The sequence below is a fragment of the Molothrus aeneus genome, chromosome 11 (genome assembly GCF_037042795.1).
Source record: "Molothrus aeneus isolate 106 chromosome 11, BPBGC_Maene_1.0, whole genome shotgun sequence".
NCBI lineage: Eukaryota > Metazoa > Chordata > Aves > Passeriformes > Icteridae > Molothrus > Molothrus aeneus.
Window position 1 is genome coordinate 14380203 of NC_089656.1, and position 65752 is coordinate 14445954.

General features: G+C 55.2%; 7 protein-coding genes and 2 non-coding genes across 15 annotated transcripts; 6 read left to right on the forward strand and 3 right to left on the reverse strand.

The window, feature by feature from the left end:
* The first annotated feature begins 751 nt into the window (after nucleotides 1-751).
* On the forward strand, nucleotides 752-2970 carry LOC136561293 (C-signal-like). The gene is made up of 6 exons (XM_066557540.1): nucleotides 752-898; nucleotides 1255-1306; nucleotides 1511-1698; nucleotides 2000-2158; nucleotides 2517-2639; nucleotides 2857-2970. Exons 1-6 carry the CDS (start codon nucleotides 752-754, stop codon nucleotides 2968-2970), a joined length of 783 nt encoding a protein of 260 aa, XP_066413637.1.
* Nucleotides 2971-4572: 1602 nt separating this feature from the next.
* Nucleotides 4573-4644, forward strand: TRNAH-GUG (transfer RNA histidin (anticodon GUG)). The gene has a single exon. It is a non-coding gene; the product is annotated as a tRNA-His (tRNA).
* A 1903-nt stretch (nucleotides 4645-6547) lies between these two features.
* Nucleotides 6548-6620, reverse strand: TRNAK-UUU (transfer RNA lysine (anticodon UUU)). Its single transcript has one exon. It is a non-coding gene; the product is annotated as a tRNA-Lys (tRNA).
* A 1311-nt stretch (nucleotides 6621-7931) lies between these two features.
* Nucleotides 7932-13930, forward strand: LCAT (lecithin-cholesterol acyltransferase). Its single transcript, XM_066557368.1, has 6 exons — nucleotides 7932-8153; nucleotides 10550-10706; nucleotides 11176-11291; nucleotides 11626-11721; nucleotides 11809-12033; nucleotides 12789-13930. Exons 1-6 carry the CDS (start codon nucleotides 8003-8005, stop codon nucleotides 13409-13411), a joined length of 1368 nt encoding a protein of 455 aa, XP_066413465.1. The 5' UTR covers nucleotides 7932-8002; the 3' UTR covers nucleotides 13412-13930.
* An 809-nt stretch (nucleotides 13931-14739) lies between these two features.
* On the forward strand, nucleotides 14740-25759 carry MATCAP1 (microtubule associated tyrosine carboxypeptidase 1). Its single transcript, XM_066557781.1, has 6 exons — nucleotides 14740-15132; nucleotides 19046-19189; nucleotides 23089-23221; nucleotides 23296-23601; nucleotides 24354-24451; nucleotides 24953-25759. Exons 1-6 carry the CDS (start codon nucleotides 14740-14742, stop codon nucleotides 25115-25117), a joined length of 1239 nt encoding a protein of 412 aa, XP_066413878.1. The 3' UTR covers nucleotides 25118-25759.
* A 5067-nt stretch (nucleotides 25760-30826) lies between these two features.
* ELMO3 (engulfment and cell motility 3) lies at nucleotides 30827-39024 on the reverse strand. Its single transcript, XM_066557780.1, has 19 exons — nucleotides 38952-39024; nucleotides 38047-38146; nucleotides 37791-37942; nucleotides 37631-37709; nucleotides 37200-37250; nucleotides 36718-36840; nucleotides 36432-36563; nucleotides 36057-36161; nucleotides 35444-35552; nucleotides 35095-35231; nucleotides 34839-35002; nucleotides 34602-34714; nucleotides 34245-34349; nucleotides 33820-33902; nucleotides 33546-33626; nucleotides 33161-33369; nucleotides 31201-31296; nucleotides 31055-31114; nucleotides 30827-30942 (listed from the first exon to the last, which is right to left on the reverse strand). The coding sequence occupies exons 2-18, from the start codon at nucleotides 38134-38136 to the stop codon at nucleotides 31099-31101; spliced, it is 1845 nt and encodes a 614-aa protein (XP_066413877.1). The 5' UTR covers nucleotides 38137-38146; nucleotides 38952-39024; the 3' UTR covers nucleotides 30827-30942; nucleotides 31055-31098.
* A 1321-nt stretch (nucleotides 39025-40345) lies between these two features.
* On the reverse strand, nucleotides 40346-52611 carry E2F4 (E2F transcription factor 4). 6 transcript variants are annotated; one of them, XR_010784322.1, is made up of 11 exons: nucleotides 52435-52611; nucleotides 50512-50621; nucleotides 49871-50034; nucleotides 49337-49378; nucleotides 46657-46718; nucleotides 46232-46517; nucleotides 45661-45825; nucleotides 44510-44557; nucleotides 42931-42975; nucleotides 42089-42618; nucleotides 40346-40992 (listed from the first exon to the last, which is right to left on the reverse strand). XR_010784322.1 is itself a non-coding variant. In XM_066557656.1 (10 exons), the coding sequence occupies exons 1-10, from the start codon at nucleotides 52609-52611 to the stop codon at nucleotides 42503-42505; spliced, it is 1215 nt and encodes a 404-aa protein (XP_066413753.1). In that variant the 3' UTR covers nucleotides 40346-42502. The 6 variants fall into 6 exon arrangements, 5 of the variants coding, with proteins under 5 accessions (XP_066413753.1, XP_066413754.1, XP_066413756.1 ...); XM_066557656.1 differs by having other exon boundaries at nucleotides 40346-42618; XM_066557657.1 differs by lacking the exon at nucleotides 44510-44557 and having other exon boundaries at nucleotides 40346-42618.
* A 901-nt stretch (nucleotides 52612-53512) lies between these two features.
* EXOC3L1 (exocyst complex component 3 like 1) lies at nucleotides 53513-62234 on the forward strand. Of its 2 annotated transcripts, XM_066557339.1 has the most exons (13): nucleotides 53513-53718; nucleotides 54638-54798; nucleotides 55767-55986; nucleotides 56278-56938; nucleotides 57111-57228; nucleotides 57363-57488; nucleotides 57606-57706; nucleotides 58132-58242; nucleotides 58358-58487; nucleotides 59451-59573; nucleotides 59879-60034; nucleotides 60368-60492; nucleotides 60922-62234. In XM_066557339.1, the coding sequence occupies exons 1-13, from the start codon at nucleotides 53676-53678 to the stop codon at nucleotides 61106-61108; spliced, it is 2262 nt and encodes a 753-aa protein (XP_066413436.1). In that variant the 5' UTR covers nucleotides 53513-53675; the 3' UTR covers nucleotides 61109-62234. The 2 variants fall into 2 exon arrangements, with proteins under 2 accessions (XP_066413436.1, XP_066413437.1); XM_066557340.1 differs by lacking the exon at nucleotides 55767-55986 and having other exon boundaries at nucleotides 53514-53718.
* Nucleotides 62235-63125: 891 nt separating this feature from the next.
* Nucleotides 63126-65157, forward strand: CTRL (chymotrypsin like). The gene is made up of 7 exons (XM_066557587.1): nucleotides 63126-63177; nucleotides 63326-63429; nucleotides 63569-63648; nucleotides 63865-63946; nucleotides 64043-64223; nucleotides 64621-64754; nucleotides 64996-65157. Exons 1-7 carry the CDS (start codon nucleotides 63126-63128, stop codon nucleotides 65155-65157), a joined length of 795 nt encoding a protein of 264 aa, XP_066413684.1.
* The last annotated feature ends 595 nt before the right edge of the window (nucleotides 65158-65752 follow it).

Sequence of the window (65752 nt, forward strand, 5' to 3'; positions counted from 1 at the left end):
TTCCTAGGCAGAAAATGCCTGTGAAGATGAGAAATGGGACTCAGTCCTGGGACAAAGCATCTGAACGACCCTCCTGGAAGGTTCAGTCCTTACTGCTGCTGTCCCAGTCTCTGCTTCCACCTGGGAGAACCAGGCAGGGGGTGGGTGGCTGGGCCAGCAGCTGGTGATGTGCTGGCCATGCAGGTACCCATCCTTCTGCCAGGAGACTGGATCCTCTGGGTGTGCTTCCCTGCATGGGAGCCTTGTTTCACTTGACAATCAGGGAATGGGCATTGGCTTGGAGGAGGCCAGCTCAAGGCAGAGAGCGTCTGCTCGTGGCCATGTGAGGAATGTCCTGGCCCAGGGGATCAGGGCAGGGGGATGAGATCAGCCTGTTCCCAGTGCTGTGTGGGTCTGATGCAGAAAGCCCTTCTTCTGAAGGTGTCAAGCCCATGTGAGCCCTGGAGCTTTCCACATCCCTTCCACATGCTGCTCCTTCCCTCCTCAACCACAACATCCTCTCCTGGCACTAGATTTCCCGAGAACAGCAGAATTTTGCCTGAAACCGCCAAGGGTTTTTGCCCTTTAGAAACAAGGACTGGCTCCCAGCCGGGATCAATGGCCTGGAGTTTGAAGGGCAGGTGAGGTTGCTTCTCCTGGATCCAAGGGTTGGTGTAAATCCTGAGTGGGTGGAGTATCTGTAGAAAATGTTAAAGGAACTATTAGAGAGTAGAGCAAACAGTGAGAGCTGGAGCAGAGGAGGACAAGCAGCATGGCAGGGCTCCACGTCCGCTCCGTTCTGGTGACAGGGGCCAACCGAGGCATTGGCCTGGGGTTTGTCCAGCATTTCCTGAGGATGCCAAACCCACCTCAGTGGATCTTTGCAACCTGTCGGGATCCCAAGGGACAGAGAGCACAGGTGAGGCTGGGCGGGAGGCAGGGGCTGTGCTGGGGGATGGGAGCACTCGGTGCCAGGGGGAGATTGGAACAGGGCTGGTGCTTGCAAGGGGCTGGAGCTTCAGCTGGGCACCTGTGGCACAGGGCAGCTGGGCTGAGACAACATGGGAGCAGCTGTGCATGGGATGCATGGAAGGAACAGTGCTGCTTGGTCATGGAATCCTCCCCATCCATTGGGTTCAGGGCAGCTGGAGCATAGTGTGGGTCCACGGTAGTGCAGGGATGGAGCCAGAGCAATGTGGGCTTTAGCTGGGAAAGGCTGAGCCTCTGCACAGCCCCTCCAGCCTCTCCATGCCTACACAGTGCCCTCTCTTTCAGGAGTTACAGAATTTGGCCTCCAAGCACCCCAACATCATCATCATCCCACTCGGTAGGTGCCCCGAGGTGCGGATCCTTTGCCCCAGTTCCTCTGGCGAGTGCCCAGGCTGGGCACGCCCTGGGAGCCCCGTGCTGGGAGGGAGCTGTGCCATGGGCGGGTGCCTGCAGGGCCATCGGGCACTGCCACCTCTGGGGGAACAGAGGGGACTCCAGCATGGGGACACAGGCTCTGACCTCCCCTGTGTTGGCTCTGCAGAAGTCTCTGACCCTCCCAGCATCAAGGCAGCTGCAGCCAAGGTTGGGGAGCACCTGGGGGGCTCTGGGCTGAACCTCCTCATCAACAATGCTGGAATTGCAAAGCCATGCTCCCTTGATAATGAGACACCGGAGGATATGATACAGGTTTACACCACTAACACGGTTGGACCCCTGCTGATGGGCCAGGTGAGAGTCCCCAGCACTACAGCACAGCTCCAGAAGGATGCCTTCCCATGTGCTGAAACTGAACATGACAGAGGGAGTGAAGGGCCAGTGGGAGGGGCTCCTGTCAGTGCTCTGGTGCCCTGATGGGCTCTCAGTTAATGAGAAGCTTGTGGAGCCATGGGCCTGGAGCTCAGGAGCTGGAGCCCGGCAGGGAAGAGGAGGGAGGATGCTCCCCCAGTGCTGGTGTCAATGTTGCCCACTGTGGAAGGAGCTTCTCCCCTGCCTGTCCATGTGTGCTCCTGTCCCCTCTGTCTCCTCACAGGCGTTTCTGCCCTTGCTGAAGAAGGCTGCCCAGGGGAGCCCAGGCTCAGGGCTGAGCTGCAGCAAGGCTGCCATCGTCAACATATCCAGCATTGCCGGCTCCATTGAGGAGATGTTTGTGTGGGAGTTTGGACAAGTTGTCTCGTACCGCTGCAGCAAGGTACTGCCAGATTTTGCTGGGGGTGGGCTCAGACATTTTCCCCTCTGAATTATCACACTGCCTTGCAACCTCTCCCTCAGTCTGTGCCCCTCTCTATGCTATGACTGAGGTGCTGCCAGTCCCTGGGTGCCCATCACAGCTCAGTTATGTGCCTGGCCCTAGGTCCTACCTCTGAGAGACATGATGCAGTGGGACTTCATCTGGGCTGGGCATCCACACAGGGATAGTGAGGGAGCATCTTGTATCCCAGGAAGTGGCCCCCTCTGCCCAATCCCTGCCCCAGCTGTGGGGTCTGCACATGTCCCCTTTGCAGCCCCCCTTCCCCTCCCAGCACCGTCCCTGCATTGTCTCCCCTCAGGCTGCTCTGAACATGCTGAGCAAGTGCCAGTCCCTGGCATACAAGGAGCACGGCATCCTCTGCATCACTTTCCACCCTGGCTGGGTGCAGACCGACATGGGGGGTGGAGGAGGATCATACAAGGTAAGAGATCTCCTGTCCATGGTCTGGGAGAGCCTCATCATTTAGGAATGCAGAATTTGCTGGGGTCTCATGCTGGGCTGTGTGAGAGCTCCTGGGCAGGTACCCTGGAGCCACAGGAGGGAGGGAGGTGAGGACTGGGAATGCTTCTTGCCCAGAGCAATGATGTGTGTCAGGGCAGACCCCTGAACACAGAGCTGTTTCTCTCTCTGCCCCACAGCCTCCCCTGACAGTGGATGACAGCGTGCAAGGGATGCTGAAGGTGCTGTCCTCCATCTCTGAGAAGGAGACTGGGGCCTTCCTGGACTGGGAAGGGAAGGTCGTGCCCTGGTGAGATGCTGATTCAGGGTTCCAACTGTGAGGACATTTGCTGCCTGCACCATGTTGTACCTGTCCCTTAGTAAATGAGTTTCCACAAACAATTAGCACTGTGTGTGAGCCTCCTTTCCTTGATCTTCTATTAACCATCACTGAGAATCCTCACTGGTGCTTTGAAAGCTCCTCTCAGTTATTTCCGTGTATCACTGAGTTGGGTTGGTCTGAGCATTTGTTCTTGTCTAACTGGGGGCCTGGACACCATCCTGATAGGAATTTGTCCCTGGGCTCGTCCCAGAGGTCTCCCTCAGAGTGGCAGCACCACCTTACAATGACTCAGGCACTCCTCCCAGTGATTCATTTCTCATTTTCCTGTTCAAAGTCCAAGAAGAGCACTGCTCATTATCAGCTCCTTTACCACATAGGTCAGGAAGACAAAACCTGATGTGATCTTCCTTGCCTTGCTTATGCCCTGCTGTGTTCCTCCAGCAGGGATCAAGGTACTTAAAAACACTCATGAAGACCAGGGCCTCAAATGGGAAATCTCAAGTGCAGTCTTGAGCCCTCTCAGGGATGGAAACCTATTCTGTGTTCCTGTTAAATCCTGCCTGTACCTCTCTTCTTGGCAGTTCTGCTCCCTGCTGCGAGCTGGTGTGTGGAGGCAGGATAGGCTCCTGGTGTTGTGTACATTTCCATGGGGCACACGTGGCACTGGAGGCTCCAGTGATGAGCAGAGGTGCCCACAGGTTCTCTGGGGCTCACCACGGGGCTGATAGAGTGGGGTAGGGGAACAGATGGGCACGTGGGGCCTTGGGGTCCATGGGGACTCCGGGGATCCCCCACTGTGTGTCCTGTGGTGCATGGAGGGGTGGGGAGGAGCAGGGGCATGGTTCCCACAGGCTGTGGGCTGCCTTGGGTGTGGAGCAGGGAGCTCTCACCCCCACAGAATCCTTTCTTCACCACCAGCACTGAGCCCAAGCTGAACCAGGGCCAGGAACAGGAAATGCAGCTCTGGAGTGACCAAAGTGCAATTCTGTAGGCATGAAACTGGGGAGCAAACGTGGAGAAGGATCATGATCAGGCAGGAGGTGGCAGTGGGACCCTGGGGATGATGGATGATGGGGATCAGGGACACTCTGGGTTACCCAGACCTCCCTGACTGTATCCTTCCCACAGCACCACTCAGCTCCCCATGGAGATCATTGCGCCATTTGTTGTATTTTTAACTGAGTTCCCTCAAATTTGTCGTATCGCACAGGATGCTAAAATTAATTCATTAATTCCTCACCTCTTGTACCACTTACATTTAGCTAAAATTATTATAACCCTGAATTTGGCTGTATTATAGGATGATGACCCCACTGCCTGAGGTCCCTTGCAGCAGTCTCATGTCCTGGGTGCCACCCCAGCACTGCTCGTGTTCTGCACAACTCAGGGCCCCGTTCCACACTGCCAAGGCTCTGAGCAGCAGCATCCAAATCCACCCGCACCCTCCTCAATCAAACAGGATTTGCTGGCCAGGCGGTGCTGGGTGTCGGTGCCAGGGGAGGGGACAGTGCGGGGACAGTTCTCACCATGCTGCCAGGATGTGACAGACCCGGCAGGTGGCAGGGTCCCCTGTGCTGTGATCGTATAGTGGTCAGTACTCTGCGTTGTGGCCGCAGCAACCTCGGTTCGAATCCGAGTCACAGCAGCTTTTGTCCCCAGCCGGGAGGGAGGGAGCTCTGAGGGGTTTGAAAAGATGTCAAGCCCTGGGAGGGGACCACAAGTTTGGGTGGTCCGAGAGTGACCAGATTGACACCGACAATGATTTCCCCACCTCCAGTCGCTGTGCAGGGTCTCTCCAGCGAGGCTGCAGTGGCACTTCTGGGAAAGCACTCCAGCTTCTTCGTTTTCCAGGCAAACTTGAGAATTTAGGGGAATTTGCCCAACGTTCCACTTCCTCAGAGTTTTGCAGAAAGAGGACCAGAAGATGCTGTGGGGGCCCTGCAGAGTGAGGAGGTGGGAGGCAGCAGCTTGCTCAGCTCCTGGCCCCCTGGGCATGAAGGACCTGCCACGGCAGAAGGCAGATAACCAGATTCAAGTCCTGCTGCTGGCACTCCCCGCTCCAGGGGAGCAGGATTTTGGTTGAAGGATCTCCAGGGATGCTTTCACAGCAGAGGCAAAACCCACCCAGAGCTGAGGGGTGACCGTGACAAACCCTGTGAGGGTTTGGGAACTCGAGGTCTCACGGGCACCAAGAAGCAGATGGAGATCTCTGGGCGCACCAGGAGATGCCTCAGCCTGGGGAAGCCTCTCCAACTGTTGCCTTTACCCCTTGGAGCCTTGATGGAGTCACACCGTTTGCTTGGACTTGGTGCCCTCTCCTGACAGCCGCGCAGAACTCGCTCTGGTCGGCAGCTTTCAGAGGAGTGACACGAGGTGTGGCCCAGGCTGGTGGCGGGGAAGGCACCACCCCAGCAGTGGGGCTCAGCTCACTCTGGGGGCACCTGAGAGCAGCGGGAGGCTGCAGCACTCAGGCAGAGGGGCTCAGGAGTCTGCAGGGCTGGTGCTTGGGAAAAAGGGAGGGTGGATTTTTTTTCTAGCACAAAATAGATTTATTTTCTTTTGTATCTTATCCAGAGCAAGAAATTGAAAAAAAATCATTGCACATTTCCTTTTAGGATTTACAGTTTATAGGGCACTTACTTGCACAGCTTCATACTCCTCCAACATTCATTTACTGAAAACACATATCTCTTTACTTAGGGAAAGCTCAAAAAGCATTTTTTCTGTTCTAAAGATAAAACAGGAGGAAGAGAAGGCAAACATCTGGAGAAGCTGCCCATTAGCAGCAGCAGTGCCTGCCCCACTTTTACCCAGCTGAGCAGCAGAAACACAAGGAAATACGTAACTTCTCATTCCTCTTTATTTTAAACTTACCTGAAAAAATAATTTACTGTGCTTGAACAACTGATGTATGTTCAGGCTGAAAAACATAAAAAAAATTTTACATAGGACAGGGGATATTTTTCATCCAAAACTGTTTGATATTCTGTTAAAAGAATTTCTATTTTGCAAAAATATCCTGAAGTGTCCCCACACCTATAGGGCAGTTCAGGTCCTGGCTGAGGCAGTGTGGTGGCCCCACAGGTCACTGCAGCCTCTGCTCTCACATGAGCTGCATTCCCTTAAAGTGATGCAGGGCTCTGCTAGAAACCTCCACTTATCACCCTCCAGTGAAAAGGTTCTCCTGACCCTTTCAGGGTTCAGCTGGAGCCTCCTGTATTCCAGTGTGTGCCCATGGCCTCTGGCACTGAGCACCACTGAACAGAGCCTGGCTGCCCTCCCAGGAGAGATGCTCCAGTCCCTTCAGTATCTTCACGGAGGTTGTCACGCAGAAAAAAACAGTTGCCAGCAGGAACCCAGACTTTTAGAGCTCTGCCTCAAGTCACTTGGGGCAGCCGAGCACCCTTCACTAAAGGACGGGAGATGCGGAAACAACAATCCCCAACTTCACCACCCCTGCCTCAGTTGCCCCGGGCGGGACGGGACCGTCCGGTCCTGGCAGAAGGAGGCGCCGCTCCTGCCCCAGGGCTCCTAAAGGATAAAACCACCGCCTGAACAGGGGCTTGAACCCTGGACCCTCAGATTAAAAGTCTGATGCTCTCCCAACTGAGCTATCCAGGCTCACACTTGGCGTCCCGGGTGGTCTGTGGCAGCTGTGGCAAGACCCCACTTTCCTCAGTATTGCAGGGACAATGTGGGCACCCACTCTGGTATTCCCCACTCCCACGCCGCCCCAACGAGGCTGCCAGCGCAGGCCCGATGAACGCCCGGCTTCTGGCAATCTCCCTGGGCGCTCAGCAGGCACAGGACGCGCTCTGCGAAGGCGCCGCTGCCGCAGGGATGCGCAGCACGACACGAGCGGATGCTGCGGCAGCGGCTCTGCAGCCTCCGCCGCTCCCGGAGGGAGCCAGGAGGGCCCCGCCGCGGCCACGAGCACCAGCGCTGGCCGGGGCCGAGCAGGGCTCCGGCCTCTGCTCTGCTCTGGCTGCAGCAGCCTCGGCTCCAACCCCAGTCCTGGCTGCGCTTCCGCAGGAGCCGCCTTCAGTCACAAGGGAGGGGAGGCTGCGCCCTTGGGTCACCGAGACACAGAGCCCGTGCGGGCACCTACAGCTGCCACCCCACATATTCTACTGCCCTTCCTCCCCATCCTTCAGGAGGGGACCCTCTGCCCCACGGGGACCCCACCCTGTCTGCCGTCCCACCCACCAGTGCCCATCAGCGCCCCTGTCCCACCTCACACTTCCCGGGAGGAAGAAGACATCTTCCCCTCAGCAGGAGAATATGATCTTGCCCCATTCCTTGAGGTGTTCAAGGCCACGTTGGATGGGACTTGGAGCATCCTGGTCTAGTGCAAGGTGTCCCTGCCCATGGCAGGGGTTTGAAATGAGATGAACTTTAAGGTACCCAGTGCAGGCTGAAGCTGCAGGGGCTTCCCCCAGCTGGGACTGTCACAGAGGGAGCCTTCCAGTGGATACAGGGCAGGGGCAGTGCCCAGGATGGCCCTGGGGAACGTGGCACTGCCATGTGGCACAAGGAGCTGCCCAGATTTGTCTTTTCCCATCCCAACCCCTCCATCTTCTCCCAGATACCTGGGGCCGCCACGCTGGCAGCACCAGCATCCCCTGCCAGGGCAGGAGGAGTGCAGAGGGACAGGGAGTGAGCAGCCCTAGGCAGCCCTGGGGCATTACACAGGGGCAAGAACGTGGCAGCCACGTCCCCAGAACATGGCAAAGGGACCCCGAGGCATCGGGAAGCTGCTGAACCTGCAGCACTACTGAGCAGGGCTCTCAGAGCCCTAGGAACCCCCTGGCGCTGCTGGGCTGGTTTTGACAGTCCGTGGCTCGTCCAGAAGGCCAGTCCTTCGTCCCTCCCCGTCCCTCCTCCTCCTCATGGCCAGCCCCTCGCAGCTCTCCCCTCCCCTGCAGCCCGGGTGCCTCTTGGCTGGACCCGCGTTACGATCATAGACGGCTCTTTGGCCCGGAGCCGTGCGGAGGATCCCGGCCATGGGGAGCGGCGGCGCCGGGGCTGAGCTGCTGCTGCTGCTCTCGCTGCTCCTGCAGCCCACGGCGCAGTTCTGGCTCTTCAATGTCCTCTTCCCACCCACCACCACCCCAGAAGCTCCCCCGACCAACAGCACACCGCCCGTGGTACTCGGTAAGGCGGCGCCGGCGCGGGCACCTGCGGGCTCTGGGCTGCCTCGGGCTACCCTGCGGCCCCGCAAGCGGACAGTGAGGCTGGGGTCCTGTGCCACTGCTGGCTCAGTGGGGTTGGGCTGTGATGGGTCTTGCCTGTCTGGATTGGAGCCACCAAGCCAGGGTGTCACACAGCTCCTCTGTCCCCTCCCATTCACCGAGCTGGCCATGCCCAGGTGGAGCCTTTTGGAGCTGAGGGGATAGACCGGGCACCCCAGAAAGCAAATGGGTCTCTGATATCTCACACCTGGCCCACAGAGTGTTTTAGGGCTTGTTTGTGTCTGGGGAACTCTGCTGGCAGAGGGACAGGGGCCGCAGCACAGCCTCTGGTGCCACTTCCCAAACAGGCTGCCACTGGTGCCCGGGGTGGATCCACCACCTCTCCCTTTCCTGAAGCCCACCCCATCCTGTGTCTGCTCCCACTCCCTGGAGATGGCAAAGTCATCCTCTGCTGCTGCAAAGAGGATCCATCTCACATCCCACCCAATGCCAACTCTGACTGGGGGCAAGCCAGCAGGAACAGGGGCACAGGGAGATTAAAGGAGACGTGGGGGCATCATCTCAGGGAGGTGGAAGCAGCCACCACCAGCTGGTGCCTCTGTGCTGCATGGTTCTGCCTTCCTCTGCCACCACCAGGGACTTGAGCTCAGGTTTTGCCATGAAAACTGCTGAGCAGAGTTGGGGCTTTCCTCCTTTTTCTTGAATCATGATGAGTTTCCCTTGAAAAAAGAGAAGAGAAAAAGCAGAAGATCCCTCCCCGCTGCCATGCCAAGGGCTGACCCTGTGAATTCCCTTCCCAGGGGCATCAGGGGGCGCAGGCCTCCATGTGCTGGGGTGGTCAGAAGACCCAGCTCACTGTCACTAGGTGCCTCTTTTCAGGATTACCTGTGACAGTCAGAGCATCTCCTTTTGTCCCCAGTGCCAGCCCCAGGCCGTGTCCCATGCCCAGATGCCCCTTGTGCCACCTGGCTGCCCCTCGTTCCACTCGGCATCCACAGCCAACCCATCCCCCTGGGCCGGGTGTCCCAGAAACCCCCAGTGCCCTTGGGACCACTGATAACCCCTCTGCCCTCACAGAACTCCCTTAATAATTACCTAATGTCCTCTGGGAGGGGAGGCAGAGCTCAGAGCTGTGTGCCAGGGGCAGGGGGGTCCTGGCTGTGCACCTTCAGGAGCTGTCAGAGCAGCTCATGGTCCTGCTCCTCTTGCTGACCATCCCTTCTGCCCACTCCCTACCAGGGCTCCCCTACGCCTGTCTGATCCCCACCCAGGTGCTTTGAAGACAGGATTAGACCCTCTCTGCACCCCTGGGGATGTGCCCCAGGCATGGAGGAGCTGTGAGGCAGGTTGAGGAAGGAAACTGCTACATCTCCTTCCCCTCTTGCATGGCACGAGGCACTGAAGGTCCACACCAGCCCCAGCCGTGTATTGCAGGCAAGTCCTTGGACCTGCTGGGGCCTTGGGATTTGTCACCTGGTGCTCCCATTCCACCAGGTTCACTGTCCCCTGCAGTCATTCACCTCTTGTCCTCACCCTCACAGTCAGTGCTGGCACCAGGAGCTGGCTCTTGGCTCCTGCACACAGCAGGGAAAGCTCTCCATGGTGTCTGGTCCCAGCACAGGCACAGCTCTCAGGACAGCAGCAGGACGGGTGTCCCACCCCTGCTGGGAGCCACACTGACACTCCCACAGGCAGATAAACACCCTGGTGACTGTCACCTTCCACTGAGGGTGGCCAGGGCACAAAAATGAACTTGCTTAAAGCTGTGCTGTGTTTCCTGCACACCATTCCCACTGAATTTCCACAGAGTTCAGTTACACTCAGCACTGAACCCCTTCAGAGCTGCCTTGTTCAGCCTGTATGGAGAGTTTAAAGTTCAGGAAACTCTCCCTGGGAGCTCTGCACCCCTGAACTGACCACTTCCCCCAGACAAGGTGTCAGGACTGCATTAGGAATGGGCAGCATGAATTTCTTCCCCCAGGCTGCAGCAAGGAGAGGAAGGTGGGAGCCCATCCAGGGAGGAGGGGGAGCAATCCAGGATGCTTTGTGCTGCTGGGGACTCTGAGCCAAGGGTGACAGCTCTGGGGGTCACCCCATGGAAACACAGCTCTAGGGGCTCCCAAGGATGCACTTTAGCACTGTTTTCATGCTCACTCAGCATCCCAGCTCCAAGCACCCTCTCTCCTGTGCAGAGCAGGTTGTTCTCCAGGGATGCTGCTCCAGCAGGTGCCCAGCCATCCCCAGGCAACCCCAGGGGAGCACTGCCCAGGGGTGGGGTAAGCACCAGGTAGGGCAGCCCCCAGGGTCAGTGGGATGGGGTTTGTAACTGGCTCTGCTCTCTCTCTGTGGTGCCTCCAGTGCCTGGGTGTCTTGGGAACCAGCTGGAAGCAAAGCTGGACAAGCCAGATGTGGTGAACTGGATGTGCTACCGTAAAACAGAGGATTATTTCACCATCTGGCTCAACCTCAACACCTTCCTGCCAGTGGGAGTTGACTGCTGGATCGATAACACCAGGTACCATCCAGCTCTAGCATGGGAGCTCCCTGGGGAAATGACCTACCAAGGATCTCCCTCCCCTCTCCTCCCCCTGGCCATGATTGGGCACACACGGAAAAATGGGAGGACTGTGGGATAGTTTGGGAACACAAGTGACTGGCTCCTGCTCTGAGTGTCTGTCCCTTTCCCAAGTCCCTGCCATGTGCTCAAGCCCAGCCAGACCACCCTGAGCACCCACTGGAGATGCTGCCAGCCTGCCTGGGGCTGCAGGGTCAGGGGGCTGTGGCAGCTGGTTCCATCAGAGCCTCCTGTCCCAGGATGCCAGGAGAGCAGAAGGGACTCTGGCTGGGCTCCAGTGCACCTCACAACCACACAAGGCTTGGAAACAGCCAGGTCCAAGCCCTACCCAGTGATCTCCACCCCAGCCCTGTGTTCTCCATGGGGACATGGCTCTTCTGCTACCTCCTGTCCTGTCCTGTCCCCACAGGGTGGTGTACAACCGAACCTCTCGGAAAATGTCCAATGCCCCAGGGGTGCACATCCGTGTTCCTGGCTTTGGCAAGACCTATTCTGTGGAATACCTGGATCAGAGCAAGCTGGCAGGTGAGAGGAGGAGAGACCAGGGGGTCTGGGGATCCCACCTGCTCCCTGCAAATGGGGAGGTGTCCCTGTATCTCCAGCAGGGACTGGTTCTGCAGAGAGCCCAGGGCACTGGCACTGAGGGACATTAGTCTGGGGGACACACTCCAGCTGGGTGCTGGCAGGGAGCACCCCATCCTTGACCCCAGGACTCAGTGGGATGCACGGAGTCACTACATCTGGCTGGAACCACTGGGCTACAGGGCTTACCAGGGAACATTTTGACCATGACCAGGACCAGAATGGAAAAAGCTTGACAAGAGAAGACCTAATTCCCACTTGTTCCCTCTGCCCACAGGCTACCTGCACACCATGGTGCAGAACCTGGTCAACAACGGCTACGTGAGGGACAAGACAGTTCGGGCAGCCCCCTACGACTGGAGGGTTGGACCCCGTAAGTCTGGGGGTTGTGGCCAGGCCCCCCATGCTCAGAGGGAAGCAGGATGACCCTCATGCCATCATGCTCCCCTCTTGTCCACAGAGGAGCAGCCCGAGTACTTCCAGAACCTGAAGGCGCTGATCGAGGACATGCACGACGAGTACCAGCGACCTGTGTTCCTCATCGCACACAGCATGGGCAACCTGCATGTCCTCTACTTCCTGCTGCAGCAGACACAAGCCTGGAAGGATCAGTACATTGGGGGCTTCATTTCCCTGGGTGCCCCCTGGGGAGGCTCTGTCAAGCCCCTGCGTATCCTGGCATCTGGTGGGTGACTCCTTGTGTGCAGCCACCTCTTTGTTTTCTTTCCCTCCTGCAGAAATGGAAGGGTGGTGGTGGGCAGGGAAGGAGCAGAGTGGTGAAGGAGGTGGGGAACCCAGTTCCTGTTTAGCCTCTTTGCAGCCCAGAAAGCCACAATCACTTGCCTAATGCTGACAGCCCAGGATATCTCCAAGTCACAAGTCCAAAACTGCATGAGATTAAAAATCATGTGCTTGAAGGTTTTAACATCTGGCCCCTTGCATCACCCTTAAGTCACCTGCTAATATTTTTCTCTGTTGCCACAACAGCCAGAGATATTTTTAAGGTCGTCTGCAGTCATTCCATGGTCTTAGGACTCCAGACACACCAAAAAATACCAAGGTTTGAAGGAAACATGCAAATTGGCCTCTTACTACTGCTTGCTCCTGTCCCTGCAGGTGTGGTGGTGCCAGGGTTGCAGGGAATGTTCAGGGCTGGGTTGGTCTGTGCCATCACACATCCAGGTTTGTCTCCACTCAGGCCCTCTGAGCAGCTAGAGATGTGGAGAGAAGAGTTTGGAAGGCTGTTCGTGATATCTGCAGGCAGGGGGGTAAGGAGAGGATGTAAGGTTATGGGCAGGGGAAGAGCTGAGCTGCAGAAGGCCAGGGGACAGTGGTGAGTCACTGTGGGGAGCGCTGATCCCAGCCCAGCTCCCAAAGGCTCCAAAGTCTGTGTGGGGACATTGTGGTGCCATTTGTGATGAGCCCTTGCGTGTCCCGCAGGTGACGAGCAGGGCATCCCGCTCATGTCCAACATCAAGCTCCGTGAGGAGCAGCGCATGACCACCACCAGCCCCTGGATGTTCCCCACCACCCTGGCCTGGCCCGAGAGCCACGTCTTCATCTCCACTCCCTCCTACAACTACACCTACCGCGACTACCGGCGCTTCTTCACCGACGTCAACCTGGAGGATGGCTGGTACATGTGGGAGGACATGAAGGACTTGTTGAAGGATTTGCCCCCTCCTGGGGTGGACACGTACTGCCTCTATGGCACAGGCTACCCCACGGCAGAGACTTACGTTTATGATGAGCGTTTCCCCTATGAGGACCCCGTGGATATAATTTATGGTGACGGGGATGACAGTGTCAGCACACGCAGCTTGGAGCTGTGCAAGCGGTGGCGGGACCAGCAGAAGCAGAAGGTGTTCGTCCAGGAGCTGCGAGGTGCCCACCACTTCAACATGATCTTCAGCAACCTGACCCTCAGTTACATCAACGAAATCCTGCTGGGGAGCAAAGAGGAGCAGGGGGAGCCAGGGCAGGCGAGGTCCAGCCCAGAGGCTGGGAAGTTGGGGAAGACCCTCCGTGAACACAAGGCGCGTAAGGAGCCTAAAAAGAACTGAAAGGAGGGAGGGCCAGCTTCCCTCCATGATGGTCGGCACCACAAACTGCCGTGCAGGGGAGCAAAGGACTTGGAGCTGAGTTTGGAAGGAAAGTGAGCAAGACCAACAGCTCAGGTGGATGGGCTGGCACCCAATTCCACACTGATTGGTTCTTCTTTCAGGAATGGTGATTAATTTTACTTCAGAGGCTTGTCACTTCCCACCAGCGGGTGGATAATTAACCATGCTGCCAGCTCATTAACATCACACTTGTGAATTCCAGTGTACACACAAGCCCTTGTTGCTAGCAAGCCATTTTTAGGCACTTTAGAGGCTGTGGACCTGTGGTGCTGTAGCTTCTGCTCACTTGGGACAGAGCAACTCACTTAAGAAGAGCAGGCTCTGACTTACCAGGTGGTCACAGAGGTAGCATGGGGGTAGCACAGTAGGTGTGGCTTACAGAGCAGCGAGCTAGGCTCCTTGGGCAAGACCAACTCGAAATCAGCAGATTTACAAAATAATAAACACACTTTGCTTCTATATGCTGAGCCTGCCTTGTCCTTCAGAGCCGGACAGTGAAGCCACCCATAACCACAAAGTGGGGTGCTTGCTGCTTGCAGGCACTCCGGGAGACAGGGCTTTGGGAATAACTGCAAGGCCAATGATGCAGCTGGGGTTGGTGATATGACCAGGGCTGGCAATATCATGTGGGTGACAATGTGGTTGGGGTTGGTGACATAAACAGGGTTGGTGGTGCTACTGGAGCATGATGCAACTGGTGCTGGCAGAGCAACTGGGATGGAAATGTAACTGGCCTTGGAAATGCAACTGGGACCGGCGATGCAGCTGGGGTTGGTGACACAACTTGGGGTGGCAATGCAGCCAAGGCTGGAGATGCAAACAGGGTGGGGATGCAGCTGGAGACTGGGGATGCAGCCGGGGTGGCAATACAAATGTGGTGACACAGCTGGGGTTGACCACGCAACCGAGGCAGCAATGCAGCCGGGACAAGCAGCAATGCAACCGGGACGGGCTGTGCCTCCGGGCCTGGTGATACCGCCGGGGCCGGGCTGGGGCTGGGGCTGGGGCTGGGGCCGCTCCCGGGGCTGGCGGTGTCGCCGCGCCCGCCCCGATCCCGCGGCGCGGAGCGCAGCGCTCGGGGCGGGGCTCTCCCTCTGCGCTGCTCTCCCATTGGCTGCGGCGCGGCGGGCGCGGCGCCGATTGGCGGGCGGCGGCGCGTGCTGGGGGCGGAGCCGGTGCAGCCCCGGTGCCGGCCCGGTGCCGCCGCGCTGGAGGCCGCGGGCTCGGCGCCGATGGGCTCGGGGGCCGCCATGGGCTCGGGGGCCGCCATGGGCTCGGGGGCGGCCGGCGGGCCGGGCCATGGCGCGCCGCTCTGCCCCTGCCCGTCCCTGCCGCCGCCCCCCGCGCCGCGCTGCCCGCGGGGAAGCCGCCGGCTCTCGGAAACCGGGGCCGGGGCGCGGCGGAGCGAGGGCGCGGCGGGGCGCGGGGGGCTGCGGGCCGCCGCCTCGCTGCCGCACATCGCGCGGGGCCGCGGCGAGGAGGGCGGCGGGCGGCGCAGCCCCTGCCTGCTCGTGGCGCTGCGGCCGCGGAACGTGGAGGCGGAGCGGGAGCGCTTCTTCCGCGCCAGCTTCGCCTACGACCCGCAGTTCGAGTACGCGGAGCCGGTGCCCGCCGCCGTCCTGGACAAGTACGGGGCCGCCTCCGACCGCTTCGTGGCTCAGGTGAGGCGGGGCCGGGGAAGGATGCTCGGCCTGGGAAGAGAAGGAGAATGGAGGGACCGGTGTGGGATGGAGCCTGGTGGGGCTGGCCAGGAGATGGTCCATGGTCATGGAATTCTGGAATGGTTTGGGTTGGAAGGGGTTTTAAAGACCGTCTAATTATCCCACACACCCTGCTGCCATGGACAGTGACATCTTCCACCAGATCGGTTGCTGCAAGTCCCATCCAACATGGCCTTGAACATTTCCAGGGATGGGGCAGCCACAGCTTCTCCCTGGGCAACCGGTGCCAGGGCCTCAGCACCTTCACAGGGAAGAATTTATTACTAATGTCCAGCCTAAAACCACCCTCAGTCAACTTAACACCATTCCCCCGGTCCATGTGAAACCTGGCCTTCTTTCCCTCCCAGCTGGTGCCCAATCCCTCTCCCCTTAGCACCTTTGATATCCTGCCTTCATTACACTCACCCTGTGATTTCTTAAACCTCAGGTTTTAGTGGCCTCACCTACCTGCAGGAATGGTACCTGCTCCATGGTGACAGGGGTCATGCTGCTGCTGGGTGATGCCAGGTTGGATGGGGCTTTGAGCAACCTGGTCTAGTGGAAGGTGCCCCTGCCCATGGAGGAGGATTGGAACTAAATGATCCCAAATGTCCCTTTCCACCCAAACCAGTCTGTGTTTCTATGCTCAAACTGGCTCCTGCTTATGCTGGGAGCTGTGCTCCATCAGGGACACCTTGCTGGCATGCTTCTGCACTTGTTGCTGTAGAACTAACAGCAGAGGAGCTGGAGCACATGGGTGATAGCAAGGGAAGTGCTCCTTAGCCTGAATTACCTGGTGGTTAAGTCTGGCTTGTTTTCTGGAAGACCTAAAGGTTGTCCAGTGCAGCAGCATCCTTAAGGCATCAGCAAACATGGTCAGTAATGACATTAATTGGTGAAGACTCCACTTAAGGAGTCTGTATTATTTTGTTTAACTGTTTCCATGGCTTATACACTACTGAAACATTTCTGAGTTGCTCTCTGCCATGGGGATGGCAGTGAGAAAACAGCTCCTGGTCATTCATCAGGAGAGAAGAGGTAGGAGTGTGCTTCCAGGGTGCTGTGCCCTCAAACAAGCCTTTTGTGGCTGCAGGAGTAGAGCTGCTCTGTTCCTTCAGCCTGTGCCTGGAGCTGGGAGCTGGCTGTGTCCCAAAACCAGTTTGCACCTGGGAGTGAGCATCCTGCCTCTAGGAAGAGCATCCTTTCTGCCACATGAACCAGTGAGCAGATAAAAACCCCCTCTTATCCCAAATTCAGGCTGGCACACTGGAGGTATTTCTTTGCACCTCTCAGTCAGGAGTTACTTATTCAAATAACAACTTCCTCACTGATTTATTTATTGTTTTTTGAATGTTTCCTTTTCCTGCATCACTGCCCATGCCTCTACCTGGATTATTATCCAGATGATTCAGGCCCTTTCTGCACACAGCTTTCTGAGCAGTTTGTCATTCCCAGTGTGTGCCATACCTCTGCCCCACATGAACTGGTGCCAGTGAGGCTCTTGCAGGGGAGACACTCTGACGCCTGCAAAGACCTCTCAGCTTTTGGCATTTCCCTCCTGTATTTTATTCTCTGAGACTTGCACTAAAATGAGTTGCTCAGAGCTCTTTCTCCCTGTGCTTTTTCCTTTGGTGCAGTTGGCTTGCTGCAGAGTAAAAGATGAATAATTGAGATTATTTTTCTCTGGGCGGTGCTTTGAATGAATGGAATGAAGGTTTGTAACCACTGTGGATTCTGGAAGCTTTTGCAGGAGATACTAAGTGTTGAGTGTTTCTGCCAATGTTTCTCCAGGTTTTCTGGTGAGGCTGGGATGGGACAGCATTCATGGCACTGTTCCTCTGCTCTTGCCCTGCAGTAACCTCCTTCCAGTCTCTTTTATTTTGGGAAGCATTTTTCATTGGCAGCTAACTCTTAGCTATAAACTGCTTTTATTTTCAAAGACCTTCATTAATCATGGAGATTAAATAAATAAGACATTTTGCTAAGTCAGCATCCTTGGACATGAGCAGAGAAACCAACACCAGCTCCCTGCTTCCAGCTGCTCTGCATGTGCTTGGGGGGTTATTTTATTTTCTTAATAGAAAACTTAAATAAGCCAGGAGGATTCTTCCAGCCCTGTGGAGGCTCATCTCCCTGGAGATCACATCCCTGGTTTGCCATGTGAATTTGAGTGGCACCAGCACAGAGCTGGAGGATTTGTTGTCCCACTGCATATGTTGGGTGCATGATCTGGGGATGCTCAGGACATTGGAATCTCAGGAATTTTGCTCACCAGGATGTGCTCTGAAGGTCAGGAAGGAGCTCTCTGGTTGTCTTATTCCTGGGCACCAGCTGTTGCTGGGTTTCTCTTGGCTCAGTGATTTGGGTCCCCTGGGAGGAGAGAGAGCAAGTGGCTGACAGGGGTGGGAGGATGAAAGGTTGTTTTTCTCCAGTGGTCAGCTAAAGGTACCTTGCAGTGCTGTAAAAATGAGTCTGATTGTTCAGCAAACAAAGCAAAAAAACCCAAAATCCCCCACCCCAGCACCCCAGAAAACAAAACTGACAGCAGAAAAACTGTGCACAGCTTCTCCTGGAAAGACTCAGTAAATGACTTGAGAATAAAAACCAGCTGTGAAAACTGCTCACGGAAGGAAAATCAGGACCTTCTGCAGGGGTAGAGGAGGTTGCTCACCAGATGCAGACCTAAAGCCCCTCTGAGGATCATAGAATTGTTTAGATGGGATAAGACCCTTAAGATCAAGTCCAGCTGTTACTTAAGCACTGCCAATCCCACCACTAAACCTCATCCCCAGGTGCCACATCTACATCTTTTGAATGCCTCCAGGAATGGTGACTCCACCTCTGCCCTGGGCAGCCTGTTTCAATGCTTGGCAACCCTTTCCATGAAGAAATTTTTCTAATATCCAACCTAAACCTCCCCTGGCAGAACTGGAGCAATTTCCTCTTTTCTTATGGGGTGTTGGATGATTTGAGCACCAGTACTGGTGGTGAGCACACATCTTCTGATCCTGGGTAACCTTAGGGACTAGGGAGGGACAACAAGTGGTCCAGGGCTGGGAAGCTTGGCAGCAGCCCAGCCAAGTTTGCAGAGGCAATAAAACTGCTGGAAAAACTCCAGAACTGGTTGAAAGTCATCTGCTTTGGAATATGTACTAATATAATATGAATATAATATCTAATATTAATATATTAATATATATTCCAATGGCTGGAGAAAGTAATTGCTTGAAAATGTCTGCAATGGAAGCACACTTTTTTGGGGAGGAAATGGGCTAATAAATGTTCATATTTTATAGAAGCTCCATCAATGTTAATGTCAATAATGGAGCACGTGATGCTTTTATTAGAAGGCTGCTGGGTGTACAGCAGGCTGGTGTGCTGAGATGCTGTTTGAAGCAGCATCACTGCAGAGGGTGATGCACAGCCTCACTGCTGCGTTGGAATTCAGCCCTGGAGTAAGAAACTCTGGGAGTAAAAAGCAAGCTCAGAAGCTGGAGATCTTTGTGCAAGCACTGGAGTTTGCAAGGAGAACTAAAAGCAGAAAAGATTGAAAATAATCATGGATTTAACCACGCTGTGACGATGCAGTTTCTCTTCTGCTTGCCCCATTTCTGCAAGAGATGCCTGCAAGGGTGACAGAAAGCAGAAGGAATATGCTGTGGGTGATGCTGATTGTGTGAAGTGTCTGTCTGTCCTGGTAGCCACCTCCAGCCAGCTCAGTCTTCTTGTTTTTTTAGGTCGTGCAAAACCACGTGGTATTTTAGAGGGGTTAATCGGGGTTGCCTTCACTGGGTTTGTTGCATGTGGGATTTTAGGCTGTATTTGTAAGCAGGGAGGTGTTTGTGCTTATGTTTGTACTTTCTGTGTGCCACAGGCCATCAGGATCATCCGTGCTGTGCTGGAGAAGTACGGGACCTACGAGAGCTTCGAGGTGGCCACGGGCGGGCGGCTGCTGAGCAAGTGCCAGATCTGGTCTGTGATCCGAAAGTACATGCAGAAGGAGGGCTGTGTGGGAGAGGTAATCCACATCCCTGCTTTATCACTTGTAAAACACAGCAAAATATTTATTTTCTGATAAAAAGGACTCTGATTAAGAAATGTTTTGGTTACAAAGAGGAAGCTTTTCTGCTCCGAGCAGTGGTGTCCTTTTACCTCCAGCTTCACCATACTCCAGGTTTAGGACTTGGGTGCTGGTTCCCCCAAACTTCCTGTGATGTTTTCCATGTGTATCTCCCTTCTGTGCTTGAGAGAGAGGGAGCAGCTGCTGCTTGTCTGCATGGCCATGCCAGGAGCCTTTTGCTGCGTGCATGAGGCATCAATTACTGTTGGGAAGTCATTTCTTGCTGTTGGCAGTGGGAGGACAGACTTCTCTGATAGCTGCCTTAACCCACATGTCTAAAAGCAAAGCCAGGGGAGGAGATTTCCTGGTGTCCTGCAGGACATGCAGGTTATGGTGCTTTGAAACCCCAGGCTTGGGTTTTGAGGCTGGGAAATGCGTGGTTAAGATACAACAGTAGCCACGTGGGATGGAGCCAGGGGAGAAGTTCAACATCTCCTAACCTGGTTTCTCTGCACTCCCTGCAGCATCCAGCATGGAGCATGCCACAGCTGCCATTAAGGAGCTTTTTTTATCCCTTCTGCCAGCAAGGTGTGGGCAAAACACTTTCACCATCCTGGGTTCCAAGTCTGAGAAGGATTTCTGGACCTGGCTTTGTGTGGGTTGGCTTGCAGGGCTCCCTGGGGTTTTTGGCTGCAGGCCACGGACTGTGCAGTGCTGGCTGGTGTGGGGGCTTCCTCACCACTGCTTCTTGGCCAGACTCTATTTCCTATCTCTGATTTTTCACCTCTGTCTCCAAAGAGGGTTATTGGTGAGCATTTCTCCAAAGTATCACCTCACCCAGTGGTACCCAGTGCATTCCATGCAGGGAAAGCAGGAATGAGTACTCCCCTGAGGTCCTTCCTGCCCAAGGATATTTCATTTCCTTCTCAAACACCCTTGGTTTGCCCTGATGCCTCCTGAGGATGTTCCTGGGATGTGGATTTGGCACCTTGGTCCTCCTAAGCCTTTGCTTGGGACAGAACAGATTTCTGCAGATGTTTTCCTATAATTCATCTGCCTTTGAGTGCCCAGAGCCAGTCCCAATACCCAGCCAAGCAGCTGCCAGTCTTACAGACCTGCACTTACACCTTGCTAGTTGAGCTCTATCTCTTGGGTTTATTAATTGATCAAATACAGCTACTCTGTTCTCCATTAATTGAGCCCTAGCTGGGCAAAAAGCCATTGATTCTCTTACGTATTGGTGTACAACTGGCTTCCTTCCAGCCCTGTGTAGTTGTCCCTGGGCTCAGAGGTGCTGGACTCAATGAATCCTGTGGGTCCCTTCCAGCTCAGGACATTCTGTGATTCAAGGCAACGCAGAGTTCAGTCACTGTTTGCACGTCGGTGGGGCTGTTTTATCTGGGGCCTTTGATAAGTGCTTTGGAAACAATGAAAGCATTGGTTTGTTCCTCTCTATCCAATGGAAATTTTGCTGGATGTGTCTGGGGTAGAAGAGACAAGGGTTTCACCTGCTCTCGATACAGCCACGTTGGCAGAACTTGCTCCCTGTACAACACCAAAACTTGTTGAGACTTCTGCATCACTGATAATCTCACACCCTGTCAGGGAGCTGGGTGGTTTCAGGTTGTGTCTCCCTCCCTGCACCTGTATCTCTGATTCCTGACTTTCACCATCTGTGTCTGTTCTGCCGTGCCCTTTGCTTCCCTGATCCGTACTAATCGTGGTGGCTTGCTCAAAAGAGAAGAACCTCCTGTGGGATAGTGTTAGCCCAGAGCACAGCAGCTGGTGTGTCCCTGCCCAGGGGCAGCCCTGGCAGGCAGCGTGGCCAGGCTGGTGCAGCCCCTGCAGCTGCCCTTTGTCCCCAGCACCGATCAGCAAAGGCAGGATCCCGCTCCCAGCACCGCTCCTGGGTAAGTGCTCGTGCTGGAATTAAATTTGTGCCCTCAAAAGCTGCTTTGTTGGAGTCCAAGCTGCAGATCCTGAAGCTCTTCTGCTTTTCTTCTGACTTAGGACAGACATGATGCTGCCAGAGGTTTCCATGTGGATTTCAGTGGGCTCACAGCTTGCAGCAGAGAAACACCTGGCCCCACTGGTAAGTGCTGCATGGCAATCCCTGGGGTTGTGGAGTGTTGTCAGCCTAAACAGTGCTAGCTGCTGTCTCTTGGGATCCCATCAAAGGCCTCCCTCTACCTCTGAGCTGCTTGCTCAGTGTCAGAGGTCCTGAGCAATGCCAGGAGAGACAGGAACCCATACCCCAGTGCCATGGGGACCACCAGAAGCCTTCCCTTGGTTCCTTGGGATGAGCTCTTTCTCCATCAGTGCACCACAAAAGCTGAGCAAAACCATGGACCACAAGGATGCACTGGGGATGCTGCTCAGAATGAGAGAGGTCACAGACCTGGAGAGCTGGTCCTGCTGCTCTTTGGCTGGAGTTGCAGCCCTGGTTGTACCTGCCAAGCTGGAGGATCCCAAAATAAGGCAAGTGGTGCTGCTCAGCAGGATGAGGTTTTGTAGCAGGAGAAGGGCTGCCAGTGGGCAGCATAAGAAGCTGTGGTTTCTGGCACTGTCCAGAGTCCCTTTCCATTGCTCCTGGATGGCTGGTTCTGCATGAGGAGTCAGAGGTGAACTGACAAGGCTCAGCACTGGAGGGATTCCTTTTCACACTGATATATTTTAACCCAGGTAAGCAGTTGCACTGTAAGTATTTGATGCTGTTTGTTTGCCCAGTGGTGGACTCTGTTAGGCTGCACTTTTGGCTTTCATAATAATAATAATAAATCTGACTTCAAGCTAACCAATTCAGTCTCCTCTCTTTTTTTTTAATAAGAGAAGAATTGTCATGTTGTAACACAGGCACATGCTTTCATCCTGAAAAGTATCAGTTGTGAAATAACAGGTGGTTTATAGAGTTAATAGGTATGTAGGGGATTTTGATTGCTATCCTGAGGTTTGCCACTGCCAAACCTCAGATACAAGAGCTCCAAGCAACCATCCTCTGGTGGTGCTGCAGCTTTGAGTTGCTGCAGATCTGAAGTCGAGTGCTCAGAAAGTGCTGCAGGCTGGCAAGTTAACTTCTGGTGAGCAGCTCTCTTCACTCCAGCACCTGTGATAGCAAAGTTTCTCAAAATACCATTTTCTCTGTATAAAAATACTGAATAGCCCTACACATGCAATGCCCATCCCTGCTGTGAATTGTGGCCAGCACATATGGTTCCTCCTGTGAGGGTGGACTGGCATGGAGCCATCCTCACTGCTCATGTCTTGAAGCCTCAAATGAGAGAATCTGTGGAGAAGTCCTTAAAAATGGAGCCAAAACCTTGGATCCCTCAGGAGATGTTTCGTGGGGAGTGCAGAGCCATTATAAAGCTGTTGGATGTTCAGAGTGGGGTTGTTTCGATGGCCAAAGTTGCTGCCCCATCCCGTTGCCAGTGGGGATGCAGAAGGGGGACCAGGCAGCTCTCCAGAGGATGTCCATCCTGTGTGGCCACAAAGGGCTGGGGAGCCCATGGGAACAAGCTGGGGAGGTGATGCTGGAGCCAGAGGGGCACTGCAGGAGGCTGCCCAGGAGCTGCCTGCTCCCCCCACAGTGTCTGCTCAGCTTTGTTGGCTGTAAAGATATTAAAGGAGCTACTTCATCCCTGCATGAGATCATCTCTCTCCTCTCATCCCCCCACCCCCAGTGGCTCTTGCTGTCTGTCATTCCTTTGGGGAGCTGCAGCACAGCCCAGTGATGGTGCAGCAGTGCCAAACAGCACCATCCATGCTGTCAATGGATATTTCTGACCATCTGCCACCATCTCAGCCTGTGCTGAGAGCCAAGCCCCGCTCATGGCCGTGTCCTCCTCCTCCTCCTGCAGGTGGTGGTGCAGCTGACCGATGACCTCCTGTCGCAGGCAGTGATGATGGTGGAGGACAGCCGGCCCACGCTGGCCATCAACCTGGCCGGAGCCCGGCAGCACTGGCTGGAGGGGATGCTGCGCCACGAGATCGGTCAGCTGGGCTGCTGTGGGCGGGGGCAGAGCTGGGGGACGCTCTGGGCATTCACTCCTGTCCCCTCTCCCCAGGCACCCACTACATCCGGGGGGTCAACAACACGCGGCAGCCGTGGCACAGCTCCGAGGGCCGCAAGCAGTACAGCCTGAAGCCCGCCAACCCCACGGAGGAGGGCCTGGCCAGCCTGCACAGCGTCCTGTTCCGCAAGCAGCCCTTCCTGTGGCGGGCTGCCCTGCTCTACTACACCATCGAGAGGGCCAGCCACCTCTCCTTCTCTGCCCTCTTCCAGGACCTGGAGCAGTACGTGCAGGATGCTGGGGTCCGGTGGGAGTACTGTGTGCGGGCAAAGCGGGGCCAGACGGACACCTCACAGCCAGGTACCACTGGGGGGGTCAACTGAGCTTTGGGAAGAATTCTATTGACTTATCATATATATTTCTTTTTTGTTGTTTTAAGAAAAAACAGAGTGTGGTATGTTCTGCTGCTGTGTAGGTTAAGCATCACCAGTCCTGTAGAGTGTGAGTTGGCACAGGCAGCCAGAACAGGCACAAACTCATGGCTAGAACACAAAAAGTAAATTTATTTGCATTACCTCGCTGACTGGGGGATCCCCAGAGCAACACCCAACACCTGGGCAGAGGAACACAAGATCAAAGGGTCACCAGCCTGCTGTTCACAAGCTTATCAAGAGTTACACCCAGGTGCAAGGTCACTTCAGCAATTTACAATCCTCCAGATTAGAGTTTTGCTTTTAACCCTTTCCTCCCAACACAGCCATAGCCCCCAGTGCCTGTATCCCTCTCCATGGGAGTGGCACAAACTCTTGGAGAAGCAGCAGGCGAAGGAGAAGAAACATTTGGTTACATTTGGTTACATTTGGATGCTTGCAGTGGTTTATCCTTTGAAAAAATTACTTGGTGATTACTTGGGAAGTATCCCAGTGGGGTCTGTGGCTCTGGCTGCACCCGGCTGCCTCCCCAGTGCTCACCCCTTGGGACTTGGCAGTCCTGAGCCCTGGCACACTCGTGGGCAGTGCCCACATTCTGGTTATTGTGGTCAGCAAACGTTCAGGCAAGGGGAGGGTGGTAGAAGCCAGGAGCCCTCTCCCAGACCTTTTCTGCTGCTCCAGGCTGTTTCAGTAAGGACCAGGTGTACCTGGACGGCATTCTCCGCATCCTGCGCCATCGGCAGACCATCGACTTCCCACTGCTGGCTGCCCTTGGAAAGGTAAGAGCCAGGGTGAGGGTGGGCAGGGGGTGGCTGATCCCACAATCCCATCCCACCCCAAAGTTCACACAGGCTCCCTGAATCTCGTGGCTTCCCAAAAACCAGCCCTTGCTTGGCAGCCCTTCAGCTCTTTGTCTTTCCCTGAGCTCATGGATCTCTGTGTACCAGGGAAAGGCTGTGCTGGGTAGGATGCAAGGAAGGACAGGACAATCCATAATCCTCTGTGGGAGACTTTCGGGAAGAGGCTTAACCCAGCAGGTTAAGCCTTTCTGGCCCTTGGCCACAGCAGTCCTGCTGTCACCTGTCCTTGCAGTGACCGAAAATTACCAAACCTGCAAATCCTTGCAAATCCCACACCCCCAGCAGCTCTCCTACTGCCTCCCCACGAGCAGCAGGGATGTTCTGACTGACCCAGGGTGGCTGCAAGGGCACCAGATGCCCCCCATGGCACCTGCCAGGGTTTGGGGTGGAGGGGACTGACCCCCATCTCCTTCCTTCCAGGTGTCCTATGAAGATGTGAATCGGCTGAAGGAGTTTGGGGTCCTGGAGAAGGCTCGCATCCCCCACTTCATGCAGGACCTGGAGCGGTACATGAAGCAGCTGGATCACATTGTCACCACCAATGGCCTGAACGAGGAAGAGCTGGAGCAGCTGCTGCCTGACTGAGGGGCACCCCCTGAAGCAGCACCCCAGGGGTGTAACTGGTGCTGTTTACTGGGTTTTACTGGGGCTGGAGCGGAGGGCAGAGCCCGAGGCGGGCGCTGTGCATGTAGCGCTGTGTAGGGTAGCGCGGCCAAGGGCCCGTGTGGTTGTGTTGATGTGTCCCCTGCATCCTCCCTGTGTATTTTGGGGATGCCTGTGCTGCTCCACCTGGCTTTGGGGAGCCAGACAAGAGGGTTCAGGGAGAGTGAGGGCAGAGTTGGGGTGATGTGCTGGTCCCTCGAGTGCAGAAGGCTGTGCTGGGGGAGTTGCAATGGGGGGATTGCTGTAGGGTACCAGGAGTGCTCCCAGCACTGTGGGGGCACCTACTTGGGGCCAGAGACAGGGCTGGGGGCTCTGGGCTGTGCCTGGCAGGGAATAAGGGCTGCACTGCACCCACAGATCGCCCCATTGATGCCTTTTCCCCTCCCCACCCCATCCCTCATGTCCTCCACCAGCAGCAGGAAGGACTTGAATCCCCCATTACCAATCTCTGCCCAGCTCTGCACCCCAGCTATGGCCACCCTGCCTGGCTTTGAGGACTCAGGGTGGGGACTGGGTTTGATGTTAGGAAAAAAGCGTGTAATAAAGGTGATGTAATGGAAAAGACGTGTGGGCAAAAGGTTGTGGATAGCATCGAAACCCAGGCTGGCACCACTGTGAACACCCACTGTGCCTCTTGCTGGCACAGGCAAAGCTGCATGGTCTGAACTGGTGTGTCAGGGGCTGGAAGGGGTCATGGACTGTGACAAACAACATACTGGACAAGGACATCAGTACATCAAATCAGGCAAAAGTAAAAACTGGAGCAGTCATGGCACCCCTGGGAGTACCCTCTTAAGAGAAAACAAAACAAAACCCAAACCAAACAAACCCCACAGCTTCTTGTCTTGCATCCCACTGAGCTCCTGCAAAGGAAGCACAGGCCAGTCTGTGGCCCCAGAGAGCTCAGGCTCAATCCCAAAAGCTCCAAGTTTGGCTGCAAGCCCTGTTCTCAGCATCCCCAGCTGCCCCTCACTCCTGATCCTGCAGGGCAGCTGCAGATTCTTCACAGGGTGTAGAGGCTGTAGCAGGCAGGGCAGCACAAAGCTTGGGAAAGGAGAGCACTGGGGATTCTGCTCCCCTCTAGTCCAGCTCTCCAAGAACATGCTGGCACTTTTCACAGCTCCCCTGCACAAACCCACTGCCAGCACGGTCAGTTAAGACTCTGCTCTTTAATGTACTATTTCCTCCAGCATTGCACTCCCCAACGCTGAATGCAATACAGCGCTGCTTTAAAAAGATATTTACACACATCCCAGCATCACCCCCTTGTCAGCCCGAGGAGCAAGGCCTCAGCCCACGCCGAGACCCAACCAGGGGAAGTCTCTTGCGGCCTTTCTGTCGGAATGGCAGCAGTGACAAAGGGCAACAGAGCTACTGCGGTGGTTCTGGATTGGTTTTGGTCGCATCCCTGATGAAATAACAGCATGGAGATGGGAGAGGGTGTTGATCTGTGCCCAGGCAGGGCTAGAAGCGCTTCATCTGCCGGCGCTCCTGCCGCCGCTGCTTCTTCTCGTTGGGCTCCTGAGCAGCGGGCGAGGCCTCGGCTGTGAACCAGGGCCCCAGGATGTTCACCCACAGGAGGTAGAGAGCCCGCCCCGGAGCCTGCAAAACACACGTGGCACAAACTCAGCCACAAACTCCTGTCCCTCCTCAGGGACAGGAGGGCTGGTCCTTCTGAGGGACACAAAGCAGCTGGATTGGAGGCATCTCAGGGTGCACGGAAATCAAAGGCAGTGGCAGGTGCCCAAAATAAACGGCCTGGTTTCATTCCATGGTTGAGGAATGCATACAGAGCTCAGACTTCATGCATGGAAATCCCAGCATCAGGTCTGAATTACCCAGAGGGATCCAACTGTCCAGACATTCCGCCTCTCCTTCCTTCAGAAAACACACCCACATTTCTTTGAATTTATGAAAAAAGCAATCCAGATGGTCTCCAAGGGACAGCCGAGTCTAGGCTGCCCTCTGCCAGGCCAGCTAGAGAGGAATTTTGGGTGAGGACTGAAATAAGATCAAGGACTGAACTGAGATAACTTTCCATGCTCCCACAATTGCCTTCTGTACCTCTGTGGGATATCCTCAAAGCAAATGTGGGGCTTTTAAACTAAATGGGAGATATTTTTTCTCCTTCTGCTCACACAGTTTTAGCTGGACACATGACAAATGTTTAAGGAGCAGAAAAGGTTTGGTGTGTTAAGGGGAATGAAAGCCTGTAGCTTTTCATTTTATCTACCCAAAGGCACAGTGTGCAGCAGATCCCAGCCTTGGTGCATGCTGAATGGCTCAAAGAGCCAAACATGATGAAACACTGTTTGTTACAGACACAGAAAGACTCTGTGCACCAAGACAGCTTTGATCTGCCTCATGTTGCTTGTTGCCCATTTATGGGACCAGAGGGAAAGACAAAGGCCAGCCTAGTTTTTGCGTGGTTGGCCCAGAGGGATCAGGACTTCTTTGCCTTGTTCAGCCTAAATTTTAAACAAGATGTGACAAGGAGATTAAAAACCATATCAGGAAGTAGTTCAGGCCTGAAACATGACACTGAAATGAAATGGATAAATAATGTCCTCCATCCTGAAGACAGGGAAAGAAAGCAACAATGCAGAGCAAGATGGAAAACAGCAGGGCTGGGGCTTACCAAGAGCCAGAAGTACCAGACGTAGAGCGAGAAGCAGCTCAGCACTTGGACTATAGCTGTCAGCAGGATCACATCCTTAAGGTGCCTGAGGGAACAAAAGCAAAGTGTTAATCTTTCATTTCAACCCCTGCCAAACATGGCAGCTCCTCTGCCAGCACAGTCTGCTCTGCCTCAGGGGAGCGACCCTGCCCAAGCCAGGCTGTCCCTGCTTTGCCACACACGGTTATCTAGAAGAGTCAAAGCAGCAAACAACAACAGCAAAATACTCTGATGAATTAAAGAGATGATCTCCCTCTGCAAAAACAACATTGAGAAAGCTGAGGAATTGCTGGGGGTTGGAAATCAGCAACAAAACCACCCCCCACCCCCACAGCCGCAGCAGCAGCCAGCACTGCTGATTTGACACCTATAATGACAGAAAGTGTAACTCCTCACGACTGGCTGTGCTGAAGGGAGCCATGAATCTTCCCCATGCCATTTCACGGGCTGACAGACACTTGGGGTCACTAAAGGACAAGCACACCACAAGCTGAGCTACAGCAACAGACGGCTCCTCCTCCCCTCCTGCTTATCTGACTCCAGCCCTTCCATGCCAGCCTGAGGCAGAGCTGAGAGCAGCCAACGAGAGGAATCAGCTGCCCACACTTCAACCACCACCCTCGGGGATCTGACACCCAGGAGATGTAAACAGGTATTAGTTTTTCAACACAAGCCTCGGGGAGTGCCATGAAGGTTTAGAAAAGAGGCCAACTCTCACTCTGGTTAAATCATCATCTGCTGGATAAAAAACCCTTGAGTCACATCCAAGAATGGAGACAAGAAAACAAAGGCTATGGCATAAACAACATTGACTCAAGACACTGCAGAATCCACCACCAACAGCTCTAGCACAAGACACTGAGGGTTCAGTGACCTCTGGCATTACCAGAGGCCACAGAGGGGTGAAGGCAGAGCTCCCACCAAGCCGAATTCTCCCAGAGATCATGAATATTGGCTTTCCCCAACCCCAGAGCAACACAAAGCATCCATTTCAGCATGGAATCCACAGTGTTCCAGAAGCAGCTCCAAAGGAGCAGCATTAATCAGCTGCCACAGGCTTAGCTAAGAGGCTGGAAATATCCACTGCTTTCTGAAATACCTGCTAGCCTCTGATCCCCAGAGAGGTAATTCAGAGGCACAGGGTAAGGATGGGAACTTCAGCTCTGAAGGTTTTGTTTTTAGAGCTCTGCCTCCCCTGTGTTTTGCATAGCCCATGACTCAGATAAGCATTAATTCATTTTAATGTGTGATAAACCCCACCCCAAATCCTCATGCAGAAAAAGCTCTGTGCCTCAGCAGCAAGGGAAGTACATCTGCATCCAGGACTGCAGCAGTGCTATGGCTGTGCCTGTCACCTTTTCACAGCAGGTGCTGGGATCCCTGTGCTGCCTCCTGTCAGTCACATCCCTGACAGCACCATCACACACACACAGGACAGTTATCAGGCACTCTGCCTCAGTGCCTTGCACAACTCCAAGAGGCACCTCCCACAATCAGGAGCACACCCCAAACATCAAAATTCTGTATTTTCCCTCTTTGACTGTCCCACATTGTTTCACTAAAAAGGTATTCAAAATATTTTGCAATTCTACTCCAGAGAGCCAAACCAGTGTAAATAGGAGCAAAACACTTGGCTGAGCAGCAAGTGACCAGCTCATAGGTCACACCCCCTCTCCTCCTGGCCTTGTCCTCCCCTGAGTCTCTTACACCAGACATCTCAGTCACCCCTGCTGCAGGCAGAAAAGTACCATTCCACCAACCCAGACACAAGATGAGAGCTCATCCTGTGCAGAGACAGCAGGTTCTGTACACTGCGTGCTGATAACATCCCCAGGCAAAAATCAAAACTTACGTTAATAAAACTGTATACATCAATGTATGACCCTGACAGCCCGAGAACACCTGATGCAACACAGAGGGCTCAGCTGCAAACAAGGCCCCACTGTGCTTCTTCAAAAGCCTGGCAGCAAGGAAAGGACAGAGATAAACCTGGAACTGTAGCCCAAAGACATGTGAGGAAGGAGCCAAGGACCCCAGCACCTCGCTGAGCACATGCTGAAGATCCAGCAGAGGCTGGACCTGGGCAGAGGCTGAGGGCAGGGAAGACAAAGAGCAAAGTCTGATGTGTCCACAACCACCTGGCAGTTTTCTGTAACTAGTTTGAGGCTCACTGTTGGAAAACATGTAAATCTAGAAAGCATTTCTACTGTACCAGCAATGTCTCCTTATTTTATTTAGCAGCACTTTGCAGGAATTACTGCTGTGTTTCCTGTAATACTGTGGCATTCCTTCCCCAAGGAAAAGACAGTTACAGTGGCGCCAAGGACACTGGACAGGCAGAGACTCAGTGCTGTCTGCAGAGGCACATGAAGAACGCACAAGAATGGGGGACAGAAATGGCTGAGGAGGTGACAGGAACTGGCTGAGACAGAGGCAGGAATTTTTAGTGTGCAGAGCATTTCAAGACATGTCCAGTTTGCGGCCAGGATGGCGTAAATGGCAGCAAAACCCTTCTGCTCTGTCAAGCACTACCTGCTGTGCTGGTTTAAAAAGAAAATACCTATCACTGTGTGCTGCAGCAGTGTTTGTTAACTGAAAGATGATTGTAAACTACTCCTGCTGAACTCTTTGTGATCTCTTACCACTACAGCTCAGCCCTGTAGACAGTGACCGTGCCAGGCTGACACACCCATGTCGTGGCTCCTGACTGGAGCCCACCAAGCCAGGAAATAAGTTCAGGTAATAAGGACAGTTAAGGTAGACTCTGAGAAAAAATGGCTCCAAACTTCCAGCTCCCCTCATGCCCATGCCAGTGGGCAAGCTGAGGAGGGAGCTGAGGCCCAGCCTCGTCATCGGGAGCCTCTCCTGGCTCTGTGTGCACGCTCAGGCAGCAGGTCCTGCTCACCTGGACTCGTGCGGGTGTGGACACTCACTCTGCCATCCCCTGCTCCATATTCAGGTCAATTCCCCCGTCGGCAAGGCTGCCATCGTCTGTGAAAGACGGCTTTGCCATGGAGTTCATGGACCGGTAGCTGGTGCCGTAGACCACCAAGCTGAAGACGAACGCGACCTGCAACAGGGAAGCGCTGTCAGCTGCGATGGCCGCGAACCCGGGGCCCAGGAACGAACCCCAGCCCGGGTGCCCCCGCCGGGGCAGAACAGAACACGGTGCCGGCGCTTACCCACGTCCAGGCGGAGGCGGCGGAGTAGAAGATGACCAAGTTCACTACGGCGTACACGGCCTGCGGAGAGAACACGGCACAGCTTTCCTCGTCTGCCCGCTCCCAACCCGGCCCCGCGCGCCGCCGGCCCGCCCGGCCGCACTCACGGAGGCTCCCAGGATGATGCGGAGGTAGAAGCGCAGCGTCTCCCGGTTCTCCTCGAAGATCTGCTTCTTGCCCTTGGTGCCCGCCTTCCCCTTGGGCTGCGGAGCCAAGAGAGGCGGTCAGCGTCTCCCCGGAGTCCCGGGCCCCGCAACCCCGGCCCCGCACTCACCGCCATGGCCGCGCCGGCTCCGCGCTCCGCTTCCCGCGGACGTGACGCGACGGAAGCGGCGGGACAGAGCCCCGGGCGGGCGGGACACAGCCCCGGGGCGGGACAGAGCTCCGGGGCGGGCAGGACAGAGCCGGGGACGGGCGGGACAGAGCCCCGGGACGGGCGGGACAGAGCCCCGGGGCGGGCAGGACAGAGCCGGGGACGGGCGGGACAGAGCTCCGGGGCGGGCGGGACACAGCCCCGGGGCGGGACAGAGCTCCGGGGCGGGCGGGACAGAGCCGGGGACGGGCGGGACAGAGCCCCGGGGCGGGCAGGACAGAGCCGGGGACGGGCGGGACAGAGCCCCGGGGCGGGACAGAGCCCCGGGGCGGGCGGGATAGAGTTCCGGGGCCGGGCGGGCTGGGCGCGCCTCGGGTCGGGAGGGGACGGCCCTGCCCCGCGGTCCTCCCACGGAATCGCGGAATAGCGAGGCTGGAAAGGGTCAGTTGGTCCAACCTCCCTGCTCAAGCAGGGTCTTCCCAGAAGTGGTTTTTGAATATCTCCGGTGAAGCAGACTCCAAACCCTTTCTGGACAAGCGAACGGGGAAGAACTTCACTGTGCGAGTAACAGCGCAAAGGAACAGAAAGATTGTCCAGCATGGCACTGGGACCATCCGCAGTGCTCCCGGCCATCCTGGGCTGGAAATAGCCTTCGCTGTAGGGAGCTTGACTCTGAGCCTGCACCTCAACACCAGGAACAAGATCTTGCCAGCCAAGATCTTTTAGGCTTCTTCATGCACAGCTCCCACAGTGCTGCCATCCCAGCCTTACCCACTCTGGCTCCTTTTGACCCTCAGTCAGCCTGAGCCCTTCACCAAACCTTTGGAAAGGACACGGCTCCGAGTTCTCCACAAGTGTTTATTGTCCCAATACATAGGAGACAGAGGCACGGCTGGATCCCCACCGACCTGTGGTTGTGTTAGCACAACACCCTTGGGAGGAGCTGCAGGCACGAGGAGGTGCAGGGCACTGGGGTGGGGCTGTGGGGCCGGGGAGGAGGTAGCTTGTGGTGCAGTAGTGCAGCAGCATGGCTGAAGTGTGCAAGTATCTGCCCCAGGTGGGGAAGGCACTGGAATTGGCACGATGGGCACACCAGGGTCTGCTCCTCACACCAGGCTCAACTGAATGGTGGTGGGAAAAACAGGCTTGTACCCTAATCACCCCCATTCCAGGAAAGTGCAGAGGGCTCAGCAAAAACACCTTTCAGTGCAGGAGGGACCTGGCAGGGCATCATCCCCTGGAGATGCCATCTGCTTGACAAACTTAATGGAAAGGTGTGTTCCATCCTTTTTCTAACCACTTTGTTGTCCAGAAAGGATCCCCTACACTGATAGCGAAAGTGAGGCAGTGCAGATTGGTACCTTTGTAGTGTTACTCCCCCTCCAGCTAAAACCAGGGCTGCCTGTACCTTTATACCAGTCCACATCCTTGCCCCCTCTGCCCAAAGCCTGGCTGCAGTGTGGAGGAAGCAGTGCCACCACAGAGGGGTTTGACTGTCTGTATTTCATCTCACCTCCCCATGGCAGGGGGGCAGAGCAGCCAGGTCACCCCCCCTGAACAGGAGACTAATGCTTGGTGGCTCATTCCCATGCTCTTGCAGGAGGCAGGACACAGGCAGGGAAGGGTGGGACACCCAAGCCCCCAGCAGCACCTGGCCTGTCCCTTTGGGCCAGAGATGAGGGACAGAGCCTGGAGGGAGGAACTTGATTTTGAGGGGCATAGAGGGTGGGGACAGGGCACAGGGAGGAACTCACTGCTCTGCATGGCTGAAGTCATAGCAGAAGTTTAAGTTGCTGGGAGGCTTTGGGATGGGAGGGGGATTGTCAGGAATGCTGACGTTCTCCAGGTCCAGGAGCCGCAGCTTGAGCTCCATGGACAGCAGGACATCGAGGTCTGTCTGTGTTCTCTCACTTGTCATCTCCTTGCCCAGAAGCACATTCAGCCCATCCGTCCAGAGGCAGAACTGGGGAAGCAGAGCATGGGCATCTCTGACACCAGCCCTGGGCAGCCAGAGAGCCCATCTCTCCCCTGCTGTGGCTTCCACCCCCCAGGGACACACAGAGCTCACTCCCTGACTGCTGTGCCCTGGCACCACGTCTTGGGCACTGTGTGCCACCCCAGCGGGCCCCTGGAGCTCACCTCGTACCGGGTGGGGGCAATGAAGTTGAGGCAGTATTCCTCCACATCGTGCACAATAGAGAAGGCCAGCTCCAGGACATCCTGCAGGGACAGCACAGGGGCTAGCTGTCTTCTCAGCTGGACTCCTCCCAGCCCTGGTGGGGTTCAGAGCAGGAGCTGCACCCAGCCTCCTCCTCTGCACTCCAACAGACCCAAGAGGTCTCTGTCCATGAAAGCACACAACATGCCACCATCCACCCACTCCCAAAACCCACTCCCAGTGTGAAATGCTGACCTTGTTCTGCTTCCCAGAGCTCTTCTCCTTTGTGTGTGGACACTCCTTCCCCACCAGCAGCATCTTCATGTCTGCCACAGGAACTGCAGCAAGTGGAAGAGCTATGAATTCCCTCTCCCTCTTCCCGTCCCTCTCCTCCTTCAGGTCCCCCATGTGCAGAGCCCAGTACAACCCAAATGTGGGGACTCACAGCCATCCACAGCTTGGGGTGGGGGGCTCAAGCCACTCTGCAGCACCCTTTGGGAAGCCAGTCTGGCCCAGCCTGAACTCCCACAGCTCCCAGTCCCACAAAACCAGCAGACACTGGGACAGCTATGCAAAAGCCAAGCAAAGGGGCAATTCCCACCTTAAGGCAGTCTTAACCTGGAGGTTATCAGAGGGCTCCCCTCCCTCCTTCCCACCCTCTCCTTCTCTCCATCACCTACTTTTCTCTGTCAGGCTCTCGATGGGAGGAGACTGCACCCCCTCCTCCACGTCCCCATAGTGCAGCACCTTGTGGTTGGGGGACAGGCGGCAGTACCACAGCTTGTCTGCAGCAGAAGAGCCATGAGAAATTCTCAGCCTCCCCTTGCAGAGATGCCCTTCCCAAGGGGCATGGAGCTGCCCCCTTATCAGCACTCCCCATTCCTCCCAGCCCATGGGACAGCCAATACCAGCTGTCCAGGGAGTTGGGCATTCTGCTCCCACAGATTAACTGGGACTTGCCCAGTGGCAGGGGACATGGGAATAAGCCTCTGTCCCCCTGCCAGGCCCTCCACCCTGGAGCAGGGTTGTGCACCCACCCTGCCTGCGGCGGCTGCTGATCTTGCGGAAGAGGGTTCCCTCACAGAGGTGCAGCAGGCGCTGCTGTCGGATCAGCTCCAGCAGCTCCGGCTTCAGCTTCTCCCGCAGCTCCCTGCAGTGAGAGCCAGCACAAGAGGAGCACAGCCATTTCAACAGGCACTCACTGACCTCCCAGCCTGACTGTCCCTGCCCCAGGCCCCCATCACAGCTCCCCTCCCTGCCCACAGCCCACTCACAGCACAGGAACAGCCAGTGTCTCCTCCTGGTGCAGCCGCTCCGTCTGCCGCAGCTTCAAGATCTCGCTGTAGTTCAGTGTGTTCACTCTGGTCTTGAACAGCTCCAGGGACGTGGGCTTGAGGGACAGGGTCCTGGTGATTTGCTCCCGCACCACCTGCATCACCTGCCAGGCCCAGGACGTCAACTCCAGTTTGGCAACACTCCCCAAATCCCTGAATTTGTACTCCCATCCAGGGAAGAAGCATCCCCCCATACTTTGTCAAAGTCCTCCTGAGTTGCTCTCATCTCCTTCCAGGTCTTGTTCACCAGTTGGATGCAGATGCAGAACAGCTCTTCAAAGAAATGATCCTGCCCGAAGAACATAGGGTAAAAGGCCTGAGCTGTCTCCGAGCCTGTGGTGAGAAGGACAGATGAAGCCAGACTCCTCAGTTTTTCCAGGGGATTTCAGTGTCCAGGGAAACCTGGGTATTTCCCAGCCCTACATCCCCTTCCCATGCTGTCAGCCATGCCAGAGCCTGGTGGCCACATGGATGCAGTCCCCTGCCCTGGCAGTTTGTTCCCCAAGCAGCAGGGCAGGGAGAAGGACAAGCTTGGGCACACGTACACGGCTCTCCAATGTGCAGGATCTCGCAGAGGATCAGAGTGAGCTGGATGCTGCTCCGAGCAAAGGGACACTCGTGTTTGTCTTCCCGGCTGCTGTTCTCGAGGATAAACTGGAGAAGAGGGCCATAACCTCATGTTACATGGATTTGGAGGGCTGCCCTAACAGTGGGTGTCAGACTTGCCACGCTCCTCCTGCATTCCTAGTTAAGCTGTCCCCCCAATAGGTGAAGCCATCTCTAACACAAGTGACCCACTCTTCCCAAAATCCAGCCCCAGCCTCCTCCTTCCCTTGTGGCAGTGTAGGAGTTCGTCACAGGCACTGCAGGTTGGACCATGGCTCATGCCCTGCTGGCTTTGTCCAAACTGTCCCAGTTTGCTCAAGGCCTGGAAACCAAGCTGTGAGCAAACCCTTAAAAATTATGGGGACCCTTCAGAGGCACTGGCCTCAAATGGCTTCTCCCACCCACAGGAAGGACTCATCTCCATCTGAAACAGAGCAGGGACACTTGCCTGGGTGTGGCCAAGGACAGATCAATCACAAAGAAAGGAAAAGAAGGTGGAGATCCACCAGCACTTCTCCATCAGGGAGTTCCCTGGGAGAGCACAGCACCTACCCTGCTGTAGGCATTAGGGGTGTTCCTGGAGAAATACACCATGTTGTCCAGAGCAAGGAGTCCTGGTGGGACGCGGCGGAGATCCTCTGCTGGGTTGCTGTTGTTCTAGGACGACACAAAGGATGCAATTTAGCAGCTGCTGCTTTGTTTTTCAAGCAGCAGTGTCTTCCCAACACAGCCATGGTGTTTGCCTTTGAGTCCCAGCACTCCACAGCACTCGCTGTTCAGGAGTGCTGAGGGAGCAGAAGGGAGGTACTGCATGGTGGTCCCTCAGCACCAACAGGGACACCTGGCTCAAGGAAGCCATCAGAAGGTGCCACCAAGAGCATGTGGTGGAGCCAGCGTGGGGCTCAGGGGGATGCAGGGGGAACACACCAAGAAGCCCAGCTTGCGGAATTCCTTGGCACACAGGGATCGCCGGCGCTCGGTGCTGAAGGTGCCAGCAGGTGCCTCACTCTCCAACTCAAAAGCAGCCTGGCGCAGGGACTGGAGCAGATCCCGCTGCTCCTGGAGGGACAGAGGAGAGAGGGGGATGCCAGTGAGCCCCACAGCAGCAGGTTTTCCCACAGCAAACCCAAATGTGTTGGGTTCACCCAAACGTGAGCTACTTCCACAGGTGGAAGAGACCAGGTGCAGATTTGCAAGGAGAGTACTCCCAGACCTGTGAGTAGGGATCCATGGACATTTTCATGCGATGCTCGCACAAGTTGAGGCTGACAGACTGCAGCACGTACAGATAATGGGCCATCTCATCCCCCAGTGGCTCAGGGCTGTGGATAATGTTCTACAGGAGATCATGAGACAGAAGGTTCCCCCATGCTGCTGCTTCCAGTCCAAGCACAGGACCCAACAGCCAAATCCCAGCAGGTCCTGCTGCTCAAAGGGGTGTTGGGAAGTGGGAAACTCCCCTTGGGGTTGGACAAAATCTGTGTGCACTGAACTGCAGGCAGATGGGGGTGTAAGCCTGGGCACGTGGGTGCCAGCAGAGCAGCACCCATAGGCATTCTCAAGGAAGGGGTATGGGACAGACAAGCAACCCAGCCAAGCATGGTCACCAAAGGCTGGAGCTCAGGGGACAGGGCCTGGGGAGAAAGGACAGAGAATGAAGCACAGAGCAGACCCTTGCACAACCCCAGTCCTCACCTTGTGGATAAACTGCCTGATGTTCTTCTCCCTCAGGTAGTCCATCATTTCCTAGGGGAAAAAAAAAGGCTGTGTGACATTCCCCAGCTCAGCACACTAGCACTTCCCCCCAAAAAAGGAGGAGGCAGAGTGAGGACATAGACTTTAAACATCTCTGGGCACTTCTTGCAGCCCTGCCATCCCAAAGAGCACAAACCCCACAGCAGAGGACCCAACTGCCCAGGGTCCCATCACAGGGGGCCCCACCCTGAGAGCTCAGATGTGCCAGGGGCTGGGTCATTACAATCAATGTGCCACCACCAACTGTGATACTTCTGTCATTTGAGACAAAAAGTCCTGACAGCTGAGGGCTCTCAGCAGAGCACCCCGCTGACAGGGGCACTGTGGTGCCTGACTCTGCAATGCCACCACCCTGCCATGGGGGCCCTCACCTGCCGCTCGGTGTCGGTGGCGCTCAGCAGCAGCGCAATGAGCAGAGCCATCGCCTTCAGCTGCAGCTGGGCATTTGTCCTGTGGGAGGAAGAGCAGGAGGATGTGAGAGTCACCAGCTCTGAGGAGGGGGGTGAATGGTGCTCTGGCCTCTCCACTTACACCTGCAGGTGGGTGAGAAGGCGGTCCAGTGTCACTTCTTTTTTGACCACTTCAAAGAGGAGGCGACTGGTAGGCACCATATTCTCCAAGATAGACAAGGAGAGCTGCTGGATAGATGCATCCACTGCATTCATGTTGACATAACTCACTATCTGTGAGACACAAAACCATCTGTCAATGGCAGGCTGAGCCTGGAGAACAAGGATAACAAGGGATGCCACAGGCACAAACTGTGGACATTGTGGAAAACTCTTACCTTCTTGATGAAAACTGTACTAAGATTTTCCCAGGAAACAAAATCATGCTCCATCAGCTCTGTGAAGGCTTTGAGGGTATGAGCCAGCATCTCCCCTGTACTGGAGGGACAAATGAACAAATACAGTGAGGATGGCACCAGATACCCTGCTCCATCCTATGGTAGTGTCTCTGCAGTTGAACATTGGTGGGCATGTTAGAAACAGCTAGGGAGGAGAGCAGTGAGCAGGAGAAAGGAAAGAGACTGTTGGGTAAGAAAACAGACTTCACTTAGTCATCCCAGGAAGTTGACTTGCCCAGGAAGTCAAGGCAGGGTAAGTTCAGTAGTTAGAAGCTGCATCACCATGGTACAAAGATCACTGCAGACAAGCCCTCAGGAAAGCTGAACCACCCTATATCCCTCCCTCTACTTCCAAGGAACATGTGCTGCATTGCCTAGTTCCACATTCTCTGTGTGACAGGAGCTCAGAGCAGCTGCACCATCACATCCTGAAAGAGTGACACAGGCAGTGGTATTTGGCAACCAGGGTTTTCTCAAGCTCCCTGCAGAACTCTTAAAGCTAAAACCTCAGGGCAGAGGGATCATTCAGGGTGGCAGGAATGAGGAGCAGCACTGGAGGCCAAGTTGATCACAGGAGGTTTCCTGGTAGCAAACCCCATGAGGCTACAGATAACCCAGCCAGGGAAGGGATGGAAGGTTCAAGTCTGGGCACGTTCACAAGGAGTAAGGACTGCATATCCGTGGGGACCTTCCCCTGGCAGCCAGCATGCAGGGACACAGCCACAGTACAGGCATCAACAAGTCAGGAACACAAAAAGTCCACTCCAACACCCAGCTTGGAGCTCATGCAGCATTAGCAAGGGAGAGGAAAAGTCAAGGACTGCAAGTCCTGTCCTGATACTAACTCATTCCCTTCTTCTACAATAGAGTAGATTTGCTTCAAGCCATTCCTGCTGATGAACTCTTGAGCAAAGGTAACGTCGTGGGAGAGGCTTGCAAGCTTCTTCAGTGAGTCAGTCTTCACATCCACATTCTTGCTCTGGATCCCAATATACAACTGCTCTGCTTCTTGGTCCTACCAGGAAGGAAAGAATCAACCCAAAGGGGCTCATCGAAAGACAGCGAGAAACTTGAAGGTGGCTGTAAGAGCTGAAGTGCAAGTTTTGAAAGGAGCCTCAGGCTAGAGCAGCCCCTGTAAGGAGCTGGACCAAGAAACAGAGCCACCAGAGCAAAGACCAGGTGAAGCTGAGGATGGAGGCCAAACTGGCATGACACCAACAACACTTGATGAGTTGGCCCCCACATCCAAAGCATTTCAAGATGATTTAATTTCTCTTTAAACTCCCCCAAGCTTTGCCAAGGGAAAATGAAGGCTGAGACATGTCTCCTGCCTGTGTTATTTCTGCCTGGTGTGAGGCACAGAGAAGAGCCATCATGAGCTCAAGCCACAGAGGCAGTCAGAGGCAGAGGGCTCAGAGCACTCCACTGCAGGGGCACAGAGCACCAGAGCACACAGCAGAGGAGACAGGGGGGCAGAGGCATGTACCGGGGAGGTGGTCAGCCGTAAAATGCTCCCGTTCTTAATGTCCCTGCGGTTCTGTAAGGAGAGAAGGAGCCGGTGAGCCGGTGGGCGCTGCGGCGGCGGGGCCGGGGGCCGGGGGGTGTCTCACCGACTCGGTGATGTAGGTCTGCCGCCCGTCCGCGTACTGCAGGGCGTAGCGCTCGGCGTTGGGCAGGCTCCACCTGCGGCCAGGGGCAGCCGGTCACAGCCCCGTTCGGCTGGTGCCGGCAGCCACCGGGTCACCGCAGCCCGATCACGGGCGGCTGTCACCACTCGCGGGCAGCGAGTGCGGTACTCACGCATCACAGACGTCCTTGAGCACTGAGGCGAGCGGCTTGGTCTGCGAGAGGGAGGCCGGCCGTGAGCCGGGGCCGGGGGCGCGGGGAGGGGTGCGGGGGTCACGGGCAGTACCTGCTGGAGCTCGATGAGTTGCGGGACGGCTCCCACCATCTGGATGGCGATCTTCACCACGTCCTTGGGCGGCGGCATGGCTCCCGCGGCGGCTCCGCACCGCCGGCAGTTCCGGGTTGTTGCCGCCGCCGCCTCCCCTCACGAAGGGCCCGGCCGCCGCACCGAGGCCTTGCGCCGCCACCCCAGCCCCGGGCAGGCCCGGCCCCCTCACCTGAGCTGACGCGGGTGTGGCAGGACCCACCTCCGGCAGCAGGACAGGGCCTCCTGCCGGGAAAGGAACCCCATCCCCTGGGCTAGGGCAGAGAGGAGGCACAGGCTGGGGCAAGGTGAGAAACTCTGGAAAGTTTTTGTTTATTCACGTCAGAGAACACTCTGTACAAATATGACAGGCAATTTTCTTCCCTTGAAAAAAAAAAAAGTATAAAAATAATCTTTATATATGAATCAAAAGTTCATTTGCAACTGTAAATTTTTCTCTAGGTATCCTTTTCGGGAGGTCGTCTAACTGGTGGTGGACATGAACACTGGGAAGGAAGGCAAGGGCCAGGCAGTACATGAAGAGCTTGAGCTACACCAAAGCCACGGAGCCTTGTCAACAGGCAGGACCAAGGGATTCCGGTCAGCTTCCACGTGGAGAGGGGAAGGTTTAGGGACAGGCAGGATGCAGGCTGGAAGTTCACCCGCCAGAGGGGTCTCAAACCTCAGCTGTCTTGCCAGCAGCAGCTGCCAAACTCGTGTCCCATTGCTCTTCCTGAGTTGTTCATGCTTTCCCCAAAGAGGCTGCCAGTGCTTTGTTACTGCAGAAATGAACAGTCCTTGTGGAGGAGTCCCATGCAAAATGAGAGGGCCTGAGGAGCCACTCCAGGGACACAGGTCCCAAGCACATGCTCTTCTCACCTCTGCAGGCTCTTCATACTTTACATCCCTTAGTGCTGGTGCTGCAGCTGGTTGTATAGGTCACGGGCAGTGAGCAGCTACGCAGAGAAATAAAACATCAGCTGTTTAAGTGGATGGCTGGAAGCTCCCTGGGTGCAGCAGCCAGCCATGGCCTGGCCTGGCTCTCTGTTCAGCAGTTTGCAGAGCAGGAAAGGCAGGACAGCTGCTTCCACTGTGGTGGCAGGAAGATGTGCAAAACTAAAGACACTCACAGGATCTGACCAAAACCCAAAGTTGGGGCTTGCAAAATACAATACAAATTCCATCAGGACATTTTTACTCCAATTAAACTACACAAGGTCCCAGCCTGGTACCAGCTGATGATCCTAAAGAAGCCAACAGCAGACCTTCCGTTACAAAGCAATGAAGAAAACGTTGAGGAAAAATGATGCAGAGAAGGCATCACAGCAGGTAACGACCTGCCACAGGATCAGGAACTGGGAGTGTGGGTATGGGCACTAAGGGAGCAAATTCAAATATACAGAAAACCTGATCCTGAGAGAAAAAGGGGTAAAAAAAGCTCACTATTTTGACAACACCTACATAACCTGTCACAGCAAAATACTACTGAATTGTAACTGCTTGGTCACCTTTCAGACAGTTGCAAGTTCAAGTGCAATGGTTGGAAAAACCCAGCTATTTGCAAATATGAGCAAGCTCTGATGTCTCTGGAGTACCTTACAGGCACCAGCTGAAGCAGTCTTATCCTTTGAAACATCTCTTCAGTCAGGCAAAACCAAAAATTAAAAACAAAACCATACTGGCACCTCTGCTTTAGCCCTGCAGAAACAGCACAGCTGCTGGACAAGGAGCTGGAGCCCCTGGGGCTGTGCATCAGAAGGCTGGTGAAAGCAGATCCAACATTCCTGCTGATGCACCAACAGGGAAAGGCTCAGTGCTCCTGGGTCCTACAAGGAGCACTCAGCTCCTGAATCCTACTAGGAGGCACAGCTGGCTAAAAAAAAGTGCTTTTTGTAAAACATACTAGCTTGGTCTGAAGTCACTGAAAGAAATAGACACTTTGGTGCCATTTTTTTTTTTTCCCTCTTGATGCCTTTTGGAAATAAAACTACCCCAATCTGAACCACTAACACAAAGAAATCTAACAAACAACCTCTGGGCTTGTGAACTGACCATGGTATTGGGGCTCCTTGTAGCAGCTGGTAACTAGGAGGTGCAAAGTGCCTCTGGGAGTGCAGGAAAAACCAAGGCATGCAGATTGGAGGAAGCTCAGAGAGGCACGTGGGCAAATTCTGCAGGTGAACTGGGAACACTCAAAACACAGAGCCTTTGAAGTGAGGCCCAGGATCCAGTGGAGAGATGCGGGGGGAAAGCTGCACGTGCGTCTTGCACGTGCACCAGAGAAGAAGCAAACTACGGGGAGGCTCCCAGCCTGCAAGTCCACATCTCTTGGTTCTGAGTCCATTTGAGAGCATCTCTGAATGATTCGGCCATCGAGCTGTAGCACAAAAGGAATCCAAAAATAGACACTTTCCAAAGAGTTACAAAACAGTCCGTGTTTGCAGGGCTCACAGCCGCACTGAGAAGTCAGAGGTTGAGGACAGGCACATCAAAGAGGTCACAGACACCTTCACTCTCATCCAGGTTGTAGATGTAGTCGTGATCTCCAGGTGGAGGGGAGAGGCGGAGCAAGGGAGCAAACACTGGGGAAAGAGAAGCCCAGGGTTGGTTACAAAACTCAGCACTCCCACCCCAGCTGAGAGCTGCCAATGGCACTGAGCAGAGCAGCCACCTCACAGGAACAGTCTTTGAGGTGTTTTCAGTCAGCCTCACAGAACTGAAGAGACTCCTGGGTCTCACACCTCTCTCAGGGACTGGCAGGACAGCAAGAACTGAGTCTGTGTCCAGAGCCCAGAAAAGACGAGGGGAGTCTGCAGTCACAAGGCTGCCAGCTGGGTGAAGTCACACAGTATGGTCTTCCTCCCAGAAAGGCCACACCATGACAGAAGACTCACCTTCAGATGACATCAGCTCTTCCAGCAGCTCAGAGTTCACACATTCTGGGGAAGAGACAAGCGTGGTAGCAAAACAGTCTGCTCTCCTGGTCTGCTCCTGAGTAGTTCCCCACTTTCCCCACCCTTGTTATCCCTTCTCTGGCTAAGGCACAGCATGTGCAGCAGGCGGTGAAAGGAAGCTTGTGCTTAAAAGAGATAAAACCATGTAGTAAAAGTAATTCCAGCACAAAACACTATGAGAGAACTCCAGCTCCTGTGGCTTAGATTGCACAGCCTTAAAGCAGCTGCCAGCACCAGGGCACCATGACTGGGATCACACAGAGGATGAGAGGCTGCATGGAGTGTGCTGCAAGGACCGTTCCTCTGAGCTCTGCTGTGCTGTTCTCTTCCAGTCCTGAGTGTTGCCTCTGTAGCTGTTGACTCTGTTTTGTCCTTTGCTCTTGGATTTTTTCATCTTCCCCCTCCAAACTGGGAAGAATACTCCATAAAACCACATACTTTACCATAGAAAGTAAATATCTCCTTTACAATAGCGTCCACACAGTGACACAGTAGTGTTCTTTGGGTAAGTTAGATCTCCTACACGGCTGGGGCTTTGCAGCAGTTTATATCTCACATTGTGAATTTACTCTTCAGATGTAATTAGACATCATCAAGACTTCATCCACTATCTGCAGCAGAGGTGCTGGGCAAGGAGGAAGGATGTTCTCCAGGCTGACTGTGGAGCCCAGGGCTAAGAGCACACAGATTGGAGACTCACATGTGTCTGTGTTTGGGTCTGTGGAGACTTTTACCCAAAGGCAGCACCTTCACAAAGCATCTGCTAGAGCATGGAACCAAGGACAGCGGTTGTCCATCTCCTATGACTACCAGTGGAGTGCTTGGGTGTACTTGGCCCTGCCTTGCTGTGGGGCTACAAAGTATTTGGCCAGCAGTGAAGAGAAATAAATGTACTGATAAAGTTTCTCAGTTTAGGTTTATGTCAGACCAAATTCCTTCATGATTTCTGCCCTTAACCCAGAGTCTGTCCCACCATTAGGCAGCAACCTACAGATATTCCTTGGGCAGAGTCAGAACTCCAAACAAAAGTAACAGCATCTCCCTCCCCTCCTGCTCCAAAATTACCAGCTCCTCCACCACCACCACTGAGAAGTATTTTGAAGAGAGAACACTATCTCCCCAGATTATTTGCTTGGATTAGCCTTAGGCAGCTAAAGCTGAAACAAGACTTAGCAGGGATTTTTCTTTTCCATACTGCTGACAAGCTGAAGCAGGAGCATGGAAAGGCTGAACATGGATTAGCATTGGCATGGGGACAGGAAAGCCCTTGCTGGTGCACTGCAGACAAGATCTAACAGAGGTTGCTGGAAACATGGAGACAGAAAAATACATACAAAAACCAGTAATTTTAAAAGTGCCTAACTACTCTTTAGTAGAGGGCCAGCAGCCACCAAAGACCACAAGCACCTTACAAAACCACATCCACAAAATAATCTAAAAGGGAGCAAATCAAACAAATTGTCCCTTTTCTGTGGATAGATGGGTACAGAGAAAAGCTGTGGTCAGGGAATGAACGTACCTCTCATTGGATCAAACATCTCTGACAGCTCTTTGGGAAGTTCCAGTACTGCAAATACAACAAACCAGATGGTTTGGATCATTACATGAAGAGTCTGAAATGCTTTACAGCAGAATCACCCACAAACCTACTGTGCTCCTTACACACCCAAATCATCCAGAAAGTGTGTTCCCACACTCCATGTCAGATATTTCTGCTGCAATGACAAGCAACAAAACACTTGAGCTCCACTACTTTAAAATAAATTTGTAGGAGCCCTGGGACATGAACATGTTATCACAGTCAGCAGCTGTGTCTGTAAACCTCACCCAGTACACTGCCCTGATTACCTTGTGTAGGATGGGGACATGCCTTTGGAGAGGCACAGTGATAAGATATATGCACATCCAAGGCCTAATTCCACAACCAAGATGACTCCACAGCTCATGCTGCTCTGAGACACGCCAGCAGCAGAAGTGAAAAAAGCACTGGGTGAGCTGTGTTTGAATAAGATTTCTTCTTCTAACCATAACCTAACCTCGAGTGTTTCTGCAGGGAAGTTGGGCTTCAAAACATTCCAGCAGTGTGGCTTACCTAGAGGATGCTTTTCTCTCCTTGGGCCAGCCTGCCATTTCCTGGCATAAAGCTCCAGAGTTCCTTTATTAAAGCACATCAAGGAGCTCCCCAAATACATACTGCAGGGTCACTAAGAACACAAGATCACTAAAGACAAATGAAGTATTCCTGAGCAAAGAAGGAAAAGGGAGACGAGCTCTCCTAATACAGAAAACTCCCCAAGTTACAAAGGTGCTCTCAGTGGTGGCTAAAAATTCTGTAACTTCACGCAGTCTCAAAAATAGGACCTTACTCTACAGAAAGGATTGAAAGGGAATAACCTGACACGTAACAGCAGAGACATGTGTCATGAGGGTGTCCTTTGCAGATTTTCTAGTACTGATGTCACAGAAAGCAGCAGGACACTAGACAAGACACAGTCACCTTGTCACCATGTTTCCTGGCAGCCTCACAGGGCAATGCCTACTCATCCTTTGCAGACTGGCTGACAGCAAAGGCAGAATGGAGTTCAGCTCCTTCCTCCAGGCCCAGCAGCCTTTCCCTCACTCCCAGCAGCAGGATTTTGGAGCAACACATGAAACAAGCAGCACACTCACCTCCTGTAGGGTCGGGCTTGATGGGCTCAAAGGAGGTAGAGGTGCTGGGCAGGACAGAGCTGCTGTCCAGTGAGGCTGAGGACTGCAGCAGCTGCGTGTCCAGCGCCGCCGGCTGCCCCTCGAAGTCACCGCTGCCCTTGGCCTCTGCCGCCGGGACATCGCACTCTGGGAACAGCCACAGACACACCCAGGAACGTCATCTCCCACCAGCCCAAAGGCAGCTGCAGCACACACTCAGCCCTTGCTGGCAGTGCTGGCCAGGTGGCTACACAGGGAGAAGCTTTCCTGCTTTTCTCCAGGTCCATAGTTGGACATATTTCCTGCTGATCAATGAACCTGCATGACCAGCTTCTCCCCTCCAGGTTGGCACTACCTGCTGAAGCCAAGTGCCTCTTCTCCCTGAGCACAACCAGTCCCACTAACCAAGGCCAAAGGAAGGGCAGCAGCAAAGGCAGCAATGCCCCTCTGCCAGGAGCTCTCGATGCTGCACATTCAGCAGTGCCAGCCCCAAGGAATGTACCCTGCTCTACCAGCCACCAGCCCATTTCTACCTCCTGTAGCTCCCTCTCACCTGTGCCTGCACTTTTCTGTGTGGGAGGCCCATGGTCCTGAGTGCTGGTGGGTGTTGGTGTGGAGGGCTGGGTGCTGCTGGGAACAGAGGCCTCCTGGAAGTGGGCGAGTGGTGGGATTTGTGGTTTCGAGGGTGCAGCTGCCTGGCACTGAATGAGGTCTTCAGGGGGAGGGACAGGGAGTACGACAGGAGGAGAGCTCCAAGTATCTTTGTTTACTAGGAGAACATCAATGGGACCACTTGTGCTCTTCAGGTGGATCTGGTATTTCTTCTGTCCATTTAGGCCCTGAAAAAAACCAAAAGCAAAACACAGACTTACATTAAAAACCGTTTTCAAATAGCATATCAATTTTCCACAGGGAAAACATACATGTACATGCACACACACAGAGCCCCTGCACTTTGCCCATGAATTTATCACTGACCTCAGGAACAGGAACCTCCAAACGTGTGCCTGATGGGGCTCGAATCACAAGGAGGGTGTCTCCTGTGAAAACAGAAGCAGTCAGGGCTGTAATGTTAATTAAGCACTGATAAAGAACCCACCTCAATGCCCCTTCCTCTCCTGGCAATCCTCCATGGAAGGAAGCCATCTACATCCCAGCACATCATACAGCTCCTAATGCCTCGGAAGAACTAGCTTAAATTCCCTCTTAAGAACATCTGAACCCTAAGGGAAGTATCCTTCATTCTGCTGTCACAAGCTTTTAGATGCGAATTAGAAACAAGAGAGCTGCACTGCCAGCAGAGAGATGGGGTTGAACCAGGCTCAGAACCAGGCTGCCAACCTCAGGCTGGTGTCCCAACACCTGACACCAACACTCCCCAGTCTCTACTACTAGCCAGAGCTGCCTTGGTGGTACTGGACCCTTCACAGAGCCCAGCACATGTGGGGCTGGAAGCCAGGCTGACAGCATCCTTCCTTTCCAAGTTCTGCAGCTCCTTAAGACCTGCACCCTAATAACTCAACAGTCACAGGCAAGCAGCTCCCAGCCTGTATCTGGGTTTAGAGAAACATGAACAGAGAAATACCAGAGCTGTGAATATCTGACATATTTAGATCAAGCAGCTTGCAGCTTTCACTTTGAATGTTTAAGCTTTAGTGTGGTTAATATTCACAATTCCCCAGTATTCTGATTAAGCTTCACGTGGTAATTAACACAGAAGATCCCCAGAGTGATGAGAAAGAGTGGACAGCAGAAAAGCACATCCCTTAATTTCAGGCTGGCAATCAAAAGTCAGGTCAGCAAAAGGTAAAGGGATTAAAAACAACATGGGATTTGTCAATTGGATGGGGCTTGTTTAACAAATCTACACTTAAGAAAAATGTAAAGACATTTAAAATGCATAATGAAGCTCAAAGGCACCAGCTCAAGCTGTAAGAGCTGTCAGTTTCAGAGACAGGTGCTGGGTTTGTATCTTCTTTGATAAATATGTCCCAAATACTTGTACAAAAGAGCACCCAGTAGGTTTCCACTTCCTTTTTGAATCTGCAAGTGCAAAATGCATCACAGCAACAGATGCAGAAATTAGGTTTCCCAGTCACTAAAACTGACTGGGAAATTTTTATTCTTACTTCTCTCTTGTTTTATTCTTACTTCTCTTCTTTCTTTTTTAATTAATCTCTATTTGACAAGAGTCCAAGAGTGGAAATCTTGGAGCAAGCCAGTTCAATAGCAGTCAATGAGAAAAACCAAGAGCTGAAATTCAACCTCCACCACAGTTTGAGCACACAAGAGGTTTAACCAAAGAACCTCTGTAAGGCTCAGATGTTCAGGAGAGGAAAAAGAATCATGTAAGGCATATCCATACAGGAAAACTGGACAGGCAATGGAAAACCATGGATGAAAGCCTCCATTCTAGAGGGAACTGACACCTACCCTCAGTAAGATCTAATCTCTGCATGTTTTGGTGAGGTCTGACCTCAAACACAAAGTGGTTTACAAAAACCAGGTGCAATGAAATGCAAAACACTCAACCAGCCAAGCAAGGAGCTGTTTGCTGGTCTCCAGTAAACTCTTCCAGACTGTTACGAGTGATCTGGCCCCCAGCACTCTCAAACTGAAAACACAATCCCTGCCCCCAAAAGTGCAGCTTCAACCAGAAGAAAGAGCAAAGCCAAGGGGTGGTGATGCAACCGTTACACCAGCAGGAACTTGGTGAACAAGGAAAGCACAAAGGCAGTGACAGCAAACAGAGGAGCTGATGAAGTGTAGGGTGAGAAAAGTGCTTGGAGGAGGTGAGGAGAGCCAGACACAGGTGAGATTATGCATGGCTGGAGGCAGCCAGGGTAAACAGCTTCAATCTCTGCAGCAGCTAAGCAGCAGCAGGTTGCCAGGTCAGGAGAGGTCAGGCACCCACTGAAGCAGAAAGGAGCTGTGACTCCACACCACTACAGCTGGGAAAAGCAGTTTATGTACTGAGGCTGCCCCACTGCCTGCTGGCCACCAGGCATTAATCTGGTCTTACATCTGTCATTAGAATTGGCAGCAGAAGAAACAAAGACTGCTGTGGGTTTTCTTCACTTTTGCCTAGAGACAGAATATAGGACTTCTGATACAGCCCCCCCAGCTTTAGGAATGAAGGGAGTGAGAGCAGAGAAAGTGGTGCATTCCCTTCTGTCCTCTGCTGTCTCCTTCCTGCATTCTTGTTGGCAGGGGAAATGATGTAGCTGAGGGACCACCTTTAATACTATTTCCCCGTTTACACCATGGTTTCTACTGTGAAATAAAATTTGTTTCCTGTCATTAGAACACTGCCCACCCAAGCCCTTAAAATTAAGGGCTTCTAACATAACACACATACACCCAACTGTGAAACCCAGCAAGAAGACTTCCTTAGGAGCAGCACCTCTATTCCTTTAAGCACAAGTAAAAGATATGGCCTGTCCCCTCTAATGGAGACAAGAAAGCTGCAACTCAGGGGCACACAAACCCAGGACAGCATCAGAGCTGACATTACATTTCACTTGATGCTGTTGGCCAGCCCACAGTCTGCTCTGTGGGCTCTTTCTTGGAGAAAGGAGAGCAGCTGGGACAGACTGACAGGCCTGCAGCATCACATCTTTACAACAGTGCACCTTATTGAAAATGAGCATTTCCTCACCTGTGAAGCACTTGCAGATATCTTCATGTGTCACATATGCTAATGTTCCCAAGGTTAAGGAGAAAGGCTGCAGCTTCCTGCACAGACAGAGAGCTCAAAGCACCTGGTGTTTCCTTCCTGAGCACAAGGAACACCATTCCCAGAAGGCTCTCCATGCCACACTCTGAAGTAGTCTGCAGGTGAGGTCTGCAAGCTCCATGCCTGTCAGAGCTGACATCCTGAGATAGTTAAGCCACAAGAGCTGCTCTGCACTCAAGAAAGTGGCACCTGTGACTCAGAAAGAAGCACTTTTCTCATTGTGGTAAACATTACTGTGTTTTTTACTTCCAAAAGCCAGAGGAGAAGCTGGATGCAGAGAAAAGCAGGTCTCCAGGCTGGACAGTTACCCTAATTTCAAACCAAGGTGCTGCCTTTTGACCCTTTCAGTGCAGCTTCTCCAGCAGCAACAAGTCAGCACCCACCAAGCCCTCAGGTCTCTGCTTCCCAGCCCAGCAAGTGAACATGGAGACAGAGCCATCACTTCACACAAAGGATATCGACTGTTCTGCATGTCTTCTGTAACATTTTTGATGCTCTGCTGAACCCACATCTTCTGCTGCTCCAGCTCCTGTTCCCGCTGCTCCAAGTCCTCAATGTCTGCCTTCAGCTCGATCAGTTTGTGAGCTATTTCACGTGTGTTGCAGCCAGGACCCACCCCCCTGGGTAAAGCAGAAATGGGTGAGATATATCAGCCTCCTGAGGCCCCCAGACCAACCCCAACCTCTCTGCCAGCCTCTTATTCCCACCTGTGTCAAACATCAATGCCAGATTGCCTGGAAAGCCATGTCTGTACCCACTCTAAATCCCCAGCTCCCAGCACAGCAATGTTTAGTACACCTTTCTATTTCCCACAGTCTAGCAGGACTCTTCCCCACCCCCAGTGTCATGACAGGCATCTTTTCTAGACCAAGGCAGTGCAAATGTTTAGCTTGTACCAAAATAACACCTTTGCTGTAAGAGAGACACCATACATACTTCAGCTTTCCTCACTGTGCCATCAGCACAGCCCAGCTGGGGGAGGCAAGAGCATGGACCACTGAGGAACCTCCCTCTGCACAGGGCATTTTAATCCCACTGTCACTTAAACCTGCACTAGAAGGGACCTGTGAATGATTTAGACCATCTCTGCCACTCACTTCCACTGGATACTGTTCTTGGACTTCTTCTCGATCAACCCGATGCCTTCCAGGACATTTGTGATATCGTAGATCCGTCGCTTCTGTCGCACAGCCAAGGTATCTGCAGCCTGAAAAAGGTTAAGACACTTAATTCCAAACTCTCAGTCATGTTTAGCTCCTTCCTGCCTGGCAGATTAACTCCTGGCCAAGTACTTTGCTCCCCATTTCATACCTCTTCTGTTCCAGCGTTTCAAGTTACACAGCCATGTTCTTGATCTCATATGACCATTAGAAGAAGTCACTCATTCTTCTTTTTTTCTTACCCCACAGCCTCCCCACTAAACACAAACCAAATTCCAGCACTCCTGTTTGCAGTGGATCCAAAAATCACCATTCTCCAGTAGCAAAGTAGTGCTAGAAAACAGTAGCTCAGCAGCCTAAAAATTCAGTGCTCCCTTGGGTAGAGATGGAGATTGGAAGGGGAATGCTGAGAGCTGTCTCTGCAACACTTCAGTGAAATCAACATTCACAAGGTCTTTTCTAAAGCTGATCTGATGCCACTTGACAAAGAATCAATACCTTTACAAGAGACTCCTCTGTTTGAATGACATGATTCCAAGTGGAGAGTAAACATGAGCAAGCCTGGGGCTTCCCTGCCTTGCTCACACGACCCTTTTCCCCTCAGGTTTCAGGACTCAAGGAATGGAACTGTTTCCACTACCATACAGCAACCTGGCACCAGCAAGAGTTAATGTGTGCACAGCCAGGACCAACAATGGCAGTGGCAGTGCAGACAGAGCAGGTCAGCACAGGAACCATGTCCCTGTCACCCACCAGCGAGGGGCCAGGACTTTGGATACCCTGCACCACACAACTACATAAATCACACTGACCAACATGAATTCCCCTAATGGACATTTGAAGCACAAAGATATTGTCAAATTCAATGAGAAAACAATTTGGCACAGGCATGGAGCCAGGAAACTCCTCCAGCCCTGCATTATTGGGGCTTTCTGGCACTTGCCTGTCTCACACACGTGCCCACATTAGAGATGATTATATAAACCACAGCAAAGGAACTTCCCCTACAGGAAAGGCCAGAGATTAAGTATTATACATTGCACTGTGTTACTTCCTCTAGGTGAAGATTTTAAAAATATAGAAGCAAGAAGCATTCACACAGCACTTCTCCACTGCCTAAAGGAATGTGGGAAAACCTCTGGCAGGTGACTCTGACCACACTCTCCCTCCTGGTGTGTGCCGGGAGGGTTAAGTGCTGTACGGACAGTTTCTATAGGTGTGTGTTTCTGTAGGTGTCTGAGGTTTTGGTGCCAGTCACCAAGTAAAGGGCAAGAACACAGAAGAGAACAAGGTGGTCAAATGGTTCTGCAACTGAAGCACACAAACACCTGCAATGTATGGCAAGGTCCTGGGGAAAAAAGAGTGCCCGGGACAACCCGATGGGGTGGGGAGAAGGGCTGGGAAGGAGGAGCAGGAGGGGCCGGGAGGGCGGCCAATGCAGAGCCCTCTGTGCACGGCCGGCAGCTCTGCCGCACCCCCAGGTACCCCGCTTTCCGTGCACCTAGAAACGGCTGGAAAACCCTCCAGGATCATCGATCCCAGCACTAAACCCCACCACTGAACCATGTCCCTAAGCGCCACATCCACAAACCTTCTGACCAGGGACAGTGACTCCACCGCTGCCCTGAGCAGCCCATTCCACCAGTGCCTCACCACTCTTGCTGTGTAGAAATTTTTCCTGTAATCCAATCTAAACCACCTGCTGCACCGGGCGCTGCCATGTCCCCGTTCTCCCCTTCCAAACCCGCTCCAGCCGCCGGAGCCCCGGTCCCGCCGGATCCCCGCTCTCCCGGCGGCCGCTTCCTCCGAGCCCAGCCCCGGGCCGGCGGAGCCCGAGCCCCCCGCCGCCTGCCCCCGCACCAGCTTGAGGTCGAGCACGCCGTCCTTGGCCTCCTGCAGCAGCGACACGAACTTGGTGGTCAGCAGCCCCAGGCTCTTCTCGTGCCGGCTGGGCGCGCCCGCAGCCCCGCTGCCACCCCCGGGGGGCTGCGCCCCGCACTCCGCCATCTGCCCGCCGCCGGCTCCGGGGCCGCGCATCCGCTTCCGGGCCGCGGGGCTCCCCGGGAACCTCCGGGGCGGGGACGGCGGCGGGGCGGGGACGGGGGACTCCCCCCCCCCCACCGCCTCCCGGGGCTACGGAGCTGTTCCGCCTTGCTCCCGGTGTTCCGGCAGCCCCGTCGGTCTGGGGGAGTAAAGCCAGGGGTGCGTTCATCCCCTCGCCGTTCTGCGGTGCCAAAGTCAAACTCCCGCCCTGTGGTACCGAAGCCGAAGCTCAGCCATGTACCAGCTCTCACCGCCCCGCTGACAGGGGCGGTTTGCTGCTCCAGCACACCCAGTGCCGGGGGAATCCTCCAGCCTGTGCCCGGGGAAGGCAGCTTGTGGCAGGGACACATCTCCAGGTCCATCCGCAGCCATGGAGGTGCATCCCCACGTCCTCGCCTCCGGGTCAGGCTGGCACAGCGCATCCCTTCATGGTGGATCCGCCCTCGAGTGGGCTCGCACTGTGGGTGCGCCGGGGTCTGGACCCCGCAGTCCTCCCCGAGCCTGGGTGGGTGCGAGGGGGCAGCGCTGCGGGCACGGACAGGGCTGAGTGTCCGGAGAACAGGGGGGACCCGTGAGGGGAGACCGGGTGTGATCTCCAGGACGAGAGGAAATGGCCTCAGGTTGAGTTAGGAGAGGGTTCGATTGACTATTAGGGGAAATTTCTTCATTAAGAGGATGGTCAGGCACTGGAAAATGTTGCCTAGGGCGATGGTTGAAGTCACCATCCCTGGACACGTTAAAAAGGCGTGTGGATGTGTCACTTAGGAACACGGTTTAGTGGTGGGCTTGGCAGTTACCGGTTGGTACTCGATGATTTTAGAGGGCTTTTCCGACCTGAATGATCCTTTGATTCCGTGACTCCTATTCCCCAGACCGCCGGCTGTCGCGGTGCCTTCCCGTGTCCCCCCTCCCCTCCGCCCCCCGTTCCTGACGTCCTGAGCGCGGCTGCGGGAACACAATGAGGCCCTGAGGAGCGCGGCTGCTCCGGCTGAGGAAACGGCAGCCGGCTTCCTCCGCAGCCCTGCCCTGGCCCCGCAGCTCCGCGCAGCCTGGACACCATGGGCATGTCTGCGGGGGACGAGCGCGCCGCCAGCCCCAGAGGTAACGGGGATGATGCTCCCCGGGGAGCCGGCGAGCTGGGCAGGGAAGGGATGCTGCTGCTTGCAGCACATTTGGGGGATTCCCCTGCCCTTTGCCTCACCACCCACTCCACCCTCCTTTTCCCTGTGCCGGGGCTGGTGCCTTGTGTCCTTGCGGGGTGGCAGCCTGGCTGTGCCTCCTGATGGTGATACCTGCGCCGGGGCAGTGCTGCTCACCGCTCATCCTCAAAGCTGCTGTCCTCCTCCCTAATCCCCTGGTCCCCAAGCGGCTCCCCAGCAGGGCAGGAGCTTGGCTTGGCACTGGGCGACAGCCCCGCGGGGCTGCAGGGAGTGGCTGGGAATGGGATGGGGTGGGGGAATGATGAAACCAGGCACTGGGGACTGGGAATGGTGTGTGATAACTGTGCTGCTTCTCAGCCCTCCACTGTGGCCAGGAGCTCTTTGGCATGGCTCCACACCCAGTGTCAAGGGGACACAGCTGCGTGGGTGCTTTGGGGAGACTCCAAACCTCACCTTAACCTGGCTGTCCTTCCTGCGAGAGCTGCAATCTCCCCATCCCTCCTGCTGACTCACTGCTGGAGTCTTAACCCTGCTGACAGCTTCCCAAGTGGCATCAGACCCCCTCAGAGAACCCAGCATTGTGTTTGGGGGAGCAGCTGGGATGAGCACTCGGTCTGGGGTGCTCACAGCACCCCAGGGCAGCTTTGCTTCTTGCTGCCACAGCCGATGTGACAACCACGGGCTGTGGTGGTGGCATCTTGGGGGCCCCTTGCAGAAGGACCCTCTTGGTGCCACGCTGCCCGGCTTCCCACATCCGTGTGTGCTTGGAAGTCCACTGGCAGTGAGCTTCCTGCCTCCGGCCTCAGGGGCCCTTCCTGCCCCTCTTGGTTGTGCTCACTGACCCCTGGCTTCATCCCCAGACGAGGAGTGGCCGGAAGCAGAGAAGGCTGAGAAGCTGGCGAGAGGAGCTGCTCTGAAATGGGCTTCAGGGGTGTTTTACCGCCCCGAGAAACTGGAGGGGCTCGGGCATTACCGGAGACGGGAGACGCAGAGGAACAACTCCATCCAGTCCCGTTTGAAGGTGTGTGTTTGCCCATCCCACGGACACTTGCAGCCACACCCCCTCCTCAGGCAGGGATCCCAGCCAGGGTCCCCTGTTGTGCCATGAACCCTCTGTCTGTCTCTTTTGGCTAAATCTTTTCCTTTGGCTGGCGTTTGGTGGGTGAAGTGCAATTGCCAGGGGGAGAAGCCCCATTCACCCTCTGTCTTACCCCAGGCAGTGCCTGAAGTGTTAAAAGGAGTCTTCTGTGTCTCTGACAATCCTTCAAAATAAAACAGCAAGGGGGTTCAGCACATTCCGTGTGCAGGACTCAGCGCACCCCATCACTGCCCTGTCCCAGCCCCAAAGGCTGCCCTGTCCCACAGCTGGGAGGAGGCACAGAGCTCCACCCTGTCCCTGCCTGTGGGTCTCCACAGGGAAAACTCCATCTCTACATATTTGTAAGGGCTGTCCCAGTCCCCCTGCACTCCTGCCTCCTCACCCACATCCCCTTTTGCATGACCCAAGGAATTATTAACCTCAGGACTGAATCAGTCTGAGCACCACAACTTTCTCCTGATAATTTTAGAGATGGTTTCTCCTATCCTGACTCTGGATGAATTGTCTGTGAGGCCTCAGTGAAAGCAACTTGCTTCTGAGAATTCTTGGCACCAGGAGCAGGGAATTAAATGAGTGGATAGGGCACAGAGATGTGCCAGTGCCACTGCCGGGCTGGAAACGATGGCACTCCATTTGGGAGGAGGGTTTATATGACCACTGAGGTCCTTCATGCCTTGGGAGCACATAGGGGCCCTGTGACCCACTGCTCCTTTGCAGAAACAAAGTAATCTTTTAAAACTGAGAGAGACATCTGATTACTGTTTATCCTGGACCTTGAGGGGCTGGGAGAGTGCCTGCAACACAGATTGTGCGGGGTTGGGGCAAATGGTGTGGAGTCCTCCTGCCTTCTGGAGCTGCTCCAGTGCCCTCCATCCTTTTCTGCTCCCCAGTCAACTGTCCAGTCCTACCTGGAGGGGGTAAGTGCAGGGCTGGAGCAGCTGCGGTCGGCGGCCCAGGAGGTGCAGGGCGTGTGCCAGGACCTGGGTGCTGCACGGTGGGCCCTGCTCGACAGTGCAGACCACTTCCAGGGCCTCCAGCAGATGAGGAAGCTGATGGAGGAGCATGTGCAGCTGGCCTCAGTGGTCCAGGTGCTGCCCCAGATCTTCTCGGGTAAGGCAGTGGTCCAGTCCTGGGTCCATTTGGGCTGGAAAGCACTGGGGGAAACCTCAGTCCAACCACGGGTTCCATGCAGGGCTGGTGGTAAAGCCTGAGCAGGTCACTCAGGCTTTGCCAGTTGGGTGAATGGAGATATCCCTGCTTCCTCAGGGCCTGATCCAGTGGTGTTCCCAGAGCCCCAGACCTTTCCCCTCACCATCTCCTTGATAATCTGTATCTATGTCCCTGGTGCAAACCCCTTCATCTCCACACTCAGTGCTGGCATCTCTCCTCCCTCTCCCACAGTCCACGAGGTTTTTTCCCATATCCTGCAGCTGCTCCATGGGCAGCGTCTCTTGGAGGCCCACGTGGAGCTCATGATGGTGGAGCAACTCCGGGATGACATCCTCTCCCAGCTGCACCTCCGTGGGCTCTCTGGTGCCCAGGCAACTGTGCTGTCCTACTTCAGTGGCCTGCAGGACCTCAACGAGAGCCTGGCCAAGCAGCTGTGGGAAATTGTGGGCAGCAGCCTGCGGCTAGTGCGCGAGGACCCCGTTCTCTTTGTCACTGCTGTGAGGATCATCGAGAGGGAGGAGAAAATAGATGATGCTCTGCTCTTGGAGGCCACCTTCCTGCCCCCTGGCCGCCCAAAGGGCTGGAGGCAGAAGTTCTACCAGGTCCTCCAGGACACCATCACAGGAGGCCGTTTCCATGCTCCCCGCTTGGATGCTGAGGGGCCAGGGCTGGCCAAGCACCTGGCAGCGCTGCAGAAGGACATCGTGTCTGAGCTGCTTGTGGTGAAGGACCTGATGGTCCAGTGTGTCCCAGCTCACTACAACATCCTCAGCGTCTGCACTGCCACCTTCCACCAGGCCCTCAGCAGCCACCTCCAGGAGATCCTGCGGGAGGACCTGGACAAACAGGGACTCTTCCTTCTCCTTGAATGGGCGCTCCGTGTGTACCACAGGTCAGCACAACCGAGTGAGGGATGTTGTGGAGAGCTGGGTTGTTCACCAGCTCATGGATGGGTTGGGAGAGTGTCTCTGGCTGCCAGGGGATGATCACCAGAAGGGCAGAGGGACAGGTAGGAACTCCTGGAAAACAGGCCTTCCCAACCCTGCCCCACCTCTGCCCTCCAGCCCAGAGATGATGGCTCACCCTGACCTCCTCCCAGAAGTGGATGTTTCTGCTCTGGATCCCTTGATGTCCTCTGAGCTCATGGATCAGACAGAGAGGAGATATGTGATGAAAGTCAAGGTGAGTGAGCAGGATGGGGACTCCCACTGAGCCAAGCATCTGCTTGGGATGAGGCCCAGGACTCGCTGTGCTGGGTCTCAAGGGAGTCTGTACTTGGCTTCTTGGGCTGCCTGTGGGGGGTGTCCATCCTGCAGGCTAGCGTGTTCGAGTGGATGCAGAGAACCCTGGAGGTGGAGTTCAAGGAATGGTTCAGGGAAGAGGAACCTGAGACAGACCATGAGGGCTTCTTCCAGTCAGCCTTGCCTGCCATTGTCATGCAGGTGGGACCCCAAGAACATGGGTACAGATGGGGCATGGCCATGCTGAGACCTCCCAGAAAGGATTCCATGGCCTGCAGGCTCTCCCTGAATCACCAACACTTTCCTCTTGTGCTGCAGATGCTGAATGAGAACATCCAGGTGGCTTCCTTGATCACCGACTCTCTGCAGCAGAAGATCTACAACATGGCCTTGGAGGAGCTTGAGGCATTCCTGGGCCGGTCAGTGGAGCCACTTACACCCCTGTCCACCCTCACACACCCTGGGGCCATGGCTAAGCATCACAGGTGGGGGTGGAGATCTGCTGTGGGGCACCCAGTGCTCATCCAGGTCACAGAAAACTCAGCAGCCTCTGTACCCATGGGGCTGCTGTCTCAGCCTTTGGGGACATCAGCTCAGGGCCTGCTGCCCCAAATGTTTGTCAGCTGAGCCCTCCCAAGGGGATCCAGAATGGGTCCCACTGCCCCATCCTGCCCAACAAGCTGTCACTCTCCAGCCTGGTGGCAGGATCTGAAAGGAGCCGAGTGAGCTGGGAGGGTTGTGGGAGGTCAGGTGTCCCCAGGAGCATCCCAGGGCCAGCTCCCCGTGGTGGCCGCCTGGGGCTCTGCCTGCCCGTCACGGCTGCCTCTGCCTCGCTCTGTTGCAGCCTGCGGGAAGCGCTGGTGCAGTGCGGGAAGGAGCACCAGCAGGACCGGGCCGTTCCCAAGTACTACATCTCCCACCTGCTGGCCGTGCTCAACAACAACCTGGCTCTCAGGTAACCTGCACCAGCACCTGGTAGCTCTTGTAGCAACACCCACCCCCATCTTCCCTGAGGCCAGTGTTCCTGCTATGCTTCCCAGGCGACCTGTGCCCTCTCTTCCCTCTCCTAGCAATTCTGTCTCCTCCCTGCACCCTGACACTGCCTGCAGAGAAGTCCCTGGATCCCTGCAGGCTGCTCTAGACAGGATGCAGAAGAAAGCTACCCAGCTGCTGCTGGAGGAACTGCTCCTGGACCTGCAGGTATGTTGGTCCAGCACCCGAGGCTGACAGGGCTGCAACAAAGCTGAACCCAGCACTAACAGCCCTACTGCAACTCGAGTTCATTCCTGCTCAGGGTCCCTGCCATTTACTCTATACCCTGCTATCACCCTGCAGACATCTCTGCCAGCCTGTCCCCCAGACCTTGATAAAGCACCCGATGTCTGTCACCAACAGCACCACCCCATATCGCTGGGCAGATGGCTCATGGCCCCCAAATCACTAACGGACAGAGCCCAAGAGCCAAAGCCCCCCTGAGCTGCCTCATGCTCCTTCTGGCTGTTCCATGGCAGAAAACCAGCTGGAGAGCAGCAAAGTCTGTGTGGAGGATATAAATCCATGTGCAACTGCCTGAGTCGTTTCCTGCTAGTGTAGTCAAATTTAGCTTTCCTGGAGTCTGGACCAAAAACCTGGAATAATTAACAACATTACTATTTAGGGCTTGAATGCCATGAAAACAAAGGAAGAGCCAAAGGGTGAAGAGCTTGCAGGCAGCAGTGGCCCTAGCTGAGACAGAAGGAGTGTGTGCCTGCAAGCAGGAAGACAGGCAAGGACAGCAGGGCAGGAGTAGGAAATCAGAAAACATGTTATGTCTACACAAGGGAAGTGGGGAGGAGTGGAAATTAAAAATAGGCAGGACAGGCCAAAAGCAGGTGTGTGAGGAGCAGAGCGCTGCCCAAACCTCAGGTGTGCATCATGACCCAGATAAAGCCCCAAAAGGAGGCTCTCAGGGTGTCAGGGAGGGACAGCCCCAGTGTTTCCATAATTTCCTAACCTTAACCACTCTGCTGATTTTACACTGAGTTTTGGCTGGCAGCAGGGGCTCGGGGGCTTTGCAATGCAAAGTGGCCGTGGTGCCAGGCAGCAGCTGTGGGTGTTGTGCTGCCCTGAGCTGGCAGCTCTGCAATGGTGCAGGGCACAGACACTGCTCCTTGCTCCCTGCAGCCCCTCTGCCTGCAGCTGCCTTCCCGCAAGTGGCTCTCCGGGTCCCAGCTGGTCGGCAGCATGTGTGAAGTGATTGACAAGTATGCAAAGGACTTCTCCCGCGTCAGGAAACCTGTGTTCACGGTACCTCCTTGGAGCTGCTGCTTGTCTGTGGGACAGGGAGGCTGGGCAGTGGGCACCGTGCTGGGGTGCAGGATGCTGGGGATGCAGGAGTCTGTGTCCTCTGGAGCAGTGCAGAGAGCACCGCCACATGGAGATGTTCAGGGCTTCCCCCAAATCCTGTTTTCTCTGTCCCTTCTGTCAGGGGGCTCCCCCGAGATTGTTCCCACGGCTTGGTGTTGTATCAGCCCTTTTTGCCTCCCCAGACCCTGGGGAGCTGGGTCTGGACACTCAGGCAATGCCAGCACTAACAGCTGTCCCCTGCCCAGCTCCTGCTGGCCGAGAGTGAGCTCCTGGTGGCGAACCAGTACCTGCGGGCCCTGCTGCAGAGGAAGATGGTGTGCAAGAGCCGGGAGGAGCGGGGCCAGCTGTGCCACCGCCTGCTGCAGGACGCCTCGCAGCTCCGGGAGCTCTTCTGTGGCCTGGTGAGAGAAGCCTGGCTGTGATGGGGAGCCGGGGCTGCACCACGGAAAGGGAACATCACCTCACCCTCCTACTGCCCTCCAGCCCACAGCCCACGAGCAAATGGGGCTGTCACACTTGGGTGGTTGTGAGGCCAATATGGGAGGAACTGGCTGGATTAGGGACTCTGGGGACCATCACCCTGCCCAGCAGCCCCTGATGGGTGGGGCATGTTCAGTGGGAAGACACCAGCTGCAGGGGCTCAGGTCCCCACGCGGGCACTGAGGATGCAGCTGTCTCCCCAGCCACTGCAGTGACATCCTCTGGGTTTCACACCTGGCTGCTTTCCCTCCCAGGGCCTGGACCGGGGCCAGCAGAGCCTGGAGGCTGTTTTTGCCCTGCGGGAGCTGATCTGCCTCAAAGACCCAGCATTACTCAGCCTGGAGGTGCTGGGCTTCATCACCAAGTACCCCGATGTCAGGTAAGGTACTCCCTGCAGGAGGGGATGGGTGTGAGCCTGCCCAGGAGAGCCAGTCTTGGCCTGCACCCTCTGAGGTGACAGAGCAGAGCAGGCAGAAACCTGAGCCTTTACCCCTTTCTCCCTGAGGTTTCCTTTTCCCATGCTCCAGATTGGAGGTGTTCTTGAAAAGTCCCAAGGGCAAAGGTGTACAGAAAACAGCAGTTCTGCTGTGGCATTTGCACATCTGGCCAAACAAACCATGAAAAGTAACAAAACACCAAATTGGAAACGTCAAAACCAAATTCAAAAGGTTGGGGGGGATTGTTTTCAAGAAAATGCTACCTGGCCTGGTACAAAGTACCAGTTTTCCCCTGGCTTTGGTTTCTCTGGATGGGGGGAGGTTTGCAGGACACGAGCAGTGCTCGGGCTCACCCCTGGCTCTCTGCCCAGCGATGAGCACATCTCCACCTTGCTGGACATCCGCGGGGACGTCTCCAAGGAAGTGCGGCACGTGGTGCTGGAGATGATGGCTCAGCACCCCCAGGCTCTGCCCGAGGGCTACCGGCCCATCTTCAGCACCATCCTGGTCCCTGTGCCCGAGCTGCCCTTCTGCCTTCGCAAGGGCAAGTGTGCCTGACCCTGCCTGGCACTGGTGCCCTGCTGGCCAGCTAGGGGCTGTGCAGGGTGAGAACAGGTGACACGTGGCATCCCCTACACACGGCACCTCGTCCTGTGTTGGGGACAGTCTGGATAAAGGCCATTCTCCTCTGGTCTTGCTCCATGAGAAGACTGTCCCCTACAAGCACCAGTCCTGAGATACCTGGACTGGGGGAAATCTAACCTGTAGTTGTTTTGGTGGCCTGCTGGGACAGTGACTGAGGGCTGCTCAGGCCCATTGCCCGCAGGAGAAAGAAGAGTTGCAGAATGGACAGGAATCTGCAGCTGGGACAAATTCGCATCTCCATGGGGCTGCAGAGATGTTTGGGTTTTCCCAAGTCTCCAGACAGCCCCCTGAACCAGTGTGTCCCAGCCAGCTCTAAGTTTCTATGCTATTTCTAAGGCCTGCTTTCCCAGCTTTCCCAAAACCCTCTGATTTTAAGGATTCCCACACTAGCCATGAAGGCTGTCACCATTCCAAGTCTGAGGCAGACTGGAGCCTTGCTGGGACCAGGCTGGCAGGAGAGTTTCAGCCATGGGAGGTACCCTGGGCTCAGCCCTGTGGTTTGGTGCTGCTGCTCCACCTGGCTGGGTCCTGCATGGCCAGTGGGGAGCAGCTGAGCCAGCTCATCATGGCTCAGAGATGCTGAGGAGAAGAGCACAAGGTGGTCTCCCCATCCTGGACAGTGCCATCAGCCCTATCCCTGCTGGCACAAAGGGACAGCTCTGAGTTCCTGCTGACCTGCCAGACCCCTGGCTCTGGCTCATTTGCCAGGAGGAAGACTGGAGTTGGAGGCTCCCAAACTGCATGGAGAGCATGGTTGTGCCTGGTGTGTTGTCCTGCTCCAAGGTTCCTCCGTGATGGGCAGCACCACCCTGAGCACTGGCTCTTCCTCCCTCCTGTGCTGCTGCCCAGGCCTTGGCATCTCCTCCAGGTGTCATATGAAGATCAGGAGCAGTCTGTGTCTCTGCCTACACCCTTGTGCCCAGCCCCTGCAGCGCCCTGGGGGACCTCCATGCTCTGCCACGCTTCCCACCCTGGGATGGGCCACATCCCACTGTCCTTGCATGGTACCACTGCTGGAAATAAAGGCCTAAGCTCTGCACTTGTTCCTGTGTCCAGGCTCCGCTCCCGGGAGGGTTGGGGTATGTGGGTGGCACAGAGAGGGAGGGATCCATCCCCATGTTCAGCATCACCCCAGACCTGGCTCCCTGCACCCTGTGCCAGCCCAGGAGATCACCCAGGACACGGGGGATGATGCAGACACCACATATCCCACTGTCCAGGACAGAGGGGGCTGATGTTCCCCAGCCCTGGGTCAGGTGGCTGCAGTGCTGGGGGGATGCTCAGTGAAGGGCTTGACCTCAGCTTGGGGAGGTGCCCACTGTCCTCCCTGGGGCTCATGGTGTGCTTGCCTAGCTGGCCACACTCCCACCTGCCTGGGAAGGTGTCTGCTCTCCCCACCTGCCCCCACTGGCTATGGGACTTGCTCACCTGCACCACAGACGTGGTTCAAAGTGTTCAACCCTGAGCCCTGGGAACATCCAGGTGGGCCCAGGCCAGGACTTCATGGCCATGTGGAAAAACAGCTCTAGTCCCAATAGATCTGAAAAAAGTCTGAGCAGAGGATGACGTCCCACCACAGGAACTGGTGCCCATGCCAGCATGTCCAACCTTACTGCTACCCCAGCTGTGTGCCCACAACCAGCCTCTTGTGCCCTCCAGCACAGCCCTGTGGTGCTTCCTGCTCCAGCTCCACAGCCTGTAGTCAGAACTAACACAACCCACAACAGCAAAAGCCCAAGCCCCCCAGGTGTCTTTTGACAGTACCTTCCCACGTCCCTCTTTGAGTGTGTGCCAGGCTTGGCCCGTCACTGCTGCCCACACGTATCACAAGGCCACAGGGGGACCTTAACCTGGTCACCTATGAGCCACGTGGCTCCCTGGCTGCTATAAAGCTCGTGGTGCCCAGGGGTTCAGACTATCTCCTTTCAGGATGGCATTCCTGTGGGTGGTTGCCTGCCTGGCCCTTGCCAGCACCGTCTCAGGTAAGTGCTGCCCATGGGTGTGGGAAGGTCCTCAGAGTGTAGCAGGATGCCAAGGAGGGTGACACAGCCACCCACAGCAGCACAGGCAACCCCCAGATATGAGTCCTGAGCTTTTGGGTCACCCTTGTCCCCTGTGCCTCTCCTGCAGGCTGCGGGGTGCCTGCCATCAGTCCCTCGGTGGCCTACAGCGAGAGGATTGTCAATGGGCAGAACGCTGTGCCCGGCTCATGGCCCTGGCAGGTGTCCCTGCAGGTACAGCACTGTCCCCCTCCCTGGGCACGGCCCTAAGCACTGGCATGGCCAGCTGGCTGCCAGGGAACCTCTGCCTGTCCTCAGCTTGGGGGTGTTCAGCCCACCCAGCCCCAGCTCCTCTCCTCTCTTCCCTCCCCAGACCACCACAGGATCCCACTTCTGCGGCGGCTCCTTGATCAACCAGTACTGGGTCGTCACAGCTGCCCACTGCAACTTCAAGTAAGGAGCGATGCCCAGTCAGCCCACACCAGTGCTGCTGGCAGGGCCAGGGGCTCAGAGCATCCTGGGCATCTCTGAGTGGCACTCGGGTCAGCCCCAAAGGCCTGAGCAGCCCAGGGCTTCCTCCCCAGTTGTCCCCATGGTGGCTGCCCCAGTGCCGCTCCCACCCTGGGTGCTGGCTGGACACTGCCCCTGACTCCCTTTTACCTCTCACAGCCCACGTGCCCACGTTGTTGTCCTGGGGGAATACAGCCTTGCTTCCAACAGCGAGCCCATCCAAGTGAAGACCGTGTCCAGGGTGAGCCAGGCGGGTCCTGGGACGGGGCTGCAGCTCCACGCCGTGGCTGCTCCCACGGGGCAGTCATGAAGGGCTGTGCTGTTTCTCGCTCTGCAGGCCATCACCAACCCCGGCTGGAACCCCAACACCATGAACAATGACATCACCCTGCTGAGGCTGTCCACACCCGCCCAGCTGGGGTCCCGTGTGTCCACCATCTGCCTGGCCCCTGCCAACCTGGTTCTGCCCTCCAATGCCTGGGCTGTCACCACCGGCTGGGGACGCACCAACCCCAACTGTACGTAAGCTGCAGCCTCAGGGAGGCCTGAGTGTAGCTGCTCTTCTTCCTCGGGGCTCTGAGGGTCCAGGGGTGCCTGTGGGGGTGACATCTCCTGTACATGTGAGAAGGGGGAGAGATGGGCAGTGGAGTAGCCCTGTCTGAGCGTGTACCAGTGTGCACACAGGTGCAGGTGTGTGTGTAACCCAGGGATGGCTGTGCACAGGCACAAGCTTGCCCTTTCTCTGGGCCGCCTGCACGAGGTGATCCTGGGGATGAAATGGTTTGCTGGTACGGAGGAGGAAGGTGCTTTGTATGGTAACACCCATGCACCAGTGAAAGCTTGCCCAGGGCACCTGTGTGCACTCCAGGAGACCCACAGACACTGAGGTGATCTAATGGTGCTTCTTTCCTCTAGCCCAAGCCTTGGCAACAGTCCTGCAGCAGGTGACCGTGCCCCTGATCTCCCAGAGCCAGTGCATGCAGTACTGGGGCAGTCGCATCACCAGCGCCATGATCTGTGCTGGTGGGGCTGGTGCCACCTCCTGCCAGGTAAGGAGCCAAGCTCCTGCTGCACAGGGTGGGTGGAGGAGGAGGAGGATATGAGGGGTCTTGCTGAGCTCCCACCACATCACAGGGAGGGTGGAGGAGCAGGGTACATGGGGTCTTGCACTTACAGAGGCAGATATTTAAGCCCCAACACCTGGCTGTATGTAGGGGTTCAGGTGGCTGGGGTGGCAGGGACCAGCTTGGAGCATGTGCCAGGAGCACTAAGCAGGAATCTTCTCCACAGGGTGACTCTGGTGGACCTCTGGTGTACCAGACTGGGAATGGCTGGACCTTGATTGGCATTGTCTCCTGGGGAACCTCCAACTGCAACATCAACACGCCGGCCATGTACACTCGTGTCAGCCAGTTCCGTAACTGGATCGATGCCGTTGTTGCTCAGGGGTAAAGCTGCTGCCAGCCTGATCCCTTCACTGGGATTAATAAAGCAATAAAGTACCAGCTTTTGCTTGTGCCAAGCATTGTCTCTGGCTTCTTTCTTCTCATGATGCAGAGTGGGGTGGAGGAGCCTGGGGCACCGCATGCTTCTCTCCTTCCCAGAGCTGGAGCTCGGCGCCCAGCTGGGATCCAAGGGGAAGCTCCAAACTAGGACAGGATGCTCAGGAAGAGGGGGAGCAGGGCTGGCTGGGGCTCAAGGGCTGCTCAGGGGATCTTCAAGCACACCCTGGCACCAACCCAGGCAGCGCTGAAGGGTGGGAGAATGGCCTCTCACTCACCCAGGGGGGAGATGCCACCAGGAAGGGAGTGTGGAGCTGCTGCTCAGCACCAGAAAGGATTGCCCAGCTTGCAGTGGGAGGTGGGTGTTGGTGGGGGCACAGCATCCTAAAGGATCCCTGCCTGCAGTTTGGAGCCATGACTCGTGTAGCAGCTGAGAACACAGCTGAAAGGGAAAAGTGCCATGGGCAGCTCCAGCTCCTGGGGAAGGTGGAAGGGGATGGCTGGAGAACAGCACACTGCTTCACCCCTGCAGAACTGCCAGGTAA

Excerpts from the sequence above, each read along its gene's own strand:
- LOC136561293 (XM_066557540.1), top strand. The coding sequence starts at position 752 with ATGGCAGGGCTCCACGTCCGCTCCGTTCTGGTGACAGGGGCCAACCGA. Across the intron at positions 1,307-1,510 it reads CATCATCATCATCCCACTCG|AAGTCTCTGACCCTCCCAGC; the intron begins GTAGGTGCCCCG and ends TTGGCTCTGCAG. Across the intron at positions 1,699-1,999 it reads GACCCCTGCTGATGGGCCAG|GCGTTTCTGCCCTTGCTGAA; the intron begins GTGAGAGTCCCC and ends GTCTCCTCACAG.
- EXOC3L1 (XM_066557339.1), top strand. The coding sequence starts at position 53,676 with ATGGGCATGTCTGCGGGGGACGAGCGCGCCGCCAGCCCCAGAG. Across the intron at positions 56,939-57,110 it reads GCGCTCCGTGTGTACCACAG|CCCAGAGATGATGGCTCACC; the intron begins GTCAGCACAACC and ends TCTGCCCTCCAG. Across the intron at positions 57,707-58,131 it reads CTTGAGGCATTCCTGGGCCG|CCTGCGGGAAGCGCTGGTGC; the intron begins GTCAGTGGAGCC and ends GCTCTGTTGCAG.
- LCAT (XM_066557368.1), top strand. The coding sequence starts at position 8,003 with ATGGGGAGCGGCGGCGCCGGGGCTGAGCTGCTGCTGCTGCTCTCGCTG. Across the intron at positions 8,154-10,549 it reads CACACCGCCCGTGGTACTCG|TGCCTGGGTGTCTTGGGAAC; the intron begins GTAAGGCGGCGC and ends TGGTGCCTCCAG. Across the intron at positions 12,034-12,788 it reads CCTGCGTATCCTGGCATCTG|GTGACGAGCAGGGCATCCCG; the intron begins GTGGGTGACTCC and ends CGTGTCCCGCAG.
- MATCAP1 (XM_066557781.1), top strand. The coding sequence starts at position 14,740 with ATGGGCTCGGGGGCGGCCGGCGGGCCGGGCCATGGCGCGCCGCTCTGC. Across the intron at positions 19,190-23,088 it reads AGGAGGGCTGTGTGGGAGAG|GTGGTGGTGCAGCTGACCGA; the intron begins GTAATCCACATC and ends CTCCTCCTGCAG. Across the intron at positions 23,602-24,353 it reads GACGGACACCTCACAGCCAG|GCTGTTTCAGTAAGGACCAG; the intron begins GTACCACTGGGG and ends CTGCTGCTCCAG.
- E2F4 (XM_066557656.1), bottom strand. The coding sequence starts at position 52,611 with ATGCGCGGCCCCGGAGCCGGCGGCGGGCAGATGGCGGAGTGCGGGGCG. Across the intron at positions 46,518-46,656 it reads TGGAGGTTCCTGTTCCTGAG|GGCCTAAATGGACAGAAGAA; the intron begins GTCAGTGATAAA and ends GGTTTTTTTCAG. Across the intron at positions 45,826-46,231 it reads ACAGAAAAGTGCAGGCACAG|AGTGCGATGTCCCGGCGGCA; the intron begins GTGAGAGGGAGC and ends GGCTGTTCCCAG.
- ELMO3 (XM_066557780.1), bottom strand. The coding sequence starts at position 38,136 with ATGCTGGCTCATACCCTCAAAGCCTTCACAGAGCTGATGGAGCATGAT. Across the intron at positions 37,710-37,790 it reads CTTCTCACCCACCTGCAGGT|GACAAATGCCCAGCTGCAGC; the intron begins GTAAGTGGAGAG and ends TTCCTCCCACAG. Across the intron at positions 36,564-36,717 it reads CCATGGATCCCTACTCACAG|GAGCAGCGGGATCTGCTCCA; the intron begins GTCTGGGAGTAC and ends CTGTCCCTCCAG.
- CTRL (XM_066557587.1), top strand. The coding sequence starts at position 63,126 with ATGGCATTCCTGTGGGTGGTTGCCTGCCTGGCCCTTGCCAGCACCGTC. Across the intron at positions 64,224-64,620 it reads GGGACGCACCAACCCCAACT|CCCAAGCCTTGGCAACAGTC; the intron begins GTACGTAAGCTG and ends TCTTTCCTCTAG. Across the intron at positions 64,755-64,995 it reads CTGGTGCCACCTCCTGCCAG|GGTGACTCTGGTGGACCTCT; the intron begins GTAAGGAGCCAA and ends TCTTCTCCACAG.